The sequence below is a fragment of the Nyctereutes procyonoides genome, unplaced genomic scaffold (assembly GCF_905146905.1).
Source record: "Nyctereutes procyonoides isolate TBG_1078 unplaced genomic scaffold, NYPRO_anot_genome, whole genome shotgun sequence".
Classification (NCBI taxonomy): domain Eukaryota; kingdom Metazoa; phylum Chordata; class Mammalia; order Carnivora; family Canidae; genus Nyctereutes; species Nyctereutes procyonoides.
This window is the reverse complement of record NW_026575030.1, coordinates 3,746,439-3,818,527: the sequence shown is the minus strand read 5'-3', so window position 1 is coordinate 3,818,527 and position 72,089 is coordinate 3,746,439.

Below are 72,089 nucleotides of genomic sequence, written 5' to 3'. Positions count from 1 at the left end.
TTGAGTCCTATTAACATCATCCAGTTCTACAAATGAGGGTTTAAGGAGCTGGCAGTGGAGATCATCAGGGCACATGAGTTGTATCTCTGCTTGGTCCTGTGGCTGATGACAGTGTATTCCCAATGTAATGATTCTTTTTATGTGACAAGGAATTGGAGAAGGGGATGCTGAGCAAAGGAGTCCATATATTCCCCATAACTCGAATTACTACAATGAATTGCTACATTACTCACCTTTGGACTGGACATTAATCACAAAAAACAAAAAACTGCCAAGCCAGGGAGTTAGAAAGGATGCGCTATTTCAGCCTACACCCTGTGCCAAATGCAGACAGCGGTGAAAAGGTCTGTGAGCTCCCCTTTCCCATCTGCTGCTAAACTATTAGTGCAGTGCCTGGTGAGGAAAGTCTCAGCAGGGACTGAGACAGAGCTGGACCCCTCACGACGTGAGGACCACCTGCCTACAGAAGGCTCTCCAGATCCTCCTCTGGGTCCCTATGCTCGCCACGCAGTTTGTCTCTACAGGCCCCTGCCTGATTTGGCCAAACTCTAGAAAACCTGAAATATTAAAACCATCCATACCATTTAATATTATACATCTGGGAAAAAAAGATAAACAAAAATTATTTATTTTATGTCACAGAAAGAGGTAAATTATTAAGGTAAATAGGAAGTTACCAGGAGATATACAGTATGATCTCATTTGTCTATGTTTTAACAAAATATAGAATATTCTATTCTTCATCAGCTTACAGAGACAGTCTCAAATGTGATTCTAAGTAGGCTTGCAGAAGACAAAGACATACTATGTCTAGACAGTTGAGTTTGGGGCTAGGATATTCCTTTAACATGACTTCTGGAAGTGCTTCCCTACTCCCAGTTGGGCCTCAGGTCCAGAATTCTATAGAAGGCAGGGAAACAGAGGCAGGGACAGGAAGCTGGTTATCAGTCACCTATCTACACTGGCTCTACAAGCCACCAGTGCTCTTGTTGTCATGGTCCCTTCAACTCCAGAGGTCTGCTACCCTGTGGGCAAAGGACACTTACCCTGGGTCCCTGTCCTACAATCAGACATACCCTACAATACTTTCTCTCTGGATCTTTCCAAACCCCCGCATGTCTGTGAGGGAACAGGGCCTGGTTTCCCAGCACTCTGGAATAAGTAGAGCTTTTCTCTCCCTCCTTCATCTCCTCCTGGTCCCAAAGAAAATCTTTCCCCCAGAATATATAAACTATTATATAAAGAAAAAGCAAGTTAAAAAAATACGTGAAGAATACCCCATTCCCATCCCCCAAATAAAAACAGACAATAGCACTTCGCTTTTCCTAAATCTAGATTACCTTCAAAAACTATGAAAATAGACTTAGCAAACAAACCTTCACTTTTAATAGATGTCTAAATAACTTGTTCATGTTTGAAAATAAATACCTAAACAGAGGAAAATGTATTTTATATCAAACAAATGTAAAGAACCCTGAATTGCAGCATTCCATAAAATAGCCAATATAAAAAGCTTGTCTTGTTTTATTTTATTTCTTTTATAATAAAATAGCAAATGAAAGGTTTGCTGTTGAGATGTACCATTTTAGACATTTGAAAGGCCAACGCTAATCATAGAGACCTTGGTCCCTACCCCCAACCTTTGTGGTGGTGGGCTAATGTCTCCAGTGTTGACCATTTAGACCAATTTGGTAGTAGAACCGTGGAAGATGGAGATTTAGAGGGAAGGAAGGAGGGAGCCCAAGAGTGAAGGGCCCTGAAAGCCTATCCAAAGCCCTTCTTTTAGTATTTATGCCCTGTCATGATATATAGCTAGCATTGGTCCAAAAAAGGATCTTAAGAGATCTTAACATTTAAGAGATCTTCTTTGTGAAGCTTATAGAAAAAAATAATTCTAGAAACACCAGTATTACCAATGAAAAGAAATCAAAAAGGAAAGAGAACATGCTGAGTCATCTTGGCAATCAGAATTAGAGATGACCATTGAATAGGCAGTTTTCAAACATTTGGATTTGGATTTTTCCCCCCTTGGGAGAGTGACTCAAGTTATATAAGTAAATGTTTGGGTAACTTAAGGAGAAAGAAGCAAGGAAAATATAGATGATCTGGGGAGGGCATGAATCAGGGGCAGTGAGGAATCAGAGGCATGACAAAAGGAATCTTTATTCTTAAACTGCTGATTGTGGCACCTGGGTGGCACAGATGGTTTTAGCTCAGGTCATGATCTCAGGGTCATGAGATTGAGCCCCAGGCCAGGCTTCGTGCTAAGTGGGGAGTCTGCTCGAGATTGTCTCCCTCCCTCTTCTTCTGCCCCTCCCTACCCACTCTCTCTTTCAAATAAATAAATAAATAAATAAATAAATAAATAAATAAATATCTTTAAAATTTACAAATATATTCCCCATTTTGTAACAAATGTAACCAAAAAATCCCAATCAAACAAATGAAAACCAGCAATGATATTAACAAAGAACATGCAACGTCAAACCAGAATGGCCTCAGCCCATTTAACTCCACAAGCTTGGGATTATCCTTTCCCCCATGAAATGCTTAATAACACAGCAGAGAAAAAAAAAGAACTAATTATGGGAAGATTTGTCTGGATTAAAGAAAAATATAAAGAATTGTAAATACATTTTTCGTTCTTTCCAGCAATGACAGTTATATCAGTGAGATCCATAAGTGCTTCCCAGATCATTTGCCAAATAAAGATGGAGAATGCTTTTGTAAATAAAAGAATGATTTTAAATTAATCTATTAAAGGAGATGTAAGTACTTCTAGAACACTTATTTTCTTTAACATTTTAAACAATTCATCTCTTTAAAACTTTTAATTCTACAGTATTCATTATCTGACACTTGTTATTTTGTAGGGAGAAATTTAAGCACATCAAAAAAACATCATTTCTAATGTTGATCATATCCGAATTCAAGGAATCAATATCAGAAATCTTTTTTAATAAATGTGGTTCCAAAAGATTTTACTTATGTCATGGGATTAAGGTTATTCTTATACCCTAAATACAAGGAGATATATTGCAATTCAAACCCATATAAAAAAAGCTTCCTTTGTCATTCATTCAATGAGCAGATATTTATTGAGCACCTACTATGTGACAGAGCTTTCTTGGGACTTACATTTTACTTGGAGAAAGAGATAATAACAAGTCAGGGATTAAATATATAGTAGGCATATCAAATGACAATAAATTCTGTGGAGAAACGTAGAGTGTAAGTTTCTAACTGTTAAAAAGATGATCATGGGAGAGAACTCATTCACAAAGTGATATTTAAGCAGAGGAGATGAAGGAGCAAGACATATGAAAAACATCTAGTAAAATTGCATTCCTGCAAGTGCAAAGGCCCTGAGACAGAGTGGGCTGGATTTGTTTAAGAAAGCCAGTAGGGCTGAGAAAAATGTAGTGGACATAGACAAGCATGACCCAAGGGGTTAGCAGATAGCTTCCACCTGTGCCTCAGCTGCAGAGGGCCACCTTCCACAAGTCACAGCCTTCTCAGAGCAGCGCTCAGCCAGTAGCTGATGAGGCAGGTATAAAGGTGCAGGCAAAAAAAAAAAAAAAAAGGTGCAGCCTTTGGGGCATTACAAGAGTCAACTGTGGCAGGCCATGTGTCCCCCCAAGCTCCTTGTAGGCGGCCTGCAGCCTTCCCTGGCTGCTTCACTTTGATTTCTCTCTCTTTGACCTATCCTGCTTCAACCCACTTCTTTCTATGTGTGTTAAACCCTAATAAATATCCGGCCCCACCAATTCTATCTCCAGTGTCTGCTTCCGGAAAACTCAGCTTGCCGCAAAGAGTGAGCTAGGGAGAGGGTAGTCGGAGATAAGGTCAGAAAGTTATTTGGGACCTTGACTTGGATTTTTACTGAGTTACTGGCTCTGGAAAGTTTGGAGCAGTGAGCTGGATTGCTTTCACGAATAGAATGAAGAAAGACAAAAGCAGAAGTAGGATGGGGATAGCACAATCCAGGTGACAGACCATGGCTTGTACCAGGTGGCAGTGAGGGGGGTAGGGAGTGGCAGGGGTGGCTTGTGAGAAGTGGGGAGACTCTGGGTATGTTTTGAAGAAAGAGCCTTCAGAACTTACTGATGAATTAGGGGTGGGTAAAAAGGAAAGAGAAAAGTCACCAAGGACTCCTCTGTTTTGGACTGAGTGGCTGGAGGAAGAATTTCAGGTTTGCAAAGAAGATTAGAAGTTCAATTTCAGACTTATGACATTGAGACACTATTTGGACATGTCAAGAAGACAGTGGGATTTGAGAGTTAGACTTCTACAAGAGGTCCAAAATAGAGATATAAATCTAGAATCCATCAGCATATGAATAGGAAAGCCACAAGCTAGACGGAGAGTGAATGTAAATGAGAAAAAAAAACATCCAAAGACCAAACCCTGGGCATTCATTACATCTCTGCCCAGCATTGACAGATCTACCAAATGCCCAAAACACAGAAGCAAGAGTGTGAGCTAGGGAGGGCGAAAGAGGAAACATGCCAAGTCAAAAGCAGTTGTAGGTCCTCATCCAGTTTACAAAACAAGGACATTCGGGTTCGCAGATGATACAGCCATATCCCATGCTGGCAAGCAAAGGACAGCATGTGAGATGATACAGCTTCGACTCTGCAGCCAAAGCACTAGTCCTTAAAGCAGCGTGCCCAGGACAGATCCCCTAATCTTCAGTAAAACAACCTTTATTAATCAGGTCACAGCTTAATTTTTGTTGTCGTTAGCAAAAACTTAACTTGCTGTTCACCTGGAAATACGACTTTTACTTTTAATGAGCAAGTACTTAGCACAAAGCAGAATAACCACAGAGCTCTAAAAATCTATTCTTCTTGAAAGAGAAAAGTATGACTCATACAAGCACACATATATTTTTGATAGAACTCTTTCTCTTTCTACGCCTACAATGGAATGACAGGGGAGAGCCAGGTATAAAGGCACGTGCAAAAAGAGTAAGTTTCTTTAGTTCAATACTTCTCAAACTCAACATGCTGCTGAATTGCACAGAATCTTATTAAACTGCAGACTGATTCAGTAGGATCTGGAGTAGGGTCTAAATTTCTGCATTTTTCATAAGTTCCCAGGTGTGCTGCCGCTGCTGGTCCAAAACCACACCTCCAGCAGCAATGCTTCAGTTAGTATCATCTGCTAAGAGGGTAAATTGACCATGTGGCAGAGGAAAAACCCCTGCAGGCACCAGCTCATCAGGAGATCTTAAATATTGGTGCACATTCAGAGAGAGGGAAGATTTCGTCTGTAAGCAGAAAGACTCTACGTGAATAATACTTGTTTCAAACTGGAGAAAACTGGAGTAAAAATAATAAAATTTTACAGAAGAAAAGATCAAGCAATGATTGGAAACCAGAAGTCATTCTGTTAAAATGGTACCTAATTATGCATAGATCTTTATATTTCTTTAAATTTTACAGTCTAATTTAAACACTGCATTCTATTTAAAGGTAATGCTTATACTACTACTATTTTCAGAGCTTACTCCAATGTTTCTGGTTATTTTTAAAAGAATAATTAGGTGAAGATGCTTTTCCTATTTTCTTTGCTTCACTTGTCTCAATGGTTCTCAACTCTGACTGCACATCATATTCTGGAGAGCTTTAAAATTGCTGACTCCCAGGTCCCACCCCTAGAAAATATGGTTTCATTACTCTGAGGATGCACTGTGGGCATCCATAAATGGTAAAGCACTGCAGATGATTCTAATGTGCAGCCCAAGTGAGAACCACTGAATTTAACCAAACCCAAGAGAATTTGTGGGCTTCCTGAGACTATAACCCAGGATACGCCATGCACACGGTGGCAGGGTATCAGCAGGAAACAATTCTGGAGACTAACCTTGCACACCTGAACTTACAAAGTTATAGCAAACATCATAAAGGATTAACCAAATCCTTTGATCTCAAAAACTTCTGAAAATCGAGTCACTTCTCTTTCCTCTTTCCATTTTTCCAAATCAAAGGCTTCAGACAGATTATCTTTAAGCAGGTTTCAAAAGAGTCTCACTGAAATTGAAATGGTAGTTTCCAGGAGATATCAGAATAAACCCGATTATGAAGAACTGCTCCTGAAGTATCAGAGTTACCTATCGATCCCATGATGCTGTAAATTATATAGGAGTAAAAGAAAGAAGAAAGGAAGGAAAGACAGGAAAGGAAGGAAGAAAAGAAGAGAGGGAGGGAGGGATGGAAGGAGGGAGGGAGGGAGGAAGGGAAGGAGGGAAGGAGGGAGGGAGGGAGGAAGGAAGGAAGGGAAGAAGTGGGGGAGAGAAGGAAGGAGTAAGCTCTTTTGAGAGAATATTCCGTCTTTATTCTGTTGGGGCTGATTTTAAGCAGAAATAATTGCCTTACATGTGAAAGGGCAAAAAAAAAAAAAGAAAGAAAAAAAAAAAAACTTCAGACCCCACATCCCATATGGAAAAGGCATCTTAAAGATAGACCACTGGGAATGTCCCACAGAGGTGAGTTAGCTGCATTTTTTTTAAAGATTTTATTTATTTACTCATGAGAGACACAGAGAGGGGCAGAAACATAGGCAGAGGGAGAAGCAGTCTCTATGTCTCTGTGCAGGGAGCCCTATGTGGGACTCGATCCCCAAACTGGGATCCTGCCCTGAGCCAAAGGCAGACGCTCAACCACTGAGCCACCCAAGCATCCCTTAGCTGTGTTTGTTGAGAGATAACAGGAAAATCAAGGTGAACTATGATCATCTCCCTGTAAGTCAGTTCACTTCCCTCTACTCTCCAACCGTTGACAGCACCCCTAAATCCAACCAGCCATTTTAGAAAAGATAGTCTCTTGAAGAGTAGAGAAGTGTAGTGAGAATCAGTGACCGGCTCAGGGCAGATCTATCCCACTAACTGGAAAAATCAATCACCTATATGTATGAAGGATGGCAGAGTTCCATGATGGTACCTTTGGTTCCTCTATTTGTTAACCAGGAAAACAAGAATTTGCCTTTTTACCATGGAAAATCCAGTAAGAATTTAATATGTAGGCTGCTTCTTCTTTCTCTTTGGTTTTGCTTGGGTTTCCACCGACAAAATGTGGTATGAAGAGGATACCCCAAAACCATCCTCACATTTTACTCTTGGTTTCCCAAACAAGGAACCAGCATAGTCCAGGGGCTCTCCCTCTCCCAGTGGGAGGGCCTGCGCTGAGATCTGCTTTCCACCAGAGCGCTCCAGCCCTGAGATAACCTGATCCTTGGCAGCTGGCTTTCTAGAATACCTCCTAAAAGAAAAACTATTTCCAGAATAATTAGTGCCCATGTAGACTATCCTTCCCTCCAATGACAAAGTGACTATCCCAATTACCTATAGAATGGGGATACAACAGGGACCATGAGCCCAGGAAGCCTCTATGGATGAAAGGAGTGATACTCCAGTGGACTCCTGTCTTCTCTTGCCAACCCGTGTAGTTTATCTCTGCCAGGCTTTCTAGTACACCTCTGGGCAGCTGGCAGACCCACGATGGCCTCACTCATGTGTCTGAGTGTTAGCTGGCTTTTGCCTGAGTGTTAGCTGGTATACCTCAGTTCTGTTCCACACTACCTCTCATTCTCCACTAAGCCGGTGTATTATTTTGCTAGGGCTGCCGTAACAAAATACCACAGACTGGGGGGGCTTAAACAACAGACATTTATTTATTTCTTCCCAATTCTGGAAGATAAAAGCCTGAGCTTAAGGTGTCAGCAGGTTTGTTGGTCTTCTGAAGGCCTCTTCCTCCTTGGCTTATAGATGGCCATCTTCTCTCCGTGTCTTCACGTGGTCTCCCCTCTGTCTGTGTCTATTACCTAATCTACTCTTCTTATAAGGATGCTAGTCATACTGGATTAGAACCCACCCTAGTGGTTTTAGTTAATCTTAACCATTACTCAAAGAACTCTATCTCCAAATCTAGTCACATTCTGAGGTATTGGAGGTTAGGATTTCAACAGATGTAATTGTGGTGGAGGGACACAACTCATCCCATAACAGCTTTCACGTGCTCATTCACCTCGTGGCCTCAGGGTTCCAAGCACAGCAAGAGAAAAGGTCCCAATATGCAAGTACTTTTTAAATCTCTGCCTGTGTTGCATTGCTTAAGTTCCATTGGCCAAAGGTAGTCTCAAAGCCAGAGTCAGTGTAGGGTGGCACGACCCAAGGACTGCAATAGTGGAAGGGGAATAATCTGTGGCCATTTTTGCAGTCTACCACATGTTGTGATGGAAATAGATAAGAATTGGGCTATTCCAGCCCCTGGAGAACTTCAACCTGGTAGGAGTAGAGTTCAGATACCCCTCTATAGAAAAAGAACTTTGAGTATAATGAAATTCATCCTGGTAGGTTATGACCTATTACAGTGTCAGCATGAAAAGTCATATAATTTCCTCATAAAATGAGAAAAGCAATTCCTACCCTTCCCTTCCCCACACAAACCTAATAAGATCAGATGGGAAAACTCCTTGGAAGAAATATGTTCTGTCGTCCATCAGTCTCCTTCTGTGATGTATGTATTATACTGACCAAATGTGGGGTATCTTAACCCAAGTAATGTAGCTAGTTTGAATCAACACCAAATCATTTAATAGATGTTGCCTTGGGTGTTGACCTATCTCCAAAGGTTTCCAAATACTGCTTTTTAAGAAGACTCTTCAGAACGCGGGAAGCCTTTCAAGTGACATTTTGACTGCCGCTGCTGTTTCTGTCAAGCTAAGCTCTGTGTCCAGTGGTTAGTAAATAGCATAAAATTTTCATGGCCAATTTTTGCTAACTCAGTTTGAGTGGTAGTAGAATCTACAGAGACTCTAAGAACTAATGAGCACAGAAAATGAGATTTTGTAATAAACACCTCATCGGGAAAAATAAGGTCAAGCATCTATCTGTACACAACCCATCCTTTTGTGATACAGCTCAAGACTTTCCTATTTCACGATATTTTCTCTGCCCATCCCTGCCCTCAGAGATCTCTCCTTTTGAACTTCATAAATGTCTTATTGAATGGGCTGGTTTTAATGGAAAGCAAGCAAAAACCAATTTAATTTTTTCTTGTCTTTCTGTAAGTTTGATTAGCACCGTCATTCCTCACTACCTCTTCTGAAAAAATTTGGGGCAGATTCCCTCTTCTTTGGCCATTTTTAGATATGAAAATGTCCAGTGGAGACTAGTAGCAGAACATCAATCCAGCCCCATCTCACAATCATACAACTTTAGCATAGGACTATATAATATCCAAACTGCTATTTAGTTAAACTTTCTCTTGTACTCCACCTGGCACCTGCCTCGGCCTTGGAAGCCTGCAGTGGAGGAGGAGTGGCAGTCACCTTTGCCATCCTGCCCCTCTTCTCTGTTCTACATTCTCTTCCACTTACTAGCTGCCAGCACAGCTGAGGTCTGGAAATGGTGTCCTTCTGCCATTGCAGATGTCTGAAGCAGACTCTTCGTCTCCCGATGTGCTTTTGCTGGCTTCTGGGGATTCTCCACTTCTGACTCCAGTTTTTTTGCCTCATATGGTGCTTCTTCTCTGGCTGATTGCTTCTGACTCCCACTTCATTTCCAGAGATTTATCTCTCAGTTGTATCAGCCCTCCAGATGATCTTCCTGGGCAGGCACCCAAGCCATCTCCCTTCTTCGAGGGCCATCTCTGAGGAAATGTGCTTCTTTGTTACCCTGTCGGCAGGATTTCAGTCATCTCTTTCTTGATCCTGCTGTCCCAGGGCTGTTGGCCAGTCACAGCTTCAGCCACCTGCCTATATCCACTTTAAACAAGAAGCAGGTAACAGTCTCTAAGTCTCCCAAATTCCAAGGAATGTGGCCAGCCTTTCCGAGTAGTTTTGTTGAAACTCTTCTTCATTTGGCTTAAAATCATGAAAATCATTTGGCTTGAAAAGAACTGATGAATACTGATAGAAGAAATGCATAGAATCCTCTTGGCTCTCTCCAGAGAAACACTTTCTTTCAACTCTTCAGTCTCTCCCTTGAATATATATGCTGGAAGTGGGTGATGGGCTAATGAAAACAGACCAATTAGTACAGACTCCACCCAGGTGGCCTGTTCTAGCACATCACCCTGTGAGTGTGGATACTTGGTACCAGTTGATTTGCTCTCTGAAAACTTTCCCAAAAATCTGAGACAAGAGTAACAATAACATCTAGCAACTTGTTACTCTTCTATATGCATTATCCATAACAACATTGCCTTATTTTACTGAGTACCACTATAAGAGTAGCCATCTTTAAACCTTGGGAAGATAAGAGATAAGAGATTGGAGAAAATAAAAAAATGAAGAAGAGATATATTTTGTAATTTTGAGGTCCTCACAAACTAGTGGAGACTATAGTAGAACTTTTTAGAATTATATATCTGTCCCTGGCCTGATGCCCCAGTTCTTTGGAAGCTCGTCCTGAACCCCCCTTAATGGACCCAAATAGCCATGTTTGTACGGTAATGCCATTCATTAGGCATGGCTCACTGGACCTATGACTGACATCTTCCTCAAGATAAGCTAATTATATTACCCTCTTACCAGTTATGGATTGGACTGAAAATAGTAACAGACTCTGTAACAGGAAGGGTAGGCATTTTCTACCCTGCAGAACAGAGAAAAGAGAAAAATCAATCCACAGGAAAAGAGAATGGGGTAGACATACAAAGATACACAGAAATGACAGAGAGAGAGACTGTAAACCTGATTTCTAGTTACCTTCCTATTGACTGACGGCATCCCTGCCCTTGGGCTTACGATACTGCTTACATCCATATACAAATCCTCTTCTTTTGTTTAAGCTACTAAAGTTAGTTTTCGTTTCTACACTCCTAAGCATCCTAAGCAATAGAAACATAATGCACACATAAAAAGGAGTTGAGAACAAGACAACAGCATATAGGTAGATTACCTTATCAGAGAAGATATCACAAAGAATCAGTATTTAGAATAATCTTCAGAAGATGAGTGGGATTGCTCTAGGGAAGGTGGGAAGTAATCTAGGTAGAGAAAATGGTATGAGCAAAGGAAAGGAGGTGGAAAATTTAAACTTTTAGCTGAGGTGCCTACTGTGTCAAGAGGTGTCGTTGGGAAGATTAGATGAGGGCCAGATTTTAGAGAATCCTGAAAAGCATGAAAGAAAAATCAGGAAAGTTTATAAGGTTTTTTTAGCGGGGTAACATGATAGGATCTGTGCTAGCAAAGCTAAATTGTTAGAATAGTCCTCAGGAAAAAATAGAAGGTAAGGGAACTGGGTGTAGAAAAAGCAAGTGAAAAAAGGTTAAAGGGGGACCAGTTAAAATATTGGAAGAGGAAGGAGAAAGACCAGTTTGACATTTCAGTGCTGAAATCAGAGTAGGGAGTGATGGTCTCATGGAAGAACCAATTCCATGTTAAATGGTACCAAACATGGCCACATCCTAGCCTATTCAGTCAGTAGCTACTGCCCTGATACACTACTGTTGAGCAAATTAGGTGCATGTTGTAGCAGACACATGCTGTTTCCCAACTAGCAGCAGCAGCTTCCCTCTTTCTTTGGGGAGCAGCACTTCACTCTCCTTTGAGAAATTGGGTCAGGAAGCTCTTCTAAATTTGTGTGTGTGTCTGTCACTGCAGGACTTCAGATGTGATGCAGGCATCAACATCTCTGCAATGTCTCTGTCATGGAAAGAGATAAACAAAGCACCTTCTGACTCTGTAGCTCTCAGCCCTAGAGTTATAAAATCCCCCACCCTGGACTCATCTGCTGTGTCATTCCCACCCCCAATCAGACATCACTGGTGCAAAGGAAGCTCTGTAGGTATCCACCAGCTATCATAAAATTAGGCTTTCAGTGACCCCTGATCCTCTACTTAATACTTGACAGGATCTATGGCATTAGACTACCTGCGATTGAATGTTGGCTCTCCTACTTACCAACTAGGTAACCTTGGGCAAGGTAATTAACTTCACATGACTCATTATCTTCACCCACACAACGGGGATGACAATAGGGCCTATATGATGGGATGTTATAAAGATTAAAAACAGTAATATTCACAAAGTGCTTAGGACAGTGTTTGGTGCATAGAGAAGGCCCCAAAATGTTAGCTTGTAGAATAAGAAGCACTTGAACATGTTGGAGTTACTGTCCAAATAGAGTAGCTCAGCTTCTCATTGCATGAGAGCTGAGACGCTTGTGTTTGGCATATTTTCCCCATATGTCCAATAAACAAGACTGCCCATAAGTCTCATAAGTAATTTCATGTATCTGCTTAAGGGTACACTTTTACAGTAAACTCATCCTGGTAGGCCTATTCCAATGATACAGCTAAGTTGTTGTTGGTTTTTTTTTTTTTAAGACTCTATTTATTTATTCATGAGAGAGGCAGAGACATAGGCAGAGGGAGAAGCAGGTTCCCCAGGGGAAGCTGGATGAGGAACTCTATCCCGGGACCCCAGGATCACACCCTGAGCTGAAGCCAGATGCTCAACCACTGAGCCACCCAGGCATCCCAATACAGCTAAATTTGAAGTCAGAAGTTTTGCCAAGATTATACTAAGTGATTCTCTGATGAAACAAGTCTTTGGCTGGTAACACCTGTCCTAAATTTTTTCCTAATAAATGATACATATTTTTGAGATTAAAGAGGATTCTTTTGCCAACATTTATGACATCTGCATCTCCTTTTTTTTTTCTTTGAAGTAAAATTGTCTTGGGTTTCAATGATACATGTTCATGTGCCAGCACTGTTTCCCCCTTTCCCCCACATCACCCAATACCAATCCTATCTGCCAAGTTCACATGCAGCCTCAGACCTTTCTCAACACACAAGAAGACAGCCACCTCTGGCCCTTTAAAGATAATAGGAAATAAGATCCATTTGCCACTTAGGGTGATTTGGTCAGAGTGATAGACCTAAAAGTTGCCACTCTCTCATCAAAATGGTGACTCTGTCTCCCCAATCACTTGAATGAACATTGCAAAATTCCCAAAATACTGAGAATCAGTGCTATAGCCATTTGCTAGGTAATCTGACTCTCAGTGGACAGGATATCAAGGTAGCCACATTAATGAACAAGTTAACAGCATGATTTTTTTTTAAGGGTCTCTAGGCTCCTTCCTTTTTTACATCATTAGAAAGCTAAGGACTTGGACCTTACACAGTACAGTGCAAAGAGTTCATGGTAGAAGCCCTGGATCCAAGTCCCAGGTCTACCATGTAGTTTTAATGAGACATAAGGACAATAATACTTGTGCTGCTGACCTCTAGAGGGTTACAATAATGAGCCATGGTGATCATTCATGTTTGTGTACATGCTTTGAATACCCTCAAATGCTCTGCTACCATAACAGAGCTTTCCCAACACCCACAGAAATGTCTTTGGTAAGATATGCCTCAGGGATATGCCATAAGGTCTGATATGAGAGGAATCCATTAAGTGCTTTCGTTCACGTTTAAAGACAGTTTTCACTAATGACTAAATGCCCTGTTTCAAGGACCTTGTAGATAAGCCCCATCTTGAATTTAGTCCCAAGGAGTAGCTATCACTTATCAAAATTTTATAGGATTTCTTCTCTCCAACAAGGAAAATTACGTAACTTTATTTCACTTTTTTGGAGCCAAGATCAATGAAAAACTGTTAAATTAGCACATCCTAGGTGCCTAGGAACATCTATTCATGCTGTTCCATTTAAAGCGTGAGCTCTACTGTTATTTTTAATTTGACTCTTCTACATTATATTGAATTGTATCTGAGAGCTCACATTCTTTCACAAGAATAAAATATAAAAAGGAGATATCAATAAAGAAGGACTGAGAAATACTGCCCTGACTTTCATCCTAAAGAGCTTCCAGAAGAAAAAAGAACACATGCACTGCAGGTCAGATGATCACTTACCTGGGGGTACTTTCCAGAGCTCTCTTTCAACACTCAGATTCTCTGATTTTATCTGCACTCAAGGCATTATGGCAACTCCAAGATTATTCAAGACAAAGGAAACAAACCCAAGAAGCCCACCTGAGTCCATAGCCCAAGGAGTGTTCACTCTCCAGATTCCACTAGTGGGAAAGCCCCAAGGCTGGCTCACTGCCCAGTCCCTGGGACTGGGGACAATTGGAGCAAGAAATCCAACAGTAACATGCTCTTTACAGAGGTGTCCCAAAGGGACAGAAAATAAAGCTGGTGACCAGTCCGATCTTGTCAACCAGATTCCCTGATAAATCAGCTAATGACATTTGCTAGGAAGTAGCCCCTGGAAAAACATTGCTCTTACCTCCCCACATCAGCCCCTTTGATCATGCCACCTAGGAGAACACCCCAGAATCACTAGGGCAACAACTGTGAATTAAATACTGAGCTTCATCAAAATGTTTTTAATGCCTTAAAATTAACTCAAAGTATTTTAAAGAATTAAATTGAACCATTCAGGCTTTCTTTTGCTAATTCTGTGCAATAACAAGCTTCTCCCCATTCACTTTTGGGAATCAAAAGTAAATAATCTAATGGTTAGTTCCCTCAGTAACCTTAATTTTGCCTCAGATATAAGAAAAAAAAGGCCACCTAGTGTCACCAAATAGCACTGAAGGAAGAGAAAGGTTGGAAAGAGAAAGTGGATGCAAAAGATGAATGTCTCTCTTTCCAAGCTTTGCCCATGACCTGACCCTTCCTTACCCACAGGGATGAGAGGCCAGAACTCCACAGGCATTTTATGGAGGATATCTTGGGAGCATCCTGACCTGGCCTGAAGAGAAACCCAAGCTCATGAATGTCTGAGCATAGTCATCTGGTTGTTATAAGTAATAAACTCTCAGGATCGAAGATTGATAGATACATACACAGATGATAGAAAATTAAGTAAATAATGTCTGTTTTTTAAGTGTCAATGTTTCATCTCCCCAAATATCTCTCTCAATCCAAGATTCACTGTGTCTGAAATCTCGCCATCACTATGCCTTTCAGTTAAGCCACACCCTTTGCAGACATAATTTAATAAATTTAAATATTGTTAAGGTTGACAGTTCATTATTCCTCTAACACCTTGGCCTTCATCAGACTGCCTTCCTCCTGACTGGAGGAACAAGGAAACTGGCAGATGTGGGGGCTTGGGGGTGGTCTACAGGGAGCTGTAGCACGGCTAGCCCCAGAGAAGGAAGGCAAGCAGTGCCCAGGACATTTTCTACCCTCACCATTTGATTGAGAAACTGGTCCTAGATCCCTGCCTTGTCCGAATACTCTGACTCCATAGAAAAGTCAGGAAAAGATTTATCATTCCATCCTTGCTTCTAGGCTTGGAAGTAGAATTTCCGAAAAGTGAGGTGCAGGAGGGAAACACGCTTCAATCGGTAGGTCAGTCGTAGCTTGGTTAGCACACTTTTTAACCACCAGAAGAAATAAATGGTAAATGGTTAATTGCCGTTGGTAGTGGCATAGCTCTGAACTGCTCAGGCTGTAAGAAGAGAAGCCGGTGGGAATGGAAATAGCCAAAGAACAGCATTGTCACGGGCATTTCCCATGCAACACAGCCAGCCAAATCAATCAGGTTGAAAACACTGGCTAAAGGCCACTCTCCCGTCAATCCTGGCAGAGAAAAACCATAGCGACATATGTTCCCTTAAAAATGGAAAACTGCAATTCATTTCCAAAGTAATCATTTCTAGCGCCTGCCCCAACTTTTTATGCCTCTCTGAACTTCCTCGGTATATTTACAGAGCAAAACTTTCTTCCTGCGTATGTGTTCACGCTGTGTTTTATTTGCATTGCAGAATATCACTGTAGCCCCCAAGTCCTTATAAATTAAGTTTATTTTGAGATGAGAGGAATAGAGCAGAAGCAGTCCCCGCTGTGACTTAATGTTGTAAGAGCTTATTTCTTTGTTTTTCTTGGGAAACTATATTGATGGGGCAGGCTGGGGAAGAAACAAAAGATAAAAAGCCTACCCCCAACTCCATGTCTGCTTTGACTCTCATTTTTAAAAAGCAAATGTATCCAAATAATCTCCTTCCAGATGTACTCAGATCAAATGGGGACACTGAGTAATTGAGAAACAAGATTTCCATCTGCTCTATCAATTGAAAGGCAAAAAGTGGAAAGGAAAAAAATTAAACCGCTCCTCTGTTGCCTGTGAGCCTTGTCAATGGATGGGTAATTCAAGTGCTTGAGGACAGGGAAAGAGGGGGCATCCTTGAGTGACTGGCAACTGAGCTCCAGCACAGCCAGGGGGGTGGGGGTTGGCTGCTCTCCAAGCCTTTCTCCTGGGCCAGGGTAACATCCCCCCCATGCCCCACTCCATTGGCTGTTGTGTCCCCCATGCCCCACCCCCCCACAAGCCACAAGCATCCATGCATTTATTCATCTATTCAACCAATACCTGTTGGGTCCCACCACCACCTCAGCCTTCACTTACTCATTTGAATTTCACCAGGACCACATGAAATAGTGCAGAAAGGCAGCTCATTGTAGTCCTCTGATATTATTAAGTCCCATACTGTATTAATCTTTTCACACGTATCTGCTTTGTCTTTCAAGCTAGATTGGAAGCTTTTCAAAAGCGAGAAGATAAGCCTCGAGCACTTGTCTTTCATTGTTCACATTCTCCAGAGTGGCTTGTAGCAAAGAGCCCTGCATATAACAACGAAAAGTAAAATAAACCCAATTTTTTTAAAAAGAAGGTTGATTTACTTCACTTTTAAATATAGTGATATGCCTGTACTTGTGGGAAATGGCTGCATGCCATTTGTTAAGGACTAAACTGTGTCCTCTACCCAAAAGCCCTAACCCCCACTATGACTGTATCTGGAGAAAGGGGCTTTAAGAAATAGTTAAGGTTAAAGGAAATCATAAAGGTAGGGCCCTAACCCAATAGGACTCTGGCCTTATAAGAAGAGGAAGATCTCGGTCTCTCTCTGTCTCTGTCTCTCTCTCTGTCTGTGTCTGTATCTCTCTCTCTCTCTCTCCACCATGTGAGAACAGAGAGAAGGTAGTTCTCTGCAAGCCAAGAAGTGGGCTCTCACCAAGAACCAACACTGCCTGACCTTAATATGGGACATCCATCCTCAAGAAATGCATGAAAATAAGTATCTGCTGTTTAAGCCACCCTATAGTATTGTTTGACAGCCCAGGCTGACTAATACAGGTACCGTCTGCCTTATTTAGTGGACTGGAAAACTGAACTCAGAAAGGTTAAGTAATTTGCTCAAGATCATATAGTCAGTAAGTTGACAGAGCCAAAATTCTACTCCACATTCTTTTCCTTTTGCTAAACTGAGATGCTGATGGGAAGCTACCTTCGCTTTGATCCACGCTGTTACAGGAAAGGGAAGTAAGCTACTTAGACAATAAGAAATGGATAAGCCATTATAGTAGCCTTATTTGACCGGGAATAGAGAAAGAGCAAGGTTTACCAAAAAACCCTTGCTGAATGAATGAGTGAGTGAATGAATGAATGAATAAATTCCTCCAGGTTGGAGCTAGCAAGGTTTCATGGAAGAGTTAACAGTTAGGGAGCTGACATTCTTTCCCCAAGACCTGAGCCTTCCTTTGGTGAACATTATCCTGTCAGATGCCATGGCCACACGCTAGTGGCTACCTGGGCTTTGCAGACTTAACCCATCCTGCATGTCCCTACGGTGTCTTGTATGGCAATGACAACAAACAGATGCGTGCTGGTTCCTTGCTGGCACCCTCTTCTGCTTTCCTTTTCCTGCATTCACACCTTTCCTGCAGTCTGTGTAGAGGCTTCATAAACTGAATAAGACTTTTTGTTTTTCTTTTTCCTACATCTGTGCATGAGACCCACGTTGCCTGGAGACTCAGAGTTGTCATGTAGAGGGAATGAATACTTAACATATTTTACTGCTAGAACAACAGAAGACCTGAGACAGGCAGGGGCTGCGCCGAGTACACAACACCAGAACTGCACAGAGAATGGGGAAAGGAGGAGGCCATACTACCCCTTTTTTATCCTGCTCTCAGGAATACTAGGAGTGGGGCAATAGGAGGGAATGGAATGAAGTATGACCTTGGAAGAAACCTGGAGGAGATACAAGATCTTCTGATCTGGGGGGGCCAGGGTGAGAGGAGGGGTTGCTCAGGAGTCAGGACCTACATGGCTGGCTCCAGGGAGCGGCAGGGGAGCAGAACCAGAGGGTGAAAGCTAAGCCACCATGCTACCCAAGCAGGAGGCCCCATGACTGTCCATCTGCTGGCTCTGGGACACGGTCTTCAGCCCGCAGCAGCCTGTACCCTGCCTGTGGATTCTCCACCTGAGGGGGTGGAAGCACAGCCAGCTGGGACCCACACTGCCTGAATCCCACCCCTACTGCCTTCTGCGACTCCCCTTTCATTCAGCAGTAATATGGTAGTTAATCCATAGAGCTTACTGTGTAACTACATGTATAGGTATATATGTATGTGTGTGTGTGTGTGTGTATGTGTCGTGTATACTTATTTATTCTTTATAACAAAGCTCTATGGTGGATACTGTTATAGTATCTCTAGTGTAAACCTCTCGATAGCACAAAGAGATTAAATAAACTGCCTAAAGTCATACAGAGCTGAATGTCTGGCTCCAGATCCCTGGTTCTGACCACTATTCAACTGTCTCTCATTACTCAGGATACATGTTAGATTCCTTGAAACAGGGGGTATGAATCCTAAGAAGTATTGGTTTGAGAATTGGAAAAGTAGGTCTGCGTGGTACTTTATTGAAGACCCCCACCCCATTACACATGACCACCCTCTACTCTGTGTTGGACTCTCTAGGTCCATGAGCTATCTCTCATATTATTTATCTTGATACATCCATTGCCCAAGGACAACACCCTCCATGCACAAAGAGCTAACTGAGTAAATGCTAAATATATTGAGTTACTGGAAGTTAGTAATAAAAGCCTTAGGTTTGAACATGTTTTTTAGCACCCTTCAGGGTCTTAGTGCACCTTTCAAAGAGGCACACACAGATACCACAAATGGAGCCCCCTGAATCATAGTACTCTCCTGTTTGGACCAATAACCAGTCTTTCATTTTCCAGAGAGTATGGAAGGAAAGACAAAAGATTAAAAATTATCTTTTTTAAAAGATTTTATTTATTTACTCATGAGAGACACAGAGAGAGGCAGAGACATAGGCAGAGGGAGAAGCAGGTTCCCTGTGGGGAGCCTGACACAGGCCTCAATCCCAGGACCCCAGGATCATGCCACTGAGTCACCCAGGTGCCCATTCCTTTTTCTTGTAAACTCCAACTCAGCTACTGTACCAGACAGGTCAGTGTGCACACTGTTTCCTTTCTAGCTGCACCTCCTCTGTTCCCTGCAGTAAGCCTGATGTGGGACTCGATCCCAGGACCCTGGAATCATGACCTGATCCAAAAGCAGATGCTCAACCACTGAGCCACTAGGTGCCCCTCCAATTTACCTTTAGTAATTCTTTAAACTTTTCTGGGGTGCCTCCGTGGCTCAGTTGGTTAAGGGTCCAACTCTTGATTCTCTTGATTGGGACTCAGGTCATGATCTCATAGTTGTGGATCAATGCAGTCTGCTTGTCCCTTTCCCTCTCCTTCTCTCTCTCTCTCTCTCAAATAAATAAACAAAATATTTTTTAAAAACAATGTTTTACACTTTTCACAGAGTTTTTAAATTTTTTTTAATTTATTTATGATAGTCACAGAGAGAGAGAGAGAGAGAGAGAGAGAGAGAGAGAGACACAGGCAGAGGGAGAAGCAGACTCCATGCACCAGGAGCCTGACGTGGAATTCGATCCCGGGTCTCCAGGATCGCGCCCTGGGCCAAAGGCAGGCGCCAAACTGCTGCGCCACCCAGGGATCCCTTCACAGAGTTTTTAAAGATATATCACCTCAGTGCATTCTTACTGACTTTGAGTGATAGGTAGTTAAAGGAGCAATATCATTCCTACTGTACAGGTAAAGAAATTGAGGCATTTAAGAGGTTAAAGGATGTATCCAAGATCATACAGCTACTCAGTAGCAAAGCCAGGACTGAAATGCCAATACCTATTTCCCAGTTTCCAGTCTGGCATTCTTTCCTCTATAGTTGGAAGCACTGCTTAAACACTGGATATATTTCTCATTCTCAGAATCCATAAGCTTTATCCCACAAGTACCTTTCTGGTACACAAGTACCACCTGTTGGAAAGGGTTTGGGGAAGTCATTTCACACAGAGCCTTGCAGACGAAGCTTTCCAAGGACCAGAAGCATCAGCATCACCTGGGAGCTTATTAGAAATGCAGAACTTTTGGCCCATCCAGGACATATTGAATCTAAACCTGCATTTTAACAAGATCTGTGGGTGATTTGTATACATGCCAAGTTGGAGAACCACCAGTATAGAAGACATGCACACAAGGGCAGTCAGCAGTGGGTAGAGAAAAGGTGAATCTTCTCGGGTAGGTTCTATGAGAGTTTCATGGGTATTTTATGCATCTGCTTGCATTCAGATACGGATTTGGTGAGCACTACCTGGTTCTCACTCACAACAAGAATGTGAAGGAAGTGGCACATACCTTAGACTTGGACCTGTTACAAACTTGAAGCAGCATAAACTGGGGAATGCACAGATGAGGCTGGGTACCAGGAAGTCTCTCACATGGGAAACCGGGGGAGGGGACACCCACCTAAAGACATATATGCATGAATTGTCTGCCCATAAATAGGGTACTGACTAGCACCATTCTGCTATCACGTGTCTTCTGATGCTGTCCTGGGGCACTGCGCCACTCAATATTCAGAGCACATAAATATAGTCCTGCTTGGTATAAACCAGTGACTCTGCATTATAGACAATGCTGCCTCAGTTGATTTCATGGATGTCCATCCCCTTGTCAGTGGACAGGAGGTAGGCTGAGTTGAATTCAACTCCCTCCTCCCAACCCAATTCTCTCCATTGGCTCTCATGCCAAAGGAAGTCTGAGTCAAACACTATTTTTGATTTTTTATAAATTGTCTCTAAGGATGGTGTTCAGGCTACAACATGCAGAATGTTTTAAAGGATCAGCTTTTAAAATTTGCCTGGAAAAATTAAACATATTGATAAGATTTTCTTCACCAAAAGAAGCACTTGCTAAGCCAGTATGAATTTGTCCATTAACCTTAATGGTGCCGTAGTAGGTTGAGCAGCACTCCCCAAAAATCCATGTCCATCCAAACCTTTGATTGTGACCTTACTTGGAAATAGGGCCTTTGCAGATGTAATTATAGTTAAGATGAGATTATATAGGGGTAAGCCCCAAATCCAGTGACTGGGTGGCCTTCTAAGGAGATGGATATCTGTAGATACACAGACAAGCATAGGTAAAGAGACCATGTGAACGTGTAGGCAAACATTGGAGAGATGCAGCTACAGGCCAAGGAACCACCAAGAACCACACCAACAAACACAAGAAGCCAGCAAAAGGCAAGGAAGGGTTTTCCAGAAGGTTCATGACTCTGCCAGCACTTTGATGTTGGCCTTCTAGCTTCCTGAACTGTGAGAAAATACAGTTCTGTTGTCTGAAGCCATGCAGTTTGCAGTACTTTGTTAAAGCAGCCTGGAAAACTAATACAGTAGCTAATAACTAATGTGGCTAACGTTATTTTGAGAGCTTGCCCCATGCCAGGTACTGCTGTGAGCACTTCACATGTGTTTGCCCGCTTAATCCCGCATGCAACCTTCTGAGGGAGGTACTATTTTTCTCATATCCCATAAAAGATATCAAGTCCCTTGCCCACATCGGTTACCCAGCTGATGCTCAAGCAGATTCTAACTCAGATCCTATTTGGAACCTCCAATCATGAGTTCTGACAGTTGAGGGGAGACACTGAGAAATGTCTGCGGGCAAGAGTTGGTATGAGCACAGAGGTGCCATGTTCCTGCTACTGTCTCCACCCCACTGACAGCAGAAATAAGGATCCATGGGAAGCAGTGGAACAAGCAGGATGCTTGGCCACCTAGTAGCAGAAGTTAATGCTGTTTGGTTTCCAGGAAATTGAGTTATTAGTGAGTGCTTTCAATTAAGAAAAGCCCCAGTGTGCTAACCTAAGCTAAAAAGAATTCAGGGGCTTTGTAGTGGACATTCCTGGGAGGACCAGCAGGGCCAAAGCTTCAAAGAGTACAAGTAGAAGAAGACCCATTTCACTCCTAGACTTGAAAGGGAGTGGACTTGCAGCAGCAGCTGGGAGGAGTTCCAAGGAAAGAGTGATCTTGTTGAGTTCAGGCGTTTCATTCTTTGAACGTATTTCCCTTAAGTCTGTTACGGCATTTAGGAGCTATTTCTAAAATTACCATGCTCATGTACAGCTTGGGTTGGTTGAGAAGGTGGGCTGGATCTCTGGACTCTGTCAAATCTTTCAAAGGGGACCCCACTGTTGAGCCACAAGCTAGGAGGAGCTGGAATGCCATGTGCTCACAGACTGTTCTCACTGTAAATACAATGCTTGAAGCTTTAAAGAGATGTATGGAATGAACATATCCAACACACAAAGTCTATACCAGGGTTCCTCAGACTCTCAGGTGGTTTTTTGGGCTCAATCATTCTTTGTTGGGGTGGGGGGAGTGTGTGTGCACTGTGGGATGTCCAGCAGCATTCCTAGCTTCTTATCCACTGGATGGCCAAAAGCATCTGTCACAGATGTGACAACCAAAAATGTACCCAAAGTACGCACCCCACTGAGAACAACTACTCTACAGAGAGTAACAGAAATAGGCCACCCTCAACTTGGGAAAGTCTTCAAGGTTTGTTAGGCAGCTCAAGGGAGAGATTAGGTAACACTCCCCTTTCACATCAGCTCTGCTCACACGCCCTTAACCCAGATTTGTCTACAGACCCAAAAATCTTCTCTGCCCTGTTTCTCTCATCCTCCCTCCAACACTACTCTCTCCTCTCTTCCATCCCTAATCCTTCCTATTCTCCTTTCTTGTCTCATTTTTTCTGCTAGTCCCAAAACATTGATGTTCCACAGTTTCCTTAGCTCTCTGATCTGCTTTCCTTGGTTAAGTGTCACTTACCCATAACCCCATTTCTCACCTACATGTTGACAACTGACTTCTAAATCCCTGTCTTTAGCCTGACACTGCTCTAAGCTTTAACTAAAAAGTATCAAGCTAATATTCCAGTATTCCCAGCCAGAGAACTATCATGTTCCACAGATATCTCAAAATCAAATTCTGTATAACCAGGTAAAATATTTATCAAAACTCCAAGCAGCTTGGTGTCATACCACCAAACCATCTGATCAAAATCTTATCAAAATTCTGAGAGTCCTCTATTCAGTAAGTTCCCCCATGATCAACTAACCTCTAGGCACTGTAATAGACTCTACCTTGATTGTTCCCTCTAGTCTGTGCCCTTCTCTCCACTCTTGCTGCTACTGCCCTGCTTCAGCTCTCTTGCAGGACTATAAATCTGGATCTCTTCATCACCATGTGCCCCCACTATTGTTAAAGCGCCATTCCAAAACAGCTAAGATCCATTCCCCCACTTCTTCCCATGCTGCTACTATGAGAGGTTCCATGATACTCAGGCCAGCTACTCAACCCAGAAACATGAGCCTCACCATTAGCTTTTCCTCCTGCTCTCCTGTTCAACGAGTCAATGCGGTCATCATCATTCTATATGGCTTCATCTACTCCTCTCTTTCTACTTCTGCTACCTTAGTCTCTGAAACTGTTATATCTTGTCAGGACTATTCAATAGGTCTCCCTGACTCCAATATTTACCCCATCCAATTAATATCACATGCGGTCACTAGAATGATCCTTAAAAATAAAAATCAGCCATATAATCCAGCAATCCCACTTCTCAGTATTAACCAAAAGAATCGAAAGCAGGATCTCAGAGATGTCTGCATGTCCATGTTCACTGCAGCATTATTCACAGTAGCCAAGAGCTGGAAGCAATCTAAATGTCCACTGATAGATGAATGGATAAAGAAAATGTCCTATATACATGCAATGGAATATTATTCCATGTTATAAAAGGAGATCCCATCACAAGCTATCAAATGGATGAACTTTGAAGACTTAATGCTTCAGTGAAATAAGCAAGTTACAGAAAGACAAATGTATGATTCCACTTACAAGAGGTATCTAAAGTAGCTAAATTTGTAGAGACAGAAAGTAGAATGGTGATTACTAGGAGCTGGGGAGAGGGGGATAAGGGAAGTTGTTCAATGGGGATAGAGTTTCAATTTTGCAAGATGTCAGAGTTCTAGGGATCTATTGCACAACAATGCATATATATTTAACATTACTGAACTGTACACTTAAAGATGGTAAAGATGGTAAATCCTATATTATGTGATTTTTTTCCACAATTAACCAATTTTTTAAATAAAAATCTGTTCCTATAATTGCCTATTATAAACCCTTCCCTGACTCACTTTCTCTTCTGGCCTTTGCAAAATCTGTCTGCTGCCCTGCTTGGAACCTTCTTCAAAACACCTCCCCTCCTCCACTTCCTCAGCTCCTGGCAAGTGCCTTCTGGTCCTACTGTACTGTACTCCTTCTGCAACTTCCCTCCTTTGTGCTAATGTGGCCCCTTAACTTACCCCCACTGGGGCACTCACCCTACAAACACTTTGCCCATTTTCCATGTCTGTTCACCCTAAGAGACTGTGAAGGCCTCCCACACAGGTACTTCAGCAACCTTCATCTCTGCATCTCTGGAGACCAGCCTGCTGTCCAGCTCATTTAGCAAAGTATTCCTTAGAACCCACTGCTGTGCTTAAGAAGATTTCTGTTGAATTATATTTTCCCATTTTTTTCTACCTGAAATGAATATTTCCCCGGTTTTCCCAATCTGATTTTTCTGCCTCCTTTTTTATAGTCTTTTTCCTCTGTAAACTTCCAACCCTAGCCTGGTCATGCCTTAACTAACCTCAGACTTTCCAATTTCATTTTCCTTATACGTCTCTCCCATGGCTGCTGGATTCCAAAGCTTTTCATCAATGTCATTTCCTTCTGACAGTACATAGGACAACCCACTGAAGTAGAATAAAGTCGCATTTTAACTGAGACCTATTACAATAAAGGAGTAAAGCAGTGACCAGAGGGATTATTTACATGTAGTTTGAGGGATTTTCTGCTCTCTGAGCCACTGGAGAGGAGATTTGTGAATATTTCTCCAGTTTTAAATGTAGTTTAAAATGTAGACTTTATTATTATTCCATTCTGGTGAGGCCAACAGAACTGGAGATGGCTGCCATTGAAAAGATATTTGGTTACTCTCAGTTCCCAGGAGGAAGGGGCACATCACAGCATCACAGCCTTAGGAGGAAGAAGTGGGATTAGTCCAGAGGTAGAGGAAGCAAGGAGAGAGCATAGGTGAGAACTTTTCTCATGGTTTAGGCTGAAAGAAATGAATGAGGCAGGCATTTACGATTGGCTAGTTGGAATACCTGAAGTGGACTTTAGGGCATAGGGGCTGCCCCTAGTTGTCTTTTTACCTGGCCCTGTAGTGATTATGGCAGGGTATAGTGGTCCAGAGTGTGAGATCCTAAAAGAGTAGGTGGGTGGGGGAGACAGGCTTTGGATCAGTTGGGTTTTGGTCTGCATGTGGAAGGTACAGGGAAGTCATTATTAATCCCTTAGAAATTGTCTCACCTTGGGTAGGACAATGTCTCCCCTGTCAGCTAGTCTCCCAAGATATCAGAGCATCATAAAATACAGAAAATAAAAAACATGATAAATACACTTCCTAACACCAGAATCAGACCATAGGGCATGAACTATGGCTGCAGAGAGAACAAAGAAAAGGGAAAAACATGGATAATGTTGCTATTAACATTTCAGGTAACCCAGAGCATTCCCTGACTCTTAAAAAGTTGATAAGAAAAAAATTCTTCTAGCTACAGATTAAAAATAGCCACTCACTTTCTGAGAAGCTGGCTTCTAAAACATTTACTTTAGATTTCTTTTTATGTGAAGTGATAAATATACATTTTTCCCATGGAGAATATTTATGAAAACTTTTCTGGGAAATGTCTTTTTGCTAAATATAGGGTCTCTGGAGACAGATCAGGAAAACAGCCCCCCAAATGTGCTGTCAATTGTGACCTGACAGTCTGAATTACCATATTTTTATATTGTAACTCACTTCCTTTAATGATATATATATTCTACTAATGGTGTGAAAGAGATGGAAACTGGCAGCTTTAATGGTGTGTGATGTATGTGCTCCCTAACCATTAAACGCAAGGCTTTTCCTAAGATAAAGGGAGCTCCAACTTGCCTTCATCTGGGGCATGGGCTTCAGCCTGACACTCAGCAGAGGTGACTTTGGTGGTGACGTGGCACATGAATCCCATCTCTTTAGTGCATATTAAAGTTGACCACCCGGCCAGACTTCGACAGTTGGTATGCCATTTCCTTTTCCAGACTGCCTCCCTCTCCTCTTACTTGGGTCCCTCCTCCCTCTCTCCTTTTTTTTTTTTTTTCTCTCTTCCTGGATGAGGCTTTAGCCCTCAGCACTTACTGGAACTGATTGTCAATTCAAATGAATGCACCCAGGGGTCATCCTGCTGGAGGACAGGCACGACCACGTGTGTTCGCATTTTGGAAACTGGGGTGTTTAAAAGGAACCTGAGGTGGTGTTTATACAGTAGACTGTCTGAGTGTGCCCCTATCTGGTGGCCCTTGCTGGAACCCAGGACACCCTGTCTTGCTGGCAGACTGTGGTCTCCTCTTCCCGCACAGAGGGCGTCAATGCCTTCTCCTTGTTTGGCTGGACACTGAGAATAGACTCAAGCTTCCAAGCTCGACAGAATTTCCAGATAGAGCATATCTGTCATAGCCACTTTCTGTGATGTGCTGCGTCTGCCCCTCATGAAGACATGGGTGGTGCTTGTGTTTTGAGCCCTGTGAAGACATCTTGGGCATTGTCACTGTTGCCTGAGCTTCCCGCAGCTCTGCTTCCTCTCCTCTTTCTTAGGCTGAGAGCTGCGAATTGCCGCCCCTAATCCTATCAACCCCTGACTACTGTTTGGCTTCTCAACATCAGGTCTAACAGTTTTCTTAAGACAAAAACCATACAGATAACTTCACATAAAATCCAAGAAAAAAAAAATTAGAAGGCACTCAAGGGACTGCTTAAGAGATACCTGACTGCTTGACCATCAATCAAAAACTTTGTCCGTGAGACTGGCCCAATATCTGTACTGGCCCTTAAGGAGAAAAGAAATCCTGACTTTTAAATCAAGAATGTGGACAAATATAGATAGCTATAATAAATTAAAGGATATTTTTTGAAAGTTGCAATAAATGAAGAGATATACTGTGCACCTGTATTTGCAAACTAAATATTGCAAAAATGTCAAATATTTCAAGATGAAGTTCAGGCTTTAATGCAATCTCAAACATACTCTCAAAAAAAGTTCTCCTTTGAACTTAGTACATAGTAATTATGGAGTTCATTTATGAGAGAAAACAGATAAGCATAACAAAGGAAAATAACAAACGAGACTATTTAGTTTGAATGAAATAAACAGTCCAGTATTAGACCATATTACAAATAAGAATTTTATATGTAGTGAAAAGATATTATTAATCAATAAAGGCAAAGGTGGAAATATCCCATAACATTGGTTTTGCTGATTAGCATTAGAGGAAGGATTGCTTTAGGTCCAAGTAACATGATAGATAACTTTGAATAATGAATAAGAAGTTAAATGTAAAACAGTAACAATGAAAACATGATCATAGATACTCATGTCACTGTAGATTTTTACTTCTGGAAAGTGTGGAGGAGGGATAACTTTCTAAATACCAATGTGATAAAAGAAATCAGAGAGAACAAAGACAGATTTGTAAGAAAAAGTTAAAAAAACACCTAACCTCCAAGGAAAGTTATTAGCCATGGCAATGTATTTCAGGGACCATAGGAAAGATTATATTATTGGAAATGATAATCGTGCTTTCATATAAAATATGGGAAAAGCTTTACACATGAAGATGTTTATCACAATATTGTCTTGGTAGCAAAAAATAGAAGTAAACAAATGTCCAGTGATAAAAGAATAATCAAGCTGTTATGAATTGAATTTTAAAACATCTCTGCAGACTCTTTTATCACCCAGTCAGCTAGACATATTCCTTCCCTTTGAATCTGGGCTGACTTGGATTACTGGTTAGTGTAGCTGGAGGGACACTATAGGAAAGTCATAGAAGCCATGCAACTTCTGCCTGGCTGGTTAGAATATTGCTGCTGGAGCCCTGAGCCACCACAAAAGAAGTCCTTGCATCCTGAGATTGCCATATTGTGAGGAAGCCCAAAGTTGCATAATTCAGACCTCTACACCTGAGATGCTCTGAGACTACGTAAAGAGAGATGGAAGCCCGGCCAACCCCCAGCTGTCTCAGCCACCATGTGATGGCAACTGCTTAAACTTAAACCACTCAGACAAGTCCTTCCCAAGTTCCCAGCACCTGAGACATAACACAATGGCTGTTGTTGTTTTAGGTCACTAAGCTCTGAGTGGTTTGTTGCACAGCAATGGATGACTAAAATGGAAATCCCTATTACACAGAACATGAAACAGCCATTAAAAAGCTTAATTGAAAAGACTATGTAAAAACACAGAAATATTCCTTTACATGCTATCTGGCGAAATCACAAGACAAAACATTTTTGTACATTATAATTGTAACCATTTAAAACACTTACCAAAAAAGGCAAGAATGGAGTAAGGGCTGTGTTAAAAGTTGGGTTAGACAAAGATTCAGATGCAATGAAACGCCGGGACACCTGCACCCCGATGTTTCTAGCAGCCATGTCCACAATAGCCAAACTGTGGAAGGAGCCTCGGTGTCCATCGAAAGATGAATGGATAAAGAAGATGTGGTCTATGTATACAATGGAATATTACTCAGCCATTAGAAAGGACGAATACCCACCATTCTTCAACGTGGATGGAACTGGAGGGTATTATGCTGAGTGAAGTAAGTCAATCGGAGAAGGACAAACAGTGTATGTTCTCATTCATTTGGGGAATATGAATAATAGTGAAAGGGAATATAAGGGAAGGGAGAAGAAATGTGTGAGAAATATCAGAAAGGGACACAGAACATAAAGACTCCTAACTCTGGGAAATGAACTAGGGGTGGTGGAAGGGGAGGAGGGCGGGGGGTGGGGGTGAATGGGTGACGGGCACTGAGGGGGACACTTGACGGGATGAGCACTGGGTGTTATTCTGTATGTTGGTAAATTTAACACCAATAAAAATTAATTTATTAAAAAAATAAATAATAAGTTGGGTTAGATTGGTAGTATTGGGAGATATTATTGTGCTAATGTCTAAACTCACTAAAATGTAGCTATAATGACTGTGTAATTAATGAGAACTACTTGTCCCACACACACAACAAAAAAAAAACAAAAAGCAAAACAAAACAAAACAAAAAAACTAAAAGTCCTATCTTAAGATACTGGTTCAGCAAATGGAAAAAAAAATAGAATTGTGTTAGAAGCACAAAAATTTGTTCCTTCGCCAAAAGTGATTATGAATTGGAATGGAAACCCTTGAAGTATGTGTGTTGAAATGTCAAAGCTATGACTCCCATCATTCCAAAGTTTGAAGAGAGCTCACAAATATTATCCTCAGCTGAATATGTATGTCAGAATTTTTCTTTTTATTTTATTGGTTTTATTTTTAAGACAGAATATTATACAGGTATTTTGTATCAAATCCAAACAACCTAGGGACACCTGGGTGGCTCAGCCAGTTAAATGTCTGACTCTTGATTTTGCCCTAGTCATGATCAGGGTTGTGAGATAGAGCCCTGTGTCAGGCTCCACTGACCTGCTTAAGATTCTCTCTCTCCCTCTCCCTCTGCCTCTCTATTGCCCTCTTTAAAAAAAAAATACAAATGATGTGGAATTGTTTGAGATGTCCAAATGAAAATACAGTTTTAGAGTTACGTCTCCTGGGACTAGATTAGAGACTACCTTCCACTTACATCATGTCTCCTCAGGAACATGTATGACTTCTCATCGCCCAATGACCCACCAACTACAGGACACACTCACACACACATATAAGCACACACACACACACACACACACAATATGGGATGATGGACTAAGACTCCATAGTGGCAAATAAAACACCTGCCAGGAAAAGGGTGACTATAGTGATATGTGGCTGTCACTGGTTTACTATAGTTTTGTTAAATCCCACATGGCAAGGATTGCAAAGCTGCCTTCTCAGGCCTGAGGGTAAGTTGGTCAAAGGGCCATCTGGTATTCTGTGTTCTATCCTTGGAGAGCATGTAGGTTTTGGAGAGGATACCCTTCTTGGAGGCCAATGGCTCACTTTCTGCAGGCGCAGGTTCAGGATCAGCAGCATTATCTCAGGAGTTGAACAATTACAGACTTTTGCAGGTAAAGATAATAGTTACTTACAGCAATAAAATTCCCTTGAAAATCTGCTAAGCTTCTTGTCTATTTATTTTCCTACAGTCAGTCACTCTGTGTGCAAGATCTTATCTTGACCTAATCTTTATGCCTAAGACTTAAGTCTAAATGTTAGCAAACTTGTCCTATAAAAGGGCTAAATAATAAATATTTTGGACTTAGTGCATCCAAAAAGGCAAAAATCAAGAGGATCATAGAGGCAATTAGATAATAAGAAAGAAGATAAATGTCCACATTTTTTTCTCACCTGTTTCAGGGCCAGTTTGCCTGACAGATTGCAGTCTGCCAACCACCGCTCTAGTCTGTTATGCCTGGCCCTTGTGCAGCACACACTTCCACTCATCCCACAGTGATAACCTTGAAGTCACTGAGTCAGTAGGCTTCAGAGCAAAGGTGACACCCTATCTGATCTTTGTCACTGTTATTATTTTACTAGGCTTATGGTGATGCAGAGAAATTAACAGAGCATGTTGAGCAAGGCCTGCAGTTGTAAGCTATATCCTGATAAAGCTACCGATTCAGACTCTCTACTAACCTTTTCAGTCTGCAAGACAAATGTCCTTGGTATTTTCAGCCCTGCTGGGTCCCCGATATTACTGCACTTTCAGTTGGCTTAGGTTGCAGGATGCAGGAAAACCCTATTTTAGCAAAGCCATACTCCTTTCTACCAACGCCTAGAGGCTGTTAACCCAAGCCAGACGCTCTTATGGCAAGAGTGTCAAGAAACAACCAACACACACCATGCTGTAAAAATTTCCCACCAGTTCCCTAAAACTGCGGATTCAGTATGACCCTACTCTGCCTCCCAGTGAACTCAGAGAAGAGGTTTTAGTAAATGTCTTGCCACCACATAGCAAGGCTCACCAGTTTGTTAGCCTGCAGTCTGTGCATCCTCACCCACTACTACCCAACCACTTCCACTAATCTTATGTCACATGCTGGAGGTCTATTACTTGCAGCCTTCCACTTCAGAAACCAAATTCTGTCTTACAGCGATTGTAGTTTTGGCTTTGATCTTATGGTCCAGGATTATAGCATCAGCTTCCAGACAGCAAGATGGAGGAAGAGATAAAATCAGAAAGGGAAAGAAAGGAGTATGTGCAAGATGTCTTTAAAAGAAGGCTCTTAGCCTCGGTGCCCATCGAAAGATGAATGGATAAAGAAGATGTGGTTTATGTATACAATGGAATATTACTCAGCCATTAGAAACAACAAATACCCACCATTTGCTGCAACATGGATGGAACTGGAGGGTATTATGCTGAGTGAAGTAAGTCAATCGGAGAAGGACAAACAGTGTATGTTCTCACTCATTTGGGGAATATGAATAATAGTGAAGGGGAATATAAGGGAAGGGAGAAGAAATGTGTGGGAGATATCAGAAAGGGACACAGAACATAAAGACTTCTAACTCTGGGAAATGAACTAGGGGTGGTGGAAGGGGAGGAGGGCGGGGGGTGGGGGTGAATGGGTGACGGGCACGGAGGGGGACACTTGACGGGATGAGCACTGGGTGTTATTCTGTATGTTGGTAAATTGAACACCAATAAAAATTAATTTATAATAAAAAAAAAAGAAGGCTCTTAGAAGCTGCTAAATGATGCTTTTACTTGCATACTGTTGGCCAGAGGTAGAGACACAGCCATATCTAACAATAAGAGCATCTAGGAAGTGCCACCTCCATCCTGGGTAGCGATGTCTCTCTAAAGAATGGAGCTTTATCACTTTGGAGTGATAATAGTAACAAAGGGCTGACAGGTGGTCTGTGCCATAGAGAGGTGCTGGTATAATTCCCATTTTGAAGATGAGGACACTAAGGCTTCAGAAGGTGAAGCTAAGTGCTGCTTGAGAATAAGTGGTAAAAATCAAAAAAGTAAACCAGGCAGTCTGACTCAGAAGTCTCATGTTCTTAACAAAGGGTAAACCAGTTTTCATGTAGGGATCCATAGTTCAGGGGGTACCCGTCCAATGTGCATACAAATAGATTCTATTTGAAGGTAACAGCTGTGCACTTCTTCTCTAGGGACATTTGGAATCATGACATGTTTTAGCAAAATTAGGAGAGTTAAGTTTGAGAAAATAAAGGGGAAAAAGGAAGTGATGATCCATCAACAGATGAATGGGTGCCCGAAATGTGATATATATCCATATGGTGAAATATGATTTGGTCAGCAAAGGGATGAAGTACTGGTGCGTGCTACAACATGGATGAACACTGAAAACACTGAGCTCAGTAAACAAAGCCAGTCACCAAGGTATGACTCCGTTTATATGAAATGCCCAAAATAGGCAAATCCTCAGAGACAGTAAATTAGTGGTTTCCAGGGGCTGGGGAAGTGGGGATGGGGAGTGACAGGTATAGACACAGGATTTCTCTGGGGATGATGAAATGTTCTAAAATTGACTGTGATGATGGTTGCACAATATATGAATATACTAAAAGCCATTGAATTACACACTCTAAATGGATGAATTGTAGAGTGTGTGAATTATATTTCAATATAGCTGTTACCAAATATAAAGCCCAAGGTGAAACTGCTATAGGAAAGTTAACACAAGGCAGTACCTGGATGACGCATGAGCATTGCACGCGCTTGCAGAAATACCTCATGCCATCAATCTCACTGGTGATAGAATGCCACAGTAAAGCCATGCCCATGTTAGGAATCACAACTGCTGCCCTACAAATTAACAAAAGGAAAAGAAAAGAGGAAGATTTTTTTAAAAGAACGATGACAGTCCAGGAGTGTAGGATGAATGAGCTTTCTTTTTAAACTGTTTAAGATATTGTTATCTTTGTTATAGACTGATTAACCATCCTTGACATGTTTCATGATTCAATAGAGGGCCACACATGGTGCACGTGCACTGAAAATCATATGAAAACAGAGAGCTTTTTCTAGCTGTGCTGTCTCATTCTGACGATATAGATGGTGTCAGCACTCTCTTCCACTCGGTGCCTGCCCCTACCTAGGCAATTACTTGGGATTCCACTTACTGTAGTATCAGAGGCCTCAGAGATCAAACTGATCCATCTCTTCTTAGTTTATAGCGAGGCACCAAATTAACCCAGTGTCCAGTGATTTTTTCCAAAGTTATGAATCCAGGGAAGGCAGAGTTCCTGACCTCCCAGACCAAGATACTTTACCTTATACCATGCTCAGTCTTGAAAGAGCAATAAATAAGTGCAGTGGAAATGTTTGAAGGTTAGGAAACTCATACTTAATGTAAACATTCTCAATATTTACCAGAGACAAAATTATTATTGTGGAGAAGGGACAAAAATGGGTGTGTAACTACTCACTCTGGCATCTAAGAAGGAAGAATTCTTGCAAGCCAGATCGGCTCCTGGGCTGTTCTGCAGTGTGGAGATTCTGGAAAGGGCAAAAGGGAAAGTGGAGAGAACAGTTGTGTTTATAACCATCAGGAGATGATTTTCAAGGACAGGGAAATGAGAGCAGAAGAGAAAGACTTTCAAGGAGTAAAAGATATTAAAAAGAACAGCAAGGAGAGCAAAACTCTTTTTAAAAAGGTGGCCATGTATTAAGAGCATACTAGCTTCCTTCCCATTTCAATAAGAAATTGAGTTGAGAACTGAAATATTTTTTATAACTTTTTGGCCACCGTATTGCTCCTTTGAACATAACACCCTGCCCAAACTGAGCCTTGAGGTATTTTCTAATTTATTCAAGTTATATTGAGAATCAAATTAATCAGGAGGGCAGCCTGGGTGGCTCAGCAGTTTAGCGCCACCTACAGCCCAGGGTGTGATCCTGGAGACCCAGGATCGAGTCCCACGTCAGGCTCCCTGCGTGGAGCCTCCTTCTCCCTCTGCCTGTGTCTCTGCCTCTCTCTATTCTCTCTCTCTCTCTCTCTCTCTCTCTCTCTCTCTCTCTCTCTCTCCTCTCTGTGTATTCTCATGAATAAATAAATAAAATCTTAAAAAAGAGAATCAAATTAATCTATCTATCCAAGTCACCTACTCATCATTCAGGAAAAAGGTGCTCTCAGAACCTCTTCTAACATACCATTTTTTGCTCTTCATTATTGCAGTATATGAGCTGACAACTAGTAGTGAATATTTAGAAAGCAGAGAAATTCTTACTCATCTTTGTATCCACAAAGTACCTAACACTGCTTTTACATAGGTGTGAGAACTATCAACATTTACTCAGTTAACAAATGATCTGAACTTTCTGATGATTTTCATATGTGAAAAAGAAAAATGATAGCTGTGCCTTGGGCTCTGTGGAAGAGCTGATGGTTATTCTCCCAGGATGGCCCAGTATACCTTAGCTGGTGTTGTGAGGAACAATGTGGTCTCAATCTCCATAAAGAACAGTCCTAAATTTCAGATTTGGGGGCTGATGTTTGGGTTGTAATAGATTCTCCTCTGGAAGAAGAAAAAGACAGAGAGGGTGAGCTCAGAAGACCATTCCAAGAAATCGATCTGAGGCAGATGCAACAGGGACAGCATTTTTGAGACGATGGCCAAAACACATCAACCCAAACATAACAAGAATTCAAAAGATCCCAAGTTATTTAGTCGAAAGACAATTCCCATACTTTTTCTTACATGCCGCCCATCAGAGCTGAAACAAGTGAACCGGGAGAGACTTTGAACAATATCATAAGAGGTATTTCCTTAGAAAACCAAGCTTGCAAATCCAACCAGCTCTCAGTCAGCCAGAGGTTGGCAGTTCGATCTGTGAATCCAGACTAATTCTTCATCTCTTTGAGATCCCTGCTATCAGCTTTTTAACACTTCACCAACTTGCTCAAGCCTAGGAGGGAGCATAAAAAGAGAACTCAAAATAGTTCATCCAGGAATTTGGATTATCAGCACTTTTTTTTTTCTTCCCCTGTCAGTAAAGTGATATTTCTCTCTAAACTACAATCTCTACCATTGACCAAATTTTATGGTCTGTTTCTTTCTGTATCCGTCAGGTTATGCTAGGTGACATTACAGTAACTAACAAGCCCAAAATCTTAAAAGCTTAAAACACAGTAGTTTGTTTTACAGTATATGCAAGTTCTGGCACCTTCCAGTCACTGTCTTGGGTGTTATATCACTCATCACCCCAACTTGTATGATCACCGTAGGAGAGGAAGAGAGAACATGGAAAATCACAACAGTGTTTTCTTTCTTTCTTTCTTTTAATTCTCTGGTATTTCTTATTTGTTTGTTTGGAGTACAAGGATTATTTTTTTTCCTTTTCTTTAAATTAAGATTTAATTGATGTATAACTTTATATTGGTTTCAGGTGTACAACATAATGATTTGATAACTTGCAGAGATTGTGAAATGATCACCATAGTAAGTCTAGTTAACATCCATCACCATGCATAGTTACTCATTGTTTTTTCTTATGTTCATCTTATGATGAGAACTTCTAAGATTTACTTTCTTAGCAACTTTCAAAGGTATGATATGCAGCATCATTAATTAGAATCACGTACCAGGTCTTAAGCATTTCCGCCCAGAAGGGACCTACACTGCCCCCATTCACATCTCACTGATCAGAAAGATCACATGGAATATCCATCTTCAGAGGCTGGGGAGGTGCAATTATGCTGTTTGCCCAAAGGAAGGAAAGTGGGAAATATTGGTGGGCAGCTGTCATGTCTTCTGCACCTGGCCTGCTCCTAAATACAAGAAGTCTTGTTATTGTTTACTTTTTACTTTGATTTCTGAAAGCCCCAAGCATGGTAGGGAGTTCTGTCCTGGTGCTTGGGAGTAAGAATGCTTGAACGAATTAGTATGAAACACAAGCCTGGCCACCCTCGTCCTGATGATCCTCTGACATCAATTACTTTTCCAAAGCTACCCTTCAGATGCTACAGTGACCCTGGGGGCTCTGTCGGCAGTGCACGTTCCATAGGGTTCCATTTTAATGAGCCATCCTCAACCCTTTCATCATTCCTTGTAAGTGATGCCAAGCATCTGTACCACTAGATAGCCTGTGTGACTCTGGAACCAAATTTCAGGAAGTCTAAACTGACAGCACTCTTTAAAAACAGCCCATTTCACAGGCAGCACGCTATGGAGGAGAAGCTTGAGGCCCAGAAATGAAGTGGCTAGTCAAAATCACAAAGCCAATACATGGGTGTTCTTTTAAATTGCTACATGTATAGTAGTTTGTTACAAAGAAATAGAAATTGAGAGAGTTTCCCAAGAGTATATTTTAACTAGGCCCAAACTGAGCTGTAATGTACTAAAAAGCATGAAAGGCAGGAAAAAGATCTTGACATTCCACAGTCACTTCCATAGGTAACTCTAAATAAAATGTAGTTTTCTGGAGTACCTGGGTGGCTCAGTCAGTTAAGCAACTGCCTTTGGCTCAGGTCATGATCTCAGGATCCTAGGATAGAGCCTCCCATGTCTGGCTCCCTGCTCAGCAGAGAGCCTGCTTCTCCCTTTCCCTCTATTGCTCCCTCTGCTTATGCTCTCTTGTGCTCGCTCTCTCTCTCTCTCAAATAAATATTTTTAAAAATAAAAAAGAAATAAAATGTAGCTTTTAAAACACATATGTGGGGACGCCTGGGTGGCTTAACGGTTGACTGTCTGCCTTTGGTTCAAGGCATGATCCCTGGATCCTAGGATCGAGTCCCACATTGGGCTTCCCAAAGGGAGCCTGCTTCTCCCTCTGCCTGTGTCTCTCCCTCTCTCTCTGTGTCTCTCATGAATAAATATTTTTAAAAATAAAATAAATTAAAAAAATAAAACATGTATGTGTACGGTATAATTAAGACAAATTCTTTACAGATTTTCTAATTTCAGGAACCTGGATCTTTCTATCAACATAATATTTTTCCCCTTTTTCTCTTTTTTACTAATCCACCATTGATTTTTAAGAAAATATAAGAGTCTTAAAGTTAATGTCTAATTATGGAATTTCAGAAATCAAGAATGGGAGAACAAGGATGGTAGGAACAGGAACACTTCCCTGGGATCCAGAAATTGTCTCAACCCCACTTATCCTACCAGTCAGCAGACCACCACCTGGGTAACCTGATTTCATGCAGCAGGCTTTAGCAGATGCTCCCTTATCCTCCCAATTGGTTTCTCTCCTCCTGCACCACTTTGGATTCATGCTTCCACTACCATCCTCTCCAGCTATGTCAAGAAACTGAACAAAACACAGTGGAATTATCAGACGCCCTTTAAATCACATTCGGGTTGCCTCTGAGTTGGGAGAAACCAATGAGGCCAACAGGCTTCCCCAGGGTCATGGCTACCAGGCTCAGCTGTGCACAGCCAGCCAGCATCCCGCCACAAATAGACCAGAGGCTGCCAAATGAAACATTTGCACCCTTCAGGTCAATCACTGCCAGACCTCTCGTAGCCATGGTTTGCAGAGGGCTGACTGAGAAAGAGGCAGGGGGAGAGAAATATTAAATTAAATATTAAAAAAAATAAAGTTCTGGTAAGCTTGCTCTCACCATGAAAGAAAAGAACGACCATTCTCTCCCTTCCCACTCCTGCCATCATTCCCAAACACACTTGCTCTGCTCACAGGACAAAGGTTAGCACCATTGTTGACACTCTGTACTTGGAGGGAGCAGCATATGATGTTGCATTATCCCATTTTTCTGGTTTTTTTTTTTTTTAGGATTTATTTATTCATGAGAGACACACACAGAGAGAGGCAGAGACACAGGCAGAGGGGGAAGCAGGCTCTATGCAGGGAGCCCGATGTGGGACTCAATCCCAAATCCCCAGATCATACCCTGAGTTGAAGGCAGACGCCCAACCGCTGAGCCACCCAGGCGTCCCTCCATTGTTCTGTTTCAACAACTGGTTATGCCATCAGCTCCCCCATGAGCTGCCTCCAACACAGCAGCTAATTTATGTGGGCAGTTGATTTTTTTCTTTTTCTTAATTTGGGGCCAGAGGCAATGGCTTCTTTTAAGTAACAGAATCACAGTTCTGATAGCTCACTGTTAGGAGGAGGTCTGGACTTTGGGAGGAAAGGTTGTGTCTCTCCCATTCCAAGTTTCTCCTGGAATGGATCTGCTTGGTGGTAAATATGACTGCTGCAGCCTAGTATAAATGTGGAACTCTTGAGTGCCAATGCCCATCTGGAAAGAGGGAATCACAGATCATGCCCTGCCCAAGGCAGTCAGCAAACCCCAAGCCAGCACCCTGAGCTGTAACAAAAAATAATGAGAGGAGATAGAAGAAATAGGCAAAAGGATTGTGTCTTTAAGCTACATGATCTTAAATTAAAGAGGTGTCCAGCAAGCTCTCTGAACCAATAGAGAGGGTATAGGAGAGGGATGGAAACACAACCCCAACCAGCTTTTGAAGCCAACTGGCAGAGCTGCATCACACCAGAAAAAATTACTCAGAAGGTCTTTCAATTTATAGTTCAAAAATCACATTCCCTTGGTCAACTTTCTAACCTACCTTTGAAGGGACTTTCTCCTCTGAGCCCTGTGCTCAGGGTGAGATGAAAATAGAAATAAGGGATTCTAGTGAGCTCTTTGATCCCTATAGAGCTGGTCCAAATGACCTGAATGAGCTTCAAAATCTCTGAGTAAAGTTGTCTGTCACTCAAAGTCACAGATGGAAAACTCTGATTCCAAAAACACCCACAAATGAGACAAAACAGCAGATATATTATCTGAGCCACATGAAGCCAGGGAAATTTTTCCCTATTCACCTCCCAGGGTAGAATCATCACCTATATGTCTAAACCTCGTGGTTTAGAACTTGTCGCACCCTTCATTCCAAAAAACACTGGTTCCATTTGTCCATGAAGTGGTAGTAATATGCTCTTTCCCAAAGGGAATGATGACAAGAATGGAAATGTAATTTATTTTTTATTGCTGAGTTGGGCTTTTGCAAATGACTCTTGCAGACGTATCTTTAATAGATTTTCAGACATATTTTATTTGTTGAAAAATCTCCATGCCCTAGCATAATTTCAATTATTCAATGGAAATCATAGTTTGGAGAATTGTTCCAGCCACTCATTCAGCCCTTCGAATAAGCTTGAATTGATTACTTTGTCCATTTGGAAATTAGTTCATGAAGGAGGATTAGAAGAGAATATGTTTCAAATCTCTTTTCCTCCTGCAATCACACAGGGGATCTTAGCCTCCTTGGAGCCATTTGGAGCCTGGCCTCTCAAGTCACTGGGCTCCTGATGAAGAGGTCTGAGTGAAGGACATCCTGGAGGATACCATGTCCCTGGAGAGCATTCAGCTGCAAGCCAAAGAGGTTTGTTTATTCACAGTACAAGAAATCTAGAGATGAACAGTTACTGATCTTGGTTGGTGGAGACTGACAATGCCCCTGGTCAACATCTCACCATGTTTTTTGACCAAAGATAGATGTTACAAATCAGGTCATAATATCCATAAGGAAGAGTAAAGGGAGAAGAATCAGTTTAGCATGGTCTGTCTCTTTTTATTAGTAAATCAAAACCTTTTCCACAAGTCTCCAGCTGATTCCACACCCCTCCACTGTCACCCTGGTCCAAGTCGCCATTATCCCATTGCCCATCATCCCATTGCCTTCCAGTTTATCACCACCTTCTTCCCCTTGACCCATTGTGTCCTTTCTCAATACAGCAAGCAAAGTGAGCACATTAAAGTAGGAATCAAAAACGGCGCTTCTCTGCTTCAAGGCCCAATAGCTTGCCAGTACACTCAAGGGTCAACTCCAAACTCCTCAGAGGGGCTTAGCAGGCCTATGTGATCTGGCTATCTTCTTTCCACTCTGATTCCCTCCCTGACTACACAGTCCTTGCCCATTCCACTCCAGCCACACTGGCTCCCACTATTGTAAGAAGGCCAGGTCCTCTCTCATCTCCATTAGGGCTTTTGCATCGGTTGTTCCCTCCACTTGGCATGGTTTACCCCTCTATCCCTATATGGCTGGTTCCTCACCTCCTTCAGGTTTGGACACATTGCAACTTTGCTGTGACACCTTGCCTGACCACCCTATGCATAATTCCAGCTTCCTTTCCTCTATTCCTTTCTGTGTTTTATTTTACTGTTTTTTGCATAACATTATCTAATATATATATACATATTTTTTCTAACTCTCTCCTCCAGTGACCAGAACAGTGTTTGGCACATGTCAGATGGCCATATACTGTCTGCTGAATAATGCATGGCAGGATGCAATAATGAATGGGAAGGAACTGTCTTGCTTGGCCTCTACTAGCAAGTATTTGGTACTCTGGCCCCAGACCAGGAGCCTATTGGAAGAAAGGGGGGGTAAGAATGACTTTTTAAGTGGTCAACAAATAGCATGTGTCATATGGATCTACTTATGAATGGTTGTAGCAAAATTGCTTGAATTAATTCTGCTTGTTTTTATTAAGTGAGGATCTCAAAGGCTAATTAGAGTATTAGGTGTAAAGGAAAGATTTTAAAAAATTAAAATAGGTCCAGAATCTTCATAGACACTTTATGTGTTATTTACTTCTTTAAATTCTCAAGACAGTCCTGGAAGAGAGTGAAATTCAGAGACATCAAGTAATGTGGCCACAGATCTTCAGGTGGGGTGAAAGGCTGCGGACTTTAGTCTCCGGATCTTTGTTTTTCCCACTGTACCAGGTGTCTCCTGATGGACACCTTGATACCCTGATGTTTGCATCAGTCTGAGAACCTGCCTTCTAAGAGCTTAGGGACATCACCATCCTTATCTGTCACCTTGGCCAATTCTGTGGCCTGAAAAGTCTAGAAAACAATAAAAAGACTTTCATCTCAGGCCAATTATAAGTATGATTTCAGGAAATCTGGCAAAGCTACCCTGTCCTGAACCCAAAATATGTCCCACCCACTTCCACATAGCTGGTCAATATTTCTTTATCCATAGCTAAAACTTTCATGATTTTTTTTTGCTTTCATGATTTTAAAGGCTAACTGAATATGTCTAACCTCACAAATTTCTCCTGAAATTACTCTGATCTTTTTTTTTCTGTTTCAGTTTATTCACTGGCCACATGGCTTTGTGTGCTGTCCTTCTAAGAACATAAGTAACTGAGGAAGAAACCATGTCCTACACACTTACTATAGCATTCTTTCCCATCAGACAGTATTAAATAAGTGCTGGCTGATTAATTATAAAGTTGAAAATGCGAATCCCAGGGGAGTGTATTGTACTGGGATTTTCATGCTTGGGGCAGTGTGCTGTGGAGAAAGCACGAATAGTCTTACATGCCTCAGTTTTCATCCTGGTTCTACCACTTAATCACTTGTTACACCTTGGACAGTTGCCTTAACCTCCCAGAGCCCTCAGTGTCCACACTGGTAAAATAGGCCTGTAAAGGTCCTAGCACAGTGTGCCTGGTCAATCTCATCCCTGAGTCAGATCAGAATTAATGACCCTCAGGTATGGTAGCAGGATATGGCCACTCTAAACCTGCCTCCCAGGAATGAGATTCCCCAGCACAGAAGACAGTGACCTTCAGGGAATAAATACCCTGAGGTTTAGATCCATCCCAGGCTCAGTACTCATTGAGAACAAGATCCATTCAGATAGAAGATGAAACCAAAATCATCACCCCATTCATTCCACTGCCTGTCCGACACCCAATGACTAGCCTGAGAGAAAAGCTGAGTACCACACAACCACAGAGCTCCCGAGTTCCTGCCTGAGCCCCCTTTCTAAACACTATGCCTGCCCTCCCAACGATCACCAGGGCAGCTGCTCACCTGTCACACCTCTGTCTTGGGCCAGATGGCAGATCCAGCTTCCCACACCTCACACTTCCTCTGTGCCCTTCCAGATGTTACTTGCCACTCTTAGCCTGCAGTAGAGTTGATTATGCCCTTCCCTGACGCCCCCCAGTTTCTACAGTGGAGAAGTTTCTCACTGTCCCTCTACAAAGACCTGTACTATCAAATGTGGCTTGAGGGCCCTGAAATGTGGCTAGTCCAACCTGAGATGAATTATAAGGGCAAAATGCAGACATAATTTTGATGATTTAGTATGACACATAGTAAAATATTTAGTATCTCTTTATATGGATTATATATCGAAATGAGACTATTTTAGATATATGGGGCTCAGTAAATAAACTATTAACATTAATTACAACTGTTTGTCTTACTTTTTTAAAGTGACTACTAGAAAATTTTAAGTTGCTTTTGTGGCTCATGGTATATTTCTGTTGTATAGCACTGGAAGGACAATTCTCATATTGTACTGTCATTATTGTTTTCTTTCTGTCTCATCTACTAGACCAGGAGCTCAAAGAGGACCTGAGGAGTGCCTTCCAGTGCCCTGAGAGAGGATCTATCCATGGTCAACCCTCCACAAATGCTTGTTGAATGAAGGAAGTTATGGCCAAAAACAAACAAAAACCCCACAACTATTCAATGTTTCTGAAATAATTACAAAACCACTTGGAATTATATGTCATAAATTGCTATTGACCTCCCCACTGATCTCTTTGGTGTGGAGATGAGTTTTAATACATATGGTTGGTATGTATGCCCAATTATGACCACAGGTGTAAATGAAATGAATATTCCAAAACTACTCTGAACCTTATGCATATGAACTTGAGCCTGTACACTTATCTCATAGGTGAGCTGGGATGGCTACTAATTTATAAAGTGTTGTGACAATTGCCCTTTCTCAAAATTTGACTGTTTAGTCAGTTGTTCTGTTTATTTCCTTGGGTGAGCCAAGGACCAGCAGCATGAGCAACACCTGGGAGCTTGTTAGAAATGTAGAACATACAGTTGCATCCTAAGCTTATTGAATCAGAACAAAATCTCTGGTTAATTGTATGCACTTAATATTTGAGAAGACTGAGCTATGCATTTCTGTTTCTCAGCTCTAAGAAAGAGGGCCACCTGGGAACTTGGGTATCATTTTCTCCTACTCTTCACACATTTTTTTTTTTTTTTTTGCTAAAAATGTGTTGAGCTTTCACTTTGAGTAAGATACTATCTGAGGCCCTAAGAGGATGAACCAGACACATGACTGCGTTCTGTGACTCTTGTCTCCTGTGACTGAGCCTTACTGTGTGTGTGTGGGACAGCTGGACACACTGGGTACAGGAGTGCCTGAGAGCTCTGCAGGAGGGTCAGATGGGAGCATAGGGGTCAGAAATGGTACAAAGTGGCCCCCTGTCTGGAGCGAATCTACAGACAGATGCTTTATGAATCATGCATGCTGAAGGTGTCCAGAGGAAAGGAAGCAGCCAATACTGCCTTTCCCTTCAAGAAGAAAACTTTTCCAGAATCTTCCCGTTTCCATGGAGACCCAAGAATCTGCCATCAGCTCTCTGGTCCCTAGGCTCAAGTTCTAGCGAGCTTAATTCCCCTTTGTCTAGGTCTCTTGGGTAGTGTGAGTTTTCTTCCTCTGGGGGAATATGGGTCTGTCAGTCTCCTGGAGAGCTGAATCAACTCAACTCTAACTTGGCAGAAGTCCCTAGACACTCTGTGGATGGTGAAGTACAGTGAAGCCTCAGTTCACTCTCACCCAAATAACCAGAAAATTCAACTACCAGGATTCTTTTCTTCTATCTTTACAATTATAATTGCATTTGTTTCATTAATCAAAGTCCTTGAGTATCTATGGAGTTTACCATAAAAAATAGAGAGGTGGCCCTTCCAAACAAAAGAAATTGATGTGAAAATAAGTTATAGCTTAAAAATCTTCCCACGGCTCCCATTGCTTCATATATAATTGTTAGACAACTGCATGGCCTACCAGGCTCTGTCCTGAACAGCTCTGGTTCCTCTTTTCTTTTTTTTTTTAAGATTTGTTTATTTATTTATTTATTTATGAGAGAGAGAGAGAGAGAGAGAGAGAGAGAGACAGGAGGAGGGAGAAGCAGGCTCCATGCCGGGAGCCCGACATGGGACTCGATCCCTGGACTCCAGGATCATGCTCTGGACCAAAGGCAGGCACCAAAGCGCTGAGCCACCCAGGGATCCCCCAGTTCTGGTTCCTCTTATCCCTCCCTGCTGCTCTCTGTACTCCAACAATACTGGCTACTCCCACATCCTCCTCCTCCTCTATCCCATCCTCTTTTACCTCCTCCCCACCCTCCTCTTTCTTCTCTGCCTCCTCCTCAAGGGCCCTTATCTGGAATGTTCTTCCCTCCATCCTTCCTTATGCCTAGTAAACTCCTATTCATCCTTCATATCTCAGCTCAAGATCACCTCCTCAAGGGACAGTCCAGATGCTCAATGGCCTACATGCTCTGGGTCCCTGCTCTGTGCTTTTGAGCTGTTCTTCCTTACACTTTCTTCATTGATCTCTGAGAGTATGCATCTCTTTCCTATCAGTACAAACTTTATTCCACAGGCTATGGGAATCTGAAAATGTTCAAGCCAGAGAGAGATAAGATTAAAGTTTGGGGAAGATGAATTTAGCAGCTGAGAGCAGAGTATATTAAACAAAGGGAGAAATTACAAGCACAGGAAAGAGACTGGAATGATTATCTTTAAAGTGCCAGGCCTGGGGCTATTTTTAAAATATTATCTTATTTGTTCTTCATCATAGATTTATAGGGAAAGCATTGACGTCCCCATTGTTTAGTTGAAGAGACTGAGACCACAAGGGCTTTAATAACTTGCTCCAGGCCACAGGGCTGGCAAGCCAGGTCTGCCTGGCAACTACAAGAGTCTGCCTCCCAGAGAAGCTATTATAAATGTTCCTTTATGGGAAGATATGGAAAGGAAAGAACTGATCTGTCCAAGGCTGTAGGAGAAACTCAGCAGAGTGTATTGTATTATACTGCATTGTATGTGGTGACACTGTGGGAGGGGAACTCATCGAAGATTGACTGAAGTTCTCACCTGGCCATTTCCTCCTGGAAGTGTTAATGATGCATCTCCTGTGTGTTCCCTTAGCACCTGTGCATCACTCCCATCGGAGCTGGCTTCATAGACTTTTACAATTCCCAGGCTTCCCCACCAAGTCCATGCCTGTGAGATTCACTGCTGGACAGATCACCCAGTGAGGCAGAGAGCCTGTAAGTGCCCAGCAAAGTCTTGCTAGATGAATATGAGCCAGTAAATGAAGGGAAGACTGCACGGTTGGGAAAGTGAGGATGCCGATAACAGATTCATAAAGAGGACTGCCTGGAGCAAAATGCCAAGCATCAGCCAGCCAGAGCAGGTAAGGCAGGTCTCTGGGGTATACCCAGAGTGTTTGCCTATGAGGACCTCTATGACTAATCCCAGTAAAGTATAGAACATTCCAGGAGCAAGTGAGGTGATTGGATGGGGCAGGGCTTCAGCCACATGGAAGACTCAGTTCAGTGCACTCAAGGTTGGGTACAAAATCAATAATGCCACACCTGCAAATCTCAGAGAATCCTTAGTGATTTGTTGGCAGGAACATTTGGCAGTTGAAGAACAATTTATGCCACAACTTTGTCAACGCCTTCTTGATAAATCTATGATGAAACTTTACATGAAGAATTAGTTTCCCTTGAAAGTGTGCAAGAATGTTGTTCTACAGAGAGAGAGAATCCATATTTTGGCTCTTAAAATGGCATCTACCTCAAACTTTCTCTGTTTCCCATGTGGGGAAGGGTCAAAGAGCCCTGCACACCTGTGATCACCACCTCATTCACTCTAGAAGTTGTAAAAATTCCTCTTCACACTCCAGGGGAGTTTCAGTATGTCTCCCACGTCTCTCTATGCTGGCTCTAGTCAACGTATCCCCTCTTGAAAACACCATGCCAGTCACCTCCTTTTAATCTGCTGCCAGTATTTCTCCCCTCCTCACTCTTCCTTCCACATTATTAATAGATAATTTTTTTAAAACACTGATCAGAACCAAGAACAGAAATTACAAGTCCTCAAGCTGGTATTTGTGATCCTCCATGCTGGCTGTCACCTCCCTCCCTGGACTTACCTTCCACTGAGCCTCTCTTTATGTTCATAGGCCAGTCAAGCCAATTTCCTGTATCCTGTGCTCTGTTTTCCATCCATATTGTCACTTTCAGTCCATGATGCGTTTTCCTCAAGGATTTTGTAAAAAAAAATCCTACTGTCCTTTCAGAATTTTCTCAAATGCCACTTCCTCTCTGAAGCTGATCCCAATTCTCTCAGTGAGAATTAATCCTTCCTTTTATATGCTCGGATAGTACTTCCTTTTTATGGCTGATAAAATTTTTCAAAAGATCACCTCATATTGTAGTAAGTTCCATGAAAGTTTGTGAAACAGCCCCATTGCATGATGGTCTCATTTTGCATGATATGGTTAAGGCACAGCACATCAGCACATCAGTGGGTGGTTTTGGTGTTCCTTGCAACCTAAGAATTTCTATATTTAATGACTCTAATTAAAACTCTCAGCATATCAAAGGAATTTTTTAGAAAAACAACAACAATTAGCTTTGGAAATTTTCACAATTTGTTAACTTTCTTAAGCTCAATAAACACTGTTTCTTTCTGCCTACAGGTTTTCTAGGGAAAGCTTTGAAATCCTGAAACTTCCCCTCTAATGAGTGGAATTAGCATGGGCAATCATTTTCAAACTTTTCTCTTTTTTCTTTCATCTCCTCTCTCAAGTGAGAAAGAGATTCTATATAGTCTTTAAGGAGAGTCAACTCAAGTACTCATTATTAATTGTTTCCTTTCTCTTGGATAATTCTTAGCTTACAAGAATATGCTCGAATCTCTGTTTAATTATCTCCTATTAACCAGTTTCCCCCTCCAGAAATGACACCTGCAAAACTTCTCAGAAGGGATTGTTTATGTACTCCTTGTCTCTAGTTTCTCACTGTCTATCCTCTATTTATATTTATATTGCACTAAATATAAAATCATTGTGGAAAATTAGAAAATATAGATAAACTATAAGAAAATTAAAAGTATTTATGTGGGAAACTGCTAAGCACATGGTAAACTATATGTCGCAGCCTCTGTTGTAGTTCAAGTGAACACTTATATTCCACTAGTGAGTAAGACATAGTCTCATAGTGTGAGTGGTAGTGCTATGTCCTATTTATTGGCATGGGCCACAAACCCTCCTGCATACCCCTCTATGTTCTTTCCTCTCCCTGGAAGACTGAATAGCAAAAACCAGAGCAACTGAGAAAGCCACGTTTTTTTTAACGGCAGAGTCAATATTAGTCTCGGTCCTAGAAGGACTTTGTGGAGAGAGACCATCTGCTAATCTTGAGGTCTACCCCAGACTACTCCAAGATGATGAAATAAGCCTCCATTAAGTTTGAGCCATTAAGAAATTGATTTCCAGCATTAAGAAATGCCATGTACTTAACTTCCCGGTGAAACTGGTGAAAATTATTTTTTAAGAAAACAGTTATTCAAAGCCTTTGGTAATGGTCCTAAAGGTAAAAAGCAAAAGAAGAAGCACCTAATCAAGAAAATCTATTAAAATTCAGGAAGAAAGATGAGAATCTATAGTATCTGAGCCAATACTGTTCCTTCTTCTCTTTCCCACCAGCTCACATTTGGAGACTCCACCCCAGACTGCTTCAAGAGCCCAGGGCTCCTACTTGGGAGGAGGATATCCTCCTACAGGATATCTGTGTTTCTTATTCCATCCTCAGTACCTTATTACCAAAGATAAGTTTTGGGCAAGTGTGATTTAGAGTGGAGATTCTCTTCTTCCACCCAACGCCTACTCATAGATGGGAGGCTCTCTAACTTGGGTGTGACACACTGAGAATAGTAGGATGCCTATAGTCCTTTCTTTGATTCATGAATCAGTGGTTACACACCAGGAGAGGCAAGCTCAGAGGAATCCAGGCTGGTGTCCCCTAACAGTGTTAGGTCCTACAGTGGGGATATCCTTCAAAGAAGCTCACCACTATCCCTACTCTCAGCCTCCAGAGTCCTAACTCAGAGATTTTTGCTTAGGGAAAGAAGCAGGTCATAAAACAGATAGCTCCTAATCTCTTTCCAAAAGAACTGATTTCATTTGCAACAGAGTGTGTAGAAGTTCAAACCTAAGAATGCTCTCAAGAATAATGAGAATTGTAGTGAAAAGCAATTGGAAGAAGCTTCATGGATTGATGAAGATACACCCTAGACTATAGGCTGGCTACTACAGGAGAGAAATGAAGAATAATACAGCTAGGAGGAGCCTTCTTGGGATCCGAACAAACATCAAATACTAACCACAAAAATCATTCCTACAAAAGAACCACAATGTAATTGGATTAGTTTGCAGAGGAATATATACTCCAGAGTACTGTTAAAACCCTAGAGCAATTAGATGGCAATTAGTGGAGTTTAATAGCTGTGTATGAAAGAAGTAGAAGAAAGCTTTAACAGTACCACTGCCTTGTGGTGTCATCCTAATGTGAGGAGCAACATCAGGGGATTAATACTGTGGAGAAAGGAAGGGAACAGACTTCACTAAAATAATCCAGCCAGTGAAAACAACTAAACAAGCAAGTAACAGTAACAAGCCTAGGCAGTGTTGGGGGGAAGAAGACCAATACCCAGAGTTGCTGCTACATATTATCTTAAATGTGAGTTTTCTATTTTAAAAAATTGCAAGGAATGCAAAGAAATAGGAAAGTATGACCAATAACAGGCAACAGAAACTACTTGTCAGAGTGAACAGACAACAGATTTAACAAAAAGAAGGTTTCAAGGTAGCCATTATAAACACATTCACAGAACTATTGGAAAGCATGATTAAAGAATTGTAAAGGATGGTTTAATAACAATTTTGCATCAAATATAGAATATCAATAAAAAGACACTATTAAAAAATGAAAATTTTGGAGCTGAAAAGTACAATAAGTTAAAAACGACAGGGGACTCAAATTAGTAGAATCAAACATGAAAGAGGGAATATTATTACCAACCCTACAGAAATAAGAAGGATTATAAGGGAATAGTATGAATAATGGATGCTAATAAATTAGACAGCTTAGATAAAATGAACACATTCTTACAAATATATAAACTACCTAAACTGATTTAAGAAGTAAACAATCTAGACCTAAAACAAATGAAGAGATTAAATTATTGATCAAAAAAATTATCCACAAAGAAAACCCCAGGCCTTGATGTCTGTACCACTGAATCCTACCAATAAGTTAAATTAGAATTAACAGCAATTCTTCACAAACTCATCCAAAAAAACAGAATAGGAGAGAACATCTTGCAACTCATTTTGTGAGGCCATTATTACCTTGATAACTGAACCAGAGAGAGAAGGGGGGGGGGGAAGGGAAGGAAGGAAGGAAGGAAGGAAGGAAGGAAGGAAGGAAGGAAGGAAGGAAGGAAAGCCCAGACCAATATTTCTTGTGAATATGGATGTAAAACTCTTCAACAAAATGCTAGTAAACCATATCCAGCATTGTACAAAGGAAGTTACATGCAATGACCACATGGAATTTATTCCAGAGATGCAAGGTTGGGTTTAAAACAGGAAAATCAATTGGGCAGCCCCAGTGGCTCAGCAGTTTAGCACTGCCTTCAGCCCAGGGCGTGATCCTGGGAACCCGGGCTCAAGTCCCACGTCAGGCTCCCTGTGTGGAGCCTGCTCCTCCCTCTGCCTGTGTTTCTGCCTCTGTATGTATGCATCTGTCATGAATAAATAAGTAAAAATCTTTAAAAAAAAAAAAAAAAGAAAAAGAAGTTCATTCTTGCCACTTTTATTCAACACTGTACTAAATGTTCTAGCTGGAGAAATTAGCCCATTTGAGCTGCTGTAACAAAAATACTACAGACTAGGTAGATTAAACAACAAATATTTTTTTCTCACATCCCTGGAAGCTGGGAAATCCAAGAGCAAGGCACTAACAGATTCTCTATCTGGTAAGAACATATTTCCTAGTTCAATGACCAGTCTTCTCACTCTATCCTCATATGCCAAAAGAGACAAGGGAGCTCAACAGATTCTCTTTTATATGGCTCTGCATTCAAGACTTGATCATCTTACCAAAGGCCCTACCTTTTAATACCATCACCTCAGGGATTAGGATTTAAACATGAATTTGGGGAAGATATAAACATTCAGTCAATAATAGTACTTAATGAAGAAAAATAAATAAAAGGAAATCATATTGGAAAGGAGGAAGTAAAACTATCTCTATTCACAGATGACATGATCTTATATATAGAAAATCCTAATGAGAGGCACCTGGGTGACTGAGTCCGTTAAGCATCAGCCTTCAGCTCAGGTCATGATCTGGGGTCCTGAGATGGAGTCTACTTCTGGCTCCCTGCTCAGTGGGAAGTCTGCTTCTCCCTCTCCCTTTCCCCCTCCCCCTGACTTGTGCACTTACACTCTCTCTCTCTCCCACTCACTCTCTCAAATTAATAAATAACATCTTCAAAGAAAATTTTAAAAGAAAGCCCTAGTGAATTTACTAAAAAAAACTATTAGAATGAATAAATGAGCTTGGCAAAGTTGTAAGATACAACATCAATATATAAAAATCAATTGTATGTTTATACATTTGTAATAAATTATCCAAAGATAAAATTATGAAGTGCACTATTAAAAAGAATATAATACTTAGGAATAAATTTAACAAAAAAGTGTAAAATTTATATGCTGAAAACTATAATACATTATTGAAAAATTAAAGAACTAAATAAATAAACATGCCATGTTTATGGATCAAAAGGCACAACATTATATTAAGATGGCAATCATCCCATGTAACATTGTATGTCAACTATGCTTCAATAAATAATAAAAATAATAAAGTTAAGTTAAATTTTAAAAGATGGTAATCATCTCCAAACCAATCCACAAATTCAAAGCAGTATCCATCAGAATCCTAGCTGACTTCATTGTAGAAATTGACAAGCCTTTTCTAAATTCATATGGAATTGCAAGGAACCCAGAGTAGTTAATAAAATCCAGAAAAAGAACAAATAGGAGGGATTATACTTCCCAATTTTGAAACTTAAACAAAGCAATGGTAATCAAGACACATTGGTACCCACACAAGATTAGACGTATAAATCAATGGAATAGATTTGGGAGTCCAGAAATAAACCTATACATCAATGGTCAATTGTTTTCCACAAGAGTGCCATGACCATTCAAAAGAGAAAGAACAGTCTTTTCAACAAATGGCACTGAAACAACTGGATAACCACATGCAAAAGAATGGAACTGAACTTTTACTTCCTACCATATACAAAAATAAACACAAATGAATCAAAGACCTTAATGTAAGAACTAAAATATAAAACTCTCAGAAGGAAACAGAGATAAATATTCATCCATGACCTGGTTTTGGCAAAGGAGCCTTGGACATGACAACAAAGATAAGCAACATGAGAAGAAAATGAACAAATTGGTGAGGATATGGAAAAATTGAAATGTTCATATACAGTTGGCGGGAATTTAAAATGATGCAGCCACTTTAGAATAATAAACAATTTGGCAATTCCTTGAACAATCAATATGACCAACCAGTTCCACTTCTAGGTATATACACCCAAGGTAAGTTAAAATATATGTTCATACAAAAATTATACTTGAATGTTTACAGTACATCGTAACAGCCAAGGGTGAAAACAACCCACCTGTCCATCAACTGATGAATGGATAAACAAAATGAGGTAAATCTCTACAATGGATTCAGCCAATAAAAAGAAAGAAGTACTAATACATACCATATGATGTGCCAAACTTGAAAACATTATGCTAAGTGAAAGAAGTCACAAAAGCCCATATATTCTATGATTCAATTCATACTAAATGTCAAGAATAGGGACATCTACAGAGATAACAAGTAGATCAGTGGTTGCTATGGTTGGGAGTCTAGCAATGTGGGAATAAAGGAGTGACAGATAGCTAAAGGGGGTGGGGCTTCTGTATGAGGTGATGAATTGCTCTAAAATTCACCATAATGGTGGCTATACATATCTGCAAATATACTAAAAAACCTTGAATTGTGTATTTTAAATAAAATAACTAGATAGTGTGTGGATTATATCTCAATAAAGCTGTTTTAAAAGTTTGAGCCAGGGTACCTGCGTGGCTCATTGGTTGAGTGTCTGCCTTTGGCTCATGGCGTGATCCTAAGATCCTGGGATCAAGTCCCGATTCAGGCTTTTCACAGGGAGCCTGCTTCTCCCTCTGCCTATGCCTCTGCCTTTCTCTGCTTGTCTCCCTTGGATAAATAAAAGCTTAAAAAAATAAAAATAAAAGTTTGAGCCATTGACTATTAGGGTCTATTTGTTACAATGGTTCAGCCTATCCTAACTAACATAACAATATAATTGTTAGTTATTGCATAGTAATATAATCTCACAACCCAGTGAAACACTTATTTTAATGTATATCCTCTGGACTTTGTTTTGCATAAATATAATTTTTAAAAGAAACAAATATTCTTTAAAATGCATTTTTCCGGGATCCCTGGGTGGCGCAGCAGTTTGGCGCCTGCCTTTGGCCCAGGGCGCGATCCTGGAGACCCAGGATCGAATCCCACATCGGGCTCCCGGTGCATGGAGCCTGCTTCTCCCTCTGCCTATGTCTCTGCCTCTCTCTCTCTCTCTCTCTCTCTCTCTCTGTCTCTCTCTCTGTGTAACTATCATAAATAAATAATTTTAAAAAATAAAAATAAAAAAATAAAATGCATTTTTCCACTTAATTATAACTATGTCAATAAATGTCTCTTTTTCATTTCGTTTGATATCTAGCACTTAAACTTTTCTGTTTTATTACAGTTTAAAATCTTGGTTTTGTCAAACAGCTAAATTTTTATTTTCTTTTAGCTTTTATTTTATCATAGTAGTATGAATTTTTTAGCTTCCCCCCCCCATATTTTTATAACAAAAATAACGTTTTATGTTCTGAAAGATTTCCTTAACTTTATTGTACCAATTCTTTTAGCACATTTTACATCCCAACCTTCTATCTTTTTCTCTGAATATTCCTTCATTATAATATCTTATTGTTTTTCATGAGTGTAAAATCTTCTCTTATGTCATTGAAGGTATTAATTACAGGTTTTGGAAGTTTTTGTCTGATCTCCACATTACCTAACTTCTCTGGGTTCTTCCCCCCCCCCCCCCGTTTGTTTCTTTGTTCTCTGTGTTTCATCATAAAGGATTCTTCTAAGTATATATTATTTGTTGGCTCTCTGTTCACGTCTAAAAACAAGGCACTAAAACATGACTGGAAGCTAAGTGTCAGAATGTAGTATGCTAACTGGTGAGCTCACTGAGTAGTGAGGGAGTATCTGTCTCCTTTGCTGTGGTTCCTGGATGTCAGCATTTGGCATTATTCTATCTTACACTAGATAGTTTCTCCAGGCAGAAGTCCTCCCACCTCCGGGCCTTCTCATTGACAGCTGCCAGCTTTCTGGTTGCTGGGAAAGGCAAGAAGTGAAGGTTATCCCACTCAGTACATAAAGTGTTCAAGGGAGATCCCCTTTGAATTCTCTTGTCTTACCTCTCGTGGCCACTCCCAAGCACTGTCCCGGGCACCTTTCTCTCTTCAGCGCATTCTGATCAGTTTTCCATCCCAAGCTCTACAATGAAGAGTCTCTTATCTAAGTCCTTAATGGCCTCCATCTTACTAAACCCAAAGAATGTATTTCCTGTCCTCATCTTAGCCTCTTAGAAGAACTGAACACAGTTTAGTATTCCTTCTTTCCAGAAACTCTTTATTTACTCCATGACAAGAGGACTCTCTGCTACCATATAGATTTCCCACAATCTTTGTAAATGTAAAATAAACATGCCATTCTCCTGCTTCTCAACACACTTTGAAAGTATCTGATTTCCTTACCATAAACTGCAAGGGTCCACATCACCACTCCTCGCCTGACCCTCAGTTCATCTCTGACCACCCACTGTGCACTCACTCTGCCACAGACACCCTCACTTTCTTTCTGTGGCTCAAACATACCAACCTTGTCCCCGGGGAGAGTTTTGCACTTAATTCTCCACTCATCACTCTTCCCTCAGATCTTCCTGAGGCTCACTCCTTCTCATTATTCAATTCTCAGCTCAAACATCACTTCCTTACCCAATCCAATGATGCATTCCCGCCACCATTACCCCAGCTACACTTATTGTATCAATTTCTTCTGCCATCATGACATTTAAAATTATGTGATATTTTTAATTTACTGTATGTCAGAATTCTCCCACAAGAATGGAAGCCTACGTGGACAGAGGTGTTGTCTGCTTTGCTCACTAGTGTCATCAAACGGTGCCTGGCATGCAGCAGACGCTTGATAAGTGTTCACTGTGTGAAGGAGTAAAGTGGCTCTGCAGCCATGCACTGAGCTCTCCATGAGAAATCACTGCAGTACAGCTCAATAAAGGATCTGTTTTCAGCTCAGACTACCACCTAAAAGGAACTCTTCCCAACAGAACATATTTAAATTACCCTTGACCACCAAGGTTCCTAGAACTACTCAGCACTTCACAGAACTTACTTTTACCTAGAAAGTCAGGGGACATATCTCATACAGCCATTTCCTATCAGTAGAAAAACAGGCAACTAGGAAGAAATAACATATTTTTTTAAAAATTAGTTACAATAAATTCAGCACTTTAAAACAGAACTTTGGACAAGTACACAAGTAAATAATAAGAATTTCACACAGATAAGTGCAGTATGCAATAAGCAGAAGAATATCCAAAGTAGTCTAAAAGAGGGCCTGTTCTCTTGGTCCCACTGGTCTGAGGTTCCAGCCACTTTCTCAGTGTGAAAGAATTAAAAGTTGCCACCAGAATTTGCTATAAGCCTTTTAGTTTTCAAGTTATATAAATATGCAAAGTGAACTATATAATAGAATGGTGATGGATTAGTCAATGTCAACAAATTCTGACTTAAAGACATTTTTTCAATATTTCATACATACAGTACCCAGACAGATGAACAGTGCTGTGATTTCTTAAAAATTTGAACATGTTTTGGCCTTTTTAATTCTACTTTAAGGAAGTTAACAAAGGAAATAATTAAGAATGTGCATTAATTTTATGAGGATAGTCATTACACCATCATTTATAAAAGCAATCTAAATGTCCAACAACAGGGGGCATCTGGCTGGCTCAGTGGGTAGAGCATGTGACTCTTGATTTTGAGACTGTGAGTTCAAGCCTCATGTTGAGTGTGGAGCCTACTTAAAATTCATAAATACATACATACATACATACATACATACATACATACAAACCAACAATAGGAGATGGAGTATAGCCATTTACAAAATCATTCCATGGATAAATATTTACTGCCATAGAATGAGTTAATTAGGTTGAAAAAGGCAGGTTACAAAGCAGTATGTTCCCATTGTATTCACACAATATTATATAACATAAACTTAAAAAAGAGTAAAGAGGCAAGGAAGGGCATACACTGGACTGAGATTCTAAAGAAAGATAGCAATTTTATACAAGCTTCTTTGTTTTTTCTTTTTTCTTTTTTTTAAGATTTTATTTATTTATTATGAGAGACACAGACAGAGGCAGAGACATAGAAAGAGGGAGAAGCAGGCTCCCTGTGGGGAGCCTGAATCAGAACTCGATCCCAGGACCCTGGGATCACACCCTGAGCCAAAGGCAGATGCTCAACCACTGAACCACCCAGATGCCCCTGTGTTTTTTTCTTTATCTTAATCTAAATATTTTCTTATAATAAATAAGTGGATAATAAATAGCTGTTACCACTGCAATATGAAAAAAGCCACAAAATGAAAATTGAAATTTTGTTGATCAGAATGGGCCCAATCAAATTAAAAGGTTTATTCCACCCCAAATGCCATATACCACACACACATGGATGACACCAACCTTTAAGCCAAAAATAGCCTGACAGAGTCCACCCAACACCTCCAGATCAGATGTTTCCCAGCTCTTCTCCTCGTCTGACGCTCACCCCACAAAGCCCTCTCCATGCTCTCCCTCTAGCATCCCATCAGTCCTTGCTTTCTTCCCCAGAGGCTCCTATCTCAGTCTAATGCTGAAACAAAATATGATAGACTGGATGGCTTAAACAGCAGACCTTTATTCCTCAAGTTCTAGAGGCTAAAAGTCCAAACCCGGGGTGCTAATTCAGTTCCTGGTGAGAGCTCTCTGCCTGGCTTGCAGATGGCACCTTTTCCCTCTCTTCACATGGCCTTACCTCAGTGCTTGCAAGCAGGGAAAGAGATCTCTCTCTTCCACTACTTATAAACCCACTAATACCATCTTGTATGATCTTATATAACACAAACTGCCTCCCAAAGGCTCCACCTTCAAATATCATCACTTTGGGGGTTAGGCCTTCAACACACGAATGAGGAAGCAGGGTACAACACACACTCCATAACACTCCTCTTAATTACACACGAATGTTTTCCAGGACTCTGTCCTGATGCCTTAAACATTCTCCATAATAACACACATTGATGGTTTCCATCCTTTTTTTTTTATCTCAAATATGTCGAAAAGATTCAAACTCCAATTCCAGAACTACATTTCCCCCTGAGTCCCACAAACAGTTCAAACTCACATGCTCTGAAGTGTCTATCCTTTTTCAATTCTGCTTCTTCACCATATTCACCACTGTAGTAGATGCATGGCATGACCATCCATCCACCCATTTTTCCAGGTTGAAAGACTAGCAACAGATGGCCTAGACTTTTTTTCCTTTAACCCATAATGGCTAGGCACTCATTTTGTATCAGAAACCTTAGCATCTCCTGCCCATAAAAAGACAGAAAGTACATAAGAGGTGTTCAGACCCTGAAGCACTGGCAGAGCAAAGGGGAAATTGCTCAATCCAAAATCTCAAGACTCAGAATTCAGAGCTTACTGTGACTTGCTTGATGTAGAACTATAAGAGCCTAGAGGCTTTAGGTACTGACATGGCCAGGCCACAAAACCCACAGCCCTTGGCCTCCCTAACCCGGTGGACATCTCACTGAGGTCGACTACCAAAACTTTCAAAATACAGGACCCCTCTAGAAGCAAGAGAGGCAGTAGTATGTCACCAATGGCATATCATCTCCTTACTCCTTACTTGAGGTGTTGTGAGCAAAGCAAAAGCAATCTTGGACTGAGTTGAAGTCTTGCTTCTTACCGAATTTGTCCTAACTCACACTGGTCCTAGAGGTTTCTAGAACATGTCACAAGTTTCCTTTTCCTGTTCCTCTTCCCTCCTGCTCCAGCCATTTTCATCCAGATTAAAGCTTAGCTCCTAGTTTCTTCCTTCACTCAAATCTCTTCCTACTCCCAATTATTGTCCATGTTGCCCCAGGAATGGTCTTTCCAACATGTAAATCAACACATTTTACCCATTGAAACCCCTGGGATTGCTTCCCATTATCCCCTTTATGACTGGATTCCTGCTTGCCTGCCCACACCTCCACACCTCATTCTTACCCAGTCTTGCCAAATTTGCTATTCCAAGCAAGCCACATTTCCTCTGTCACCTCTAATCCTTGCACATGCATTTATTTTCACTAGGTCTCCCTGTTCTCAGCCTCCCAGCTCCTCTCCCACCTAAGAACTTCCCTGGGAGCCCTCCTCAACGCCCCCAGAGGTTTCAGAGTCCCTTTCTACTTGTCCTTATTGTACCTTATATAGCCTCTAAGGTAGCCAGGCCTTGCCATATTTTGTGGATCTCTCTCTCATCCATGATGTAAACACTTAGAAAAGAGCTCTGGAGTCTTCTTACCTTTCTTCACACTTGTATTTTTGCACTTAGATGGTAGGGGGCCTACCTGTGATACTTGGAAATCAGGAGAGTCAGAATAATCCAAATATGGAAAGACATAAGATACTGGCCTGAAGAGATTTACAACCTTCTGTAATATGGATTTGGTGATTTTCCAATACCCAAAGAGAAGGAAATATTGGAGCTTTTCTTAGCAAATAAACCCATTTATTTCCTTAGCTAATAAACCTACCCTTCCTTAGCAAATAAACTCCAAAAAAAATGACCCTTGGAAAACAAATCCCATAGGAAGCCTTGTTAATCAGGGGCTCTGAGATGTGACCTGCCCAGGCAGCTACTGGACCTCTTCTGCCATTTTATATTTCCTCTTTAATCAAATCCCTGGATGCTACAGTTCTCAACTTGCAGAGATTTAAAAGGCACTTTGATTAATGGACTTGATCAGTGTCCGCTCTTGTTTAACCACGGTGTTCTCCTCCACGTTTCACATTTCACACCCACATAGCACCATTCCCCTTTTATTACAGGAACTGAAGAATGTGATGGCCTGCCAGACAGCAGAGTAATTTATGAAAAATATATTTTTAAAGGGAGAGTGTATTAAAACTTGAAAAGAACTCAGTGCCTGTTGCTATTTTAATTTTAAATAGGCTATGCAAATAATTAAATGTCAGGTCATATTGACACCATCAAATTTAGGAGAGTAGAGATTGTATACAACCCCAGAGTGCTAGGGAATATTAAATCAGATCAGATTTACCAGGGCACTGAAACATATCTTGCTTTTGACATGAAATAACAGTATCGATTGGGTTAAAAATGAGCCAATTTTCAAAAACCTCTACCTGCTACAAATGTTTCCCTATATTCCACAATTCTTTAAAAAGAGATAAAAAGAAATCAAGATGAATTTGTAACTATATATTTAAGCACTAAATCCCTCTTTGGTTTTTTATTTTTCTCAAGCCTCTCCTGCCTTACACTAGCCTATTTCAAATATTGACTTCCAAGAAAGGATGGATGAGAACAGCCAATATTCAGGGCTAAGGTAATGGATGCTGCTCACCTTACTTAAAACAGTTTAATTTGGATATTCACCTGAACTTTGCTCATGGCTTTGTACATTTGAATTGTAATTGGTCACAACAACGTGACTATGTACTGTGTACTATGGTGCAGCTATCCTAGATTAATAGGAAAGTAAAAAATCCCTTAAAATGGCACAGAAAAAAACACAAGTGGTCATCAAAGAAGTAAATATTTGCTGTGGAAAGAATTGTATAATGTCATGGAAGTTCTGTGATGAATGAGACACTATGACACTTTTGAGTAAAGGAGAAAACAGCAGAAAATGTGCCTTTCTCCTTTTAAATTCTTAATTATTTTAAATTAGTAATTAAAGGAAATTCCTATTTCCAAAGTACCTAACAACTAATCAAGCTGAATTAAGTTTCATGTCAGGAGGAAACCAGTTTTTTATCTGGATTAGTTATACAACGCCTCAACCGTATGATGACAAAAACTCGGCACTAACATCATGACTTGTCTATCTATTCACCATTCACTTAGCCATCAATTCCACAAACATTTATTGATAAATTTATTGATAAATAAGCACTCTAATAAGCACAGACATTGTAGTGGACAAGAGAAACAAAATCCTTGCCCTCACGGAACTCACATTCTAGTAGGAGAAGCGGCAATGCACAAGAAAGACTGATCATTTCAGATCATGAGAGGTGCTAGAAATACAGTTAAGCAAGGAAAGGTGATAGAGTATGGCTGAGAGTATGGGGGAGGAATGTCACTTTAGCTTGGGTGGTTAAAATCCTCTCTGTAGAGGTCACTTTTGGGGAGGAATTTGGCCACTGAGGGAGGGCCAGCCATAGCATATCTGACATCTGACTGGCTATGGATAAGCCTTTTGCAAGGCATGCTGGGGGATGTAGAAAAAAGCCAAGGTAAAAAACCATTCCATATAACTATGGCAACACGTCTAACATCAAACACCACATGATTCTGAAACACGGTATGGAAGGAAGACTTGGAATGCTTGGATTCTCGCGTTCCTCTTAGCCTCTTTGTCTCCTCATCTATAAAATTCTTTTACGGTCCTATGGTCAATAATTCTAGCTAAAAAGTAGAATAGGTTTTTAAACAATTGGAGAGATAAGGTTGATTTAAAAAAGAAGTCTTTTTGCGAAGGAGGTCATTTGAATAGTCAGATGAGAAATAAGAGATAACGATGCCTTCCTGAAGGCTTCTTGGTGATTTCAGAAAAAGCCATAATCAGCCCCTAGTTCTTCAAACAGCTTCAACTACCACAATCTGAAGCAGTTTTCACCTTGAATTCTGGATGAAAATTAATTGGTGTGATCTTCTCAGATATACATATTTTTTAGAATCATCAACATCCCAATATGTCATCTGGTCATCTCAGAGCACAAAGGGCTGCACAAAGGCAAATCACAATGCTGTGGAATAAAGAGGAAAGAGTTGTCAGGGATTCATATTAAAGAATTCACCTTTTGCTGCCTGACAACAGGAGAGCCAGCACAGAACTGCCACAGGAGAAAATTACAGGCTTGCATGGTAATGATGGGTCTGGATCAAGATTCAGGCATTTAGTTCAAAAAATCCTGTTCGTGCTTCACAATGGCATTAAAAACAGGTCCCAAGTGCATGAAAATATCCCCTGTCTTACAAGCAGTAGTTCAAGTTTGGGTCATTAGCCATAATACAAATACTTACATGCTACTGTGATATTGTGAGTTTGGATGATAAATGATTGAAATTCACTTTGTGGGGACAAAGTGCTTCATAAATACTTAAACTCCAGAGAGACTTCAACTTAAGAGTTACTCACTTCATCTGGACTTCTTATCTAAATCACACAGGGTCCCTGTTCTGTCTGTAAAGATTTCATGTTCTGCATGAGCCTCTTCACAGTTCCCGCTGTGGCTGATGGGTACTGGTTTGGATCTTGCCATTCTGGCAGACCAAGAGATCCAGGACAAACTAGGAATTGTCTTTTGAGTAATTTCTGATTCATGAACAGCCCCGCTGACATATTACTTTTCAGTTTTTCCATACTCTGAAACAAAAATGGAACTATCTCTGGGACTCATCCCAGATGACAGGGATGGATAGTTTTATGGGAAGATGCTTTCTCCAGAGAAAAGCTCATACTACCAATCCAGTGCTTTAAGCCCACAAACTGTTCATTGGCCAAGTTACAGCCTCCACTTCTCAGGAGTTAAGCAGGAGGATAAACAAAGGCTTGCATTCTCTGGGAACATATATGAAAAGGCAGTGCTGACATCATCTCCTCTATCTCCTTCCCTAAAGACACTCACTCAACATGGCTTTGGCCTATACCCTAGAGAGCCTTTCGGACCAGGATGGAATTGTACTGGCCAGAGAATTCATGGTTAGTGGCAAAACACATCAGCAATACTACTCCCTCTTCCTAGTCCTCAATCTTCTCATTTATAAAATGAAGGTTTGCACCTGTCTTATAAAGCTTTAACTTCCATGGTAGCCTGTTTGGTGGATAAGCCTGCTGGGTATTCAAAACTCATCTCTGGCACTTACAGTTTCTCCAGCCTGATCTCAATTTACTTGCTTATGTAATAAAATAATGCTACTTCACAGGATAACTGTAAAAAACAAAATTAAGCATGTGAGCATTAAACCACAGAGAGCTGTTTTACCTTATGTAGCAAGACCTCTTATATTACCACCCAGCATAGTTCCCTACCCATGGAGGTGCTCACTAAATGCTAGACTTATTACCTGTTGGACTTAAGCTGAGAACAAAATTGAGCCCTCGTGGTAACCCAAAATCTGTTTGAATGAAGAGTTTATCTGAACCATCTCTGTTGAAGGTGGTAATCTCAGGCTAATCACATCTCCCAACTCCTGAAATCTGGTTAGAGCACCCAGGCATGCAACATGAGGGATCCATGTTAAGAGAAAAGGAAAAACAGGCACCTATAAGTGTATAGTAAGTACATATATATATCTGTTCCATTATTTTCATGTCTTAACACCATTTTATTATAACTCATGATTTCGTGGGCCTGGAATTCAGGCCAAGTTTAGCTGGAGGACATTTCAGTTCCACATGGCATTAACTGAGGTCATTTTAGATTTAGTGGTATTTAGATGGTGAGCTGGCTGGACTGAAGGAGTCAAGACAGTTTCACTCATATTGTAGGAGACTTGGCAGGAATGGCTGGTCGTCTGGAAGGTTGGATGCCATTGAAAAACAATCCAATAGCTTGATTGTCAACTGGAGCACCTGAATGCAACTATGCCAACATAGTAGTCTCAGGGTAGGCAAACTTCTTACACAGTAGCTGGAGTCTTGAGGCAGTATTATAAGAGACCAAGACAGGAATTACAAGGCTTCTCCTGACCTGGCTTTGGAAGGCAGGCACTGTTGCTTCAGTCACATTCTATTGGTCTACTGGTTCTATTGAATGACTGAGGCTGATCCAGATTTTAGGGGACAAGTATCTTTAATTTACCTCAACTCCTAAGCCTCAGTTCTGCTGCATAGAACCAGCTATGGGGACCATCCATTTCATCTTCTCAACCTTCCCATTGCCACCACCAGTGTCTTCATCATGTAATGAGAATGCCAAGACTGAGATGTCACCAGGGCAACAGAAACCTCAGCAGGTAAGGATCGAAGGACCCTCTGGTTTGCCACAATCTTGAAATTTGGGCTGTGTCCAGCCAGCTTTCATTACTCAAGACCTTCCCACAATCTCTGGTCCACAGAGACAAATACTGTCAACAGGAGGTTCAATGGAGGCTGGCACTTCCTGGGTTGCTCCCTATCACCTACTGTTGATGTCAGGCATGCTGAAATGAGAAGGGAATCAATCTTCCTCAGAGAGGACAGTAAAATTGGGCAGTCAAAAGGCTGTGTCTGGGGATCCCTGGGTGGCTCAGTGGCTTGGTGCCTGCCTTCAGCCCAGGGCATGATCCTGGAGTCCCAGGATCAAGTCCTGCATCCGGCTCCCTACATGGAGCTTGTTTCCCCTCTGCCTGTGTCTCTGCCTCTCTCTCTCTCTCTCTCTCTCTCTCTCTCTCTCTCTCTCTCATGAATAAGGAAATAAAATATTAAAAAAAAAAAAAAAAAGGCTGTGTCCTTCCGCAGTTGGTAGCCATCATGCAAGAGGGACCCAAGGCTGCTCAGAGTTGTCAGGGTGCCCATGCCCTCTTCATTCATATTAGCACCCAGGGTCTCACAACACAGAAGTTTAATTTTTCATATACTTCATTCGTAATTAGTTGGCTATGGCTTTGTTCTGCATCATCTTTACTCCAGGACCAAGGCTGGGAAAACAGCTTCTATCCGGAACACTGTCAGTTGTCATAGCAGAGGGAAAGGTGAACACTGTGGTTCTTAATCCTTCTGTTCAGAAGTGGCTCCTGTCACTTCTGACATTCACATGTCATTAGAGTAAATCAAATGGTCACCTGAATACCAAAGGACCAGGATGTAGAGCCCTCCCACCACAGAAAGAGGCCCTGCAGAGAAGGGTGCCACAATATTTGGTGAATATTAACATAATCCACCACAGTCTGCACTCTGTACCCCAGACATGCAGTTCCCTTCCCTGTGCATGTAAGAGGACACTTACTCCCTCTAAGGGAGACAACCTCAAATTCCTCTCCAGGTACTGTTCTGAGCTCTCAAAGTCCAGGATCCATGAATAAGACATAAGCACCTCTATAGCAGGTTTAGATAAGCCTCCTTTAAATGGGGACACTTCACAAATTAAGTCACTTGCTCCCACAGACAAACTCAATATGCAATTAGGGACAGGGACACAATAAACACTCCCATTTGGAAGTGGAAGCGTGGGAGTCTTTTACCAGTCACTGAACCTCAGTGAGTCTACAGTCCCTCCAAATAGACATTACAAGCAGCCCCTTGTCCTAAAGGTGGGTCACATTCCTTGATGAGCTCCCACTGATTCCTTTCCACCTGGATAAATTCCCCAGTCCTTGTTTTCCATGGTCCTTGGCTCTACCCACTGAGAGTTCCTTCCTTTTTCACTATCCTCCTCTGCTATATCCAAAAAGGAATATGGTTTCTTTGGGGGTCAAGCAGAGCCCTCAGGCTGCTCTCTACCCCTAAAATGTCAGGGGAAGGGTCAGAGTTTGTTTTAAGTATCAAATGGGTGCAGTCTCTTTTACTCTGAGCTGGTGGCTTTTTTTTTTGCCCATACCATTCTCTTAAAATGTTAGTTGGTTTCTTATATGTTTGATTCTATTCAACCCCAAGGATCTGGAAAGATAATAATAAAATTATTACTTTTGCCTTAAGTTCCTCAGTTTGGGGTTGGTTTGTTACATAGCTATAGATAAATGGAACAAAACTGCTAAAAAGTATAGACACTCAGGCCCAGGCAAGGCCAACTGAATCAGAATCTCTGGTGTAGACGTCTGTACCTCACTGATTCATCTCTCCAGGTGATGTTGTTGATGCTGAGGGTTGAAACACTGCTGATCTTCTTTGGGGATACAGGGAAGAAAAACAAAGGGTTACACCAAAAGTCACCTTTGGCTTATCCATATAAGGAACTATCTTTTGTTGTTTTCTTTTGTTTTCCCATCACATTCACTTAACAGTCAGATATAACCAAGTAGATAAAGAATTGGAAGGTAAAGAGTTGAAAACTACATCATAGGAAGAAGTACTAGGGGCCTGGGAAAGTATTTAATGCAGAGAAGAAAAGTTGAAAGGGAGCGTTTAGTTGTCTCCATGTATTTAAATGGGTCAGGAAAGCTTTCTTTGCTTACCAGAAATCAATAGTAAGCCATTAGATAGAAATCGCAAGGATAAAGATTACACTTGATATAATTTATTGTAATAAGATGGAGAAAGTAGTATTTTCTTAGCAGCTGTCACCAGAATTTGTAACTAGGGCAAGGATTTGGGCTTTTCACAAATAGCCTGGTGCTCTCTCATTCTGAGCACATGGCAGAATCACATTTCCTCACCACTTTGAGGTTAGGAATGACCAAATGATTCATTTTGACCAAAAAAAAAAAAATTGTGATTGGAAATGCTGTAATTCCAGAAGAAAACTTCAAGCATCAGTGTGCAAATGGTCACACCCCCTTTCTTTCTGTGATGTTTAGATAGTAGGCACCATTAGCTTGGGTCCAGAATGGGGATGTGAAGTAGGGCCCCCAAATAGGGTTGCTGGGTAAATTATAGGATTTTCAGCTAAATTTGAAGTTCACAAAATTATAATAATTGTTAGTATGCATTTTGGGGGACATACTTATTCCCCAAAAAATTACTGATTATTTGACGGTGTCCCATATTTTTCCCTATTTCCTGGCAACTCTACCCCCCAAATGATGCACACAGGCCACACAGCATTTAGAAGAAATAAACCTTTGTTATTTTAAGCTGTAGCAACTTGGGAATTGTTCGTCACAATAACTTAGCCTAAACTGACTTGATGATTTCTCATGTTTGATACGAGAATATCTTGATGAAGCCTAAGTGTGGCCCTAATATGTGAAAGTAGGTGGGAAGCTTCTCTGCATAATAAGGGAGAAAACTGAGAGCTCCAAGACATACTTTGAGAAGGGGAGATGGATATAAAAATGTTAAAACAGAGCCTCAACCATCAGAGAATTTCTTATCTACTTGAAAAATAAGAGGACATGATGGTAGAGAGTAGTCTTGAGGTTATAGAGGTCATCCTGGGTTTGGAATAGGCACTGAAGGACTTCATGGAAAAAGTAGGCTTGCCTGCCCCATGAGCCCTGACTTCAGGGCAGGGCTGGAGATAAATCTCTAGGTGGCAACTTGGACTCAAGTCACAGATCTGCTGTGACGATGAGAGACTGACCACATTCCATGATGCAGACACCAGTGCCCCCCCGCCCCCGGGCCCCTGGCAGCCGGGGAGGATGGTGATGGGGAGCTGACATTGCAATGCCTAAACCCAAATATTTTTGCTAACTTTTGTTTGAAACATCAGTGTTATAGGAAAGCTTTTGAGAGCAAGGGCCTGGGTCTCTCATTTCTATGTGTCCTCACCCCACAGCCCCCCCCCCCTTAGCACATGTGGGTGTGAAATAAACATACAAGTCATTGGTGGGGGGGTCCTAAGTAGATTTTGAGACCCTTTTAGCCGCCACAGCAACTCCTTTTGGCCACCAGGGGGCAGCATAATGTCATGAACTATAAACTGCGGTGGGACCTTCAGAATCAGGGTGGACGTGATTCCCATAAATCATCGATTGGTACTGGGACGCCAGGCTCTGCCAACATTTTCCTGGACCCACTGAAAAGGGAGATAGACAGTCATTTTTTCTTTCCCTATAAAGCTATATTCATCCCATTTAGAAGGACTACCCTTTATTCTGAGATTTTTTTTTCTTTCCCCATTTTTTTTTTACCATTAAAACATCCTTTCTTTCATGTGGTAAGGTTTTTATTTATTTTTTTTTACATTCTTATTTAACAATATATGTAATGGCAACCTTCCAGTGTTTCAGATTGCTCTCAATAAATGATTTTTTTAGGTCTGTGAAATCAACAGTCAGGAGATCTCTTAGTGTTGAATGTCAGAATCAGACAGGGCCCCATAACAGGAAAAGAGGAATAGATGAACTTCAACCTTGGGTCCCCGGGGCCCTCGGTCCTGCCACCCATTGCTCTTTCCTTTGTGCTCACAACCCCGGCCCCTGCCCTAGCCAATGAGCCAGCACAGGAGCCTTTCTGCTCCCTCCCTGCCCAACCTCCTCCTCTGACCTGAAACCTCGGGAAAGAATCTGCTATCAGCAGCTCAGACCTCAGTGAGAATTTAAATCGCTCCTTTTCCCTCCCAGAAAATTTTCCTCCCATGTCTTATCTCTGATTCCAGAATGCAGGTGTGTGTGGCCAGTTCAAGGGACCTCAGGCTTCTGCAGTGGAAGATACGAAAGTGAAAGGCAGTCAGTGAGGTAATAAAAATCACGCCACCCAAGGGACTTGCAGATCCCACCCTGCTTTATTAGGGAAGCTACAAGAGCCCCACCCCCACCCCAAAGCATGTAGACCATTTCCTCAGACAGAGTGGCCCCAAATGTTTATTCTTCCTTCAGCTTTTTGGAAAATCCTAAGTCACATCTGTAAGTGCTTACAGTATTTCAGTCCTGATGACAGAGTCCAGTGGAACAGGTGCAGCGCAACCAAGAGGCAATGTCCCAACACATAAAGGGTCTGCTTCGGGCACAAACAAGACACGCTGTCTATAGTGCATTGTGGAGAACTGTAGCATTTTCAGTAATGATTATACCCAACAAATCAACAAGCCTGCGCTGAGACCTGCCATCATGGGGGTAGCCATGCTCGTGTTACGAGGGAGACAAAGAAGTATGAGACACAGTGAGGGCTGCCATCAAAAATACTCCAAAACAAGTGCCAGAGTTGAAAAGGAGATAACAGTGTGTTTGGGAGACTTGGAAAGCTTCCCTTTGCTAGTAGGATTTTGATAGGAAACCGCGAAGGTCCAGCCTGATGTAAGGACTCCAGTAGGAAGGACGGGGTTGCGCTCAGAGCACAGGGCCCAGTCCCTTTTGGCCATGTCGTCAGGCATGTAGCAGGGAAAACTGGAAATGATAATGAAGGACAGGAGGGCTTGGCAAGCAGGCAGAGGAGCGCCTGAATCCCACTGCCACAGCAGACCACTCAGTGGCCGTGGCTGACTCCCTGTTTGACACCCTAAGCCTCAGCTCCTTAAGCAGCAAATTTTAGCCCACAAACCCAAGCAGTAAGAAAAGTTTAATGGTCATCATTACTTTTCTTACTCATTTTCTGTCTTAGACCTCCTTCATCTTGATGTCTGAAATGTCATTGCCCATAGTCCGGGCTCCCACTCTAGGTGTTCTGTGCCACCGTGGGCCCATCCAGTGCTCAGGCCTGCTCTGTGTGCTGGCATCTACAGAGACCTCTCCACCTCCCTGCTCGTCAAGTGTGACCATGCTAAGTGCCTCTCCATCATCCTTGTTCCTGTCAGGACAGCTGTCAAAACAAAGCCCTACAACCTGGGTGGCTTAAAATAAGAGACACTTATCTTCCCACAGGCATGGAGGCTGGGAGTCTGAAATCAAGGTGTCAGAAGGGCCAGGCTCCTTCCCAAGCTCTGGGACAGAATCTTTCCTCATCTCTTTGTCACCCCTGGTGGTGGCTGGCAGTTCTGGACGTTCCGGGGTTCTGCCTCCATCTTCACAGGGCACCTTCCCTCTGCGTGTGCAGCTCTGTGTCCAAATTTCCCTTTTCTTAAAAGGACACCTAAAGCATCGGATTAGGAGCCACCTTAAATCCAGTATGACCGTATTTTAATAGATTATATCTGCAAAGACCCTGTTTCCAAATCCGGCCACATGGCAAAGCCCCAGGTAGACATGAGTCTGGAAGGACACTGCTGCAGTACACTCTCTGAGAGGTGCCTGCAAGCCCACAGATCTCCCCTGCTGGCTCTCTGGCCCTCTGCTCTGGGGTGAGAATACAACCCTCTCCTCTCTGGGGTCTTCGCCCCCCTCCTGTGCTTTCATCAAGGGGACTCAAGGCCCTCATCCTGAGAGCGCGCAAAACCATCCTTGCCGGGGGAGTTGCAGAAGGCAGGAAAGAGTAAATGTGTCTCCCTGCTCAGAGGCCCAATCTCTCATCACCCCAGCTACTCTCTCCTCTTTCCCCATCCTGAGAACATTGTATTTATCTACATCTTCTATCGGCTCAGGCCCGAACTTCTGAAACTCAGAAACCAAGAGAAGACTTCTTTTCCCCAGAACTTTGCCTTTCCTGACATGTGTCTCACTGGCTAAAGGGGACAAGGGAATCTGGTAAGAAAACAACAGCAACAAAATGATTCGTAATTTGAAAATATCGCACTGCCCAAATCACCTCGCTCACTGTGTGTGTGTGTGAGAGAGAGAGAGAGAGACAGAGAGAGAGACAGAGAGAGAGACAGAGAGAGAGAGAGAGAGAGAGAGAGAGAGAGAAGGGCTAGCCTTGTCCCTGGTGTGTACATTCCAGTCAGCCAGGATGACTGGGTGTGAAAGAAACGTGCAAGTCATTGATGGGAGGGGGTCCTTAGTATATTTTGAGACCCCTTCAGCTGCTACAGCAACTCCTTTGCATTTTACATTCAGAGCCAAGACCAGGAAAAGTCTTGAATAAACCAGGACCCAGGGGCCACCCAACAGTAAAGACCAGTGACCCTCCCATTCCAAGGACACTATGCAACCCGGGGAGACTGCTGCTTGGGCCTTTGAACCCAAACTGTTGAACAACGAGTGAGTCTCTCCAACAAAGACTTTCCTTTATGGGACAGCTGGTTACATTTCAGAGCACTCAGCAGTGCTGAGCAGACTCCAGAGGAATAGCACAAGGGTGGCACCAAGGGCTTTTATGACTAAGCCTCTTGGGAACTAAACTCACAACAGTCCTTCCCTCCCTGGGAGACTTCTCTAGGACTCTATTCCACATAGCTCTCCCCATCACAAAAAAAAAAAAAGGACACTTTGACTTCAGTCTCCTATTCTTGAAAATAAAAACACTGGAGCCGCCCCCACACCACCTTGCAGCGCTCCCACCCTGAGATTGGTTCTTACCAAGCTCCCTTTCCTTCCACAGTAGCCAGAGCAGGCATCTGATTCTGTAGCTGGTCTGTGGGGTGGAAAAAACAATGTGGATTTCCACAACTGAAACCTAATTTCTGGTAGGAAGGTACCATCTGGTGGATATCTGGAAAACTGCTCACGTCCTGCATGTGAAAATGAGCGTCTGAGGGCAGCTTGTGTAGCAGCATGCCAATGGAAATGTGACTTCAAGGCAGGATGAGAGTTCTGCATTCGAGTATAAATACATGACCCCACCTACAGTTATCCTTAGAACCAATCAGAAGTATCCAGAAGAGTCTTCTCTGTTTTCTGGCCTCATCTGTCCAGTTTCCCATGAATTTGAGCCGCTATTCATGGTCTGTTCTCTTCCTCTCAAAGTATAGTTCTCGCTTCTCTTTATCAGAGAAATTCCCTATGAGGGCTTTATGTTGAGAAGTCCAGTCACACCTCATTCTGTGAACACACTCACACAGTCAGTGACCCTTTTTGGGGTCCCCTCCCCAGCTTTCCATGGCCCCTTCTGCTGAGACTGTCCTGGCATTTATGCCCTTGTATCAGCCAGTCACTGGACATGGGTCACCTGGAAGGGGCCAGGACTTTGAATAAAGAGGTTCTTCTCCACAGCTGAAAGCTGTCCTCTGGCCACCAGGGGTAAGAGTGGAGTGGTGAGATGGGCAGACCCAAGGCAGACCCCAGTCTGTGAAAACACACCGGGTTCTTCATGTACTTTACCCACTTGTTAAGGTCTCATTCCCACTAAGAGGTGGGAATTTCTTTTTCTCCTTGTTTTGTTTGCTTGTTTTGGTTCTCTTTTTCCTTTACCTCAATGAGCAATGGACATTTTTACCTACAGTAGATTAAACCATCCCCAAGAGATCAGGACATCTGTGAAGAATACTGCAAAGTCATCAATATCTGTCCAATTTCTACTCTTGTTCCTTTGCCTCGGAATTCCCTTTGCTGTACACTGTCCCTTCCTTCTACCGTCAGGCTTCTGTTCTCAAGGATAAGCCAACAGGATAGGCTGATTCATACTATGGAGTGAATGACTGCTAACCAACCATATCTGTCCAATAAAATCTTCTCTATCCCTGCTGTGGTCCAAACATTTATCACAACTGTATTTAGACATTCTACTACCCCTCTCCCTTCTCCCATTTCTTCTCTCATCTACCCTAACAACTGAAGCCATACCCGTAACTTCAAATACTCACTTTTGTCATGTCACTCCCTCATTCAGTCACCCCACCTCACTGACATCCCCAGTCCAAGGACAAGGAGCACTGGACCAGGAGTCTGAGGCCTAAGAGGCCATAAGGAACTGAGAAATTAGGAGCACAGACTTTGGAGCTCCACTGCAGGGTGTTGAGTCTCAGTTCCACCACTTACTGGCTGGACTTTGAGCAAGGTACTTATACTCTTCTGCCTTAGTTTCCCCATGTGTGAAAATACCATTTCAGAGGTGAAAATAACATAACCTTCTATATTAGATAATCTACTTGAAGCACTTAGGATAGTGGCTGACAGTAAGTGTTCTATAATCTTAGCTACTAATAGCACTGTTGGTACTATTATTAGTACTATTATTAGTTGTATCGTTGATACTACTACTAGTAGTACTATTAATCACTGAGTTCCAAACAACCGAGTGACTTTGACCTTGAACAAACCACTTACTCTTGTGGAGAAGGGTCTTCAGTTCCCTCATCTTTAAATTGAAGAGATTGCCCAGTGTCCCTTCTAGCCCCATAATTTTGTTTCTCCCACCCTCTACATATCATCAAGGACATAGCCATCAACATGCATTATCATACTATTGTGTGGTGGCTATAATTTTCAGCTCATCCTTACATAGCCTTTGTTCAGACTTCTACCAGCCTAGAATTGTCCATGCACCTTTTTGTGTGCTGTTTTCCTAAACATAGGACAAAATATTGGTCTCTCTGATCTTTGTGTGTGCCTGTGGAATCTGGAAAAGCTTCTTCTATCTAGGTGTTCAGGAAGTGTTTATTGACCAAATTGATGTCAAGCACCAAATGGTTCTGGCCACTTTCCAGCAATTTGTCTTCCCTGCCTCTCCCCCTCTGGAATCGCTTCTCTTACAGAGGTCCTGGAAATGCTCTGGCTTTTTCAATTGCCAGTTTAATTTGCCGCCATCTGTCATAGTGTGTGTGTGTTCCCAGAGGCCTGGAGCACATCTTCCAGAGCTTAGTGCTATGCCGCATCCAACTCCAGGCAGAGAGAGTTTACATGTAAAGGAGCCCAGGATGGTGGTGGAAGAGGAGAAGGAAGGTGGGAGCAGGAAGGAAACACACAGTTATGGCCTCCACTTTCTGAACTACTCTCACTTGTTTCACACTGATAGAATTTAGGAATTGATTTCTAAACCTTTAGAAAAATCAGTGCCCTTGAATACAGGAATCTTCCAGAGAGACAGCCCCCTACACACATTGTTTATTCTTTTGTATGTTGAGACCTATAGCACCACGGGTAAGGAGTTCGAG